The 72,089-nt window shown below is 35.6% G+C and overlaps 1 protein-coding gene and 1 long non-coding RNA gene across 2 annotated transcripts in view; both read right to left on the reverse strand.

Moving 5' to 3' along the window:
• The window catches only part of LOC145156746 (uncharacterized), a 1,122-nt gene extending 593 nt beyond the window's left edge, over positions 1 to 529 (reverse strand). Inside the window, exon 1 of the long non-coding RNA XR_013736897.1 lies at positions 181 to 529. This is a non-coding gene — a long non-coding RNA (uncharacterized LOC145156746). The remainder of the gene's footprint in view (positions 1 to 180) is intronic.
• A 35,955-nt stretch (positions 530 to 36,484) lies between these two features.
• LOC145158170 (uncharacterized) lies at positions 36,485 to 38,758 on the reverse strand. Its single transcript, XM_079077104.1, has 3 exons — positions 38,034 to 38,758; positions 37,728 to 37,933; positions 36,485 to 37,305 (listed from the first exon to the last, which is right to left on the reverse strand). The coding sequence occupies exons 1-3, from the start codon at positions 38,756 to 38,758 to the stop codon at positions 36,485 to 36,487; spliced, it is 1,752 nt and encodes a 583-aa protein (XP_078933230.1).
• Positions 38,759 to 72,089: the final 33,331 nt, after the last annotated feature.

Raw genomic sequence — 72,089 nt, forward strand, 5'->3', positions numbered from 1 at the left:
GCCATTTTCATCAAGTGTTTAAGCTACAATGCTTAAACGCATGTTTGTCGGTAATTTAATATGAAAATTGTATTGTAACAAATAGATGATCACCGGTTTTTAGCAAAACCGGTTACATGAATCCAGATTTACTCCTGAAGAAGTTGATAGTCTATTTCATAATTGTAATAATCAACTAACCACATATGCAAGTAACACCACGATACTGAGAACTCTGAGCCCTAGGTCTTCTCCTACTCTTTCTCACCTGCTGCTAATGTTGATGCCCTAATTCTTTTTCGTCTACCACACTTGCATAACAGCATCCAACCACTGATGCTGCTGCAGGCCATGGTCTGTATCATTCTCCAGAAAGGACTGCATATATTGTCGTTGAGGGAAGTGTAGGTAGTCTGGCGTGCAATTGATGCCATTTGAGAGGCTAAGAAAAGATAGAGAAGGGAAAGATGTTATAAGAAGGAGAATGGGAACGGGTTGGGAAAGCAGACGGTTGGAGATTAAGATGTGATAAATCGTATACAAGTTTTAATTTGACTTTTTGAGGCTAATGGAATTATGGGAAAGTAGTAATAAATAAAATATGGGGCATTTGAGTTATCAAAAGCAGCTGTAGCAATTTGACTTTTCTTACTTGATTTGTGAATAATAATATTAAATATTTTTAGATAATTAAATTGTGAGATTCTATTTTAAGAATATATTATCATAGAAATAATTTTTTAAACAAAACAATTGAGAATGCTGTATATACCGTGAGAAAACTATAAATATTCAACATATCCAAACTTATTTTTTCTTATAGAAAAGTTAATACCTTTTAATTTATTTTGGAAAATGAACTTTTCTAACAAGCGTTTCATGGCCATTCCGTGAATCGACTAATCTCCCCTGCGAATTAATAGAATATTAAATAAGTACTATTGAAATATTAGGAATAGATTGTAAGTTAAACATGACATTATCATATTATGTTGCCTTTTGATGACCACTTTAATTAAGAATTATTTAAATAACAGGACTAAAATGTAAACTTAAACATGACCTTATAAAATATGATATATTTTTTTTCCTTTTTTTTGTTTAACCACGTGAGAGATGATATAAAAAACATGAACCGGAAAACTTAAAACAAAACAACTGTTTACCAGTTAAAATAGGGAAACTAAGACAAATTAGAGCGTCTAAACGTGGTTTGGTTCTATGCTTTTATAGCGCCCTACCTTATTTTCTTTTTCACTACCTGACGTGTGTCCTCCCTCCTTAATAATTAAGGGGGGGGGGGGGGGGTAGATATCCCCCTAAATTTTTAAGTACCTTCCCTTCCCCTACCTAGTCACTCTCTCCTCGAGATCTCCACATGCCGGAGATAATTCTCTTTGCAAATTCTAAGTCGCCACCTCGCCTTCCTCTATATTTTTTGTAAAAATTGAATATCATGATACATAAAAATGTGTGTCGTCTTCCTTTATGACAAAGTCCTTAATGACACGCAATGTGTATCATGTTGTAAATACATGTCCTAAGCTTACGAGACGTAAATGTTTGTCGTACTCCTTTATAATTGGGGCTTAACGACAAGCATTTGTGTGTCATCCATACCCCATTATGACACACAATACGTGTCATTAAAAGAGTTGTTTTGTAGTAGTGACATATACTATCCTGCATAATTTTAGATGCATCTAAGCTACCAGAAAATAACATATTTTCCTACTTTTGTTTAAACATAAAAAATACCAACGTGCTTTAAATATCATATTTGCCTACTTTTGTTTAAACTCAAAAACTACCAACATGCTTTGCCTTATCTGCTTATCATATCATTCTTCTTTATTTGCTTGTTATAGCATCCTTCATAATTAATATAGATGCGTCAAAGCCACTAGAAATTATTATTTTTTCTTATTTTTGTTAAACTAAAAAATAGCAGTGTACTTTGTGTTTTTCCTTATTATAGCCTCCTACTTGAATATAGATGTATCAAATCCATTGGAAAATATCATACTTTCCTATTTAAGTTAAGGCAAAAAATAGCAATATGCTTTTCTTTATTTGCTTCCTATAACATCCTACTATGGTTGCTTTGTTATAACATCCTACATGACTATAAATGTATCAAAGCCAGCCGAGAAAGATAAACTGTTTCTTCTTTTGGTTGAATATATAAAATTGCAACAAACTTTGCTTTATTTTCTTATCATAGTATCCCACTTGTAGATAGCGAATTCACTCCATGTTGTATTGTGAATCTAGACGCTTAAACAAGGTATTAATTAATTTATTCATTATTTACCTTTAATTTTGGGTATATTTGTTGTTTATGTATTACATATTCTTTATATCTTACTGAACTAATGTAAACATATGGTTCTTTTAACTCAAGATATGACGGTTTACTTAATATGTGGAACACTAACACTAACATTAATCACACCAAGACCAATTATCTTTTTCTTCTTATAGTTTCATTGGTATCTTGCTTTGATCAATTTTTAAAAATGAGAACATTAAAACGAAAGGGATACAAAAGATAGAGATCGTAATCAACAAACCAATTTACTTTGAACTTAGGTTTTCCATGGAAAAAAAAAATAATGACTGGAATAGGATTTGGTCAAAGGTACGATCTTTTTTTTCATTTTATAATAATAATAAATGGCTCATTCTGGAATTTCCATTGAACTTGTATCGTAGAAAGATTCATGTATCCAAAACAATCTTTCTTATTCTTGTAAAGACCCGATATGTCCACCGAAAGGATGTTAATCTACAGCTTTGAAGTGTGAAGATTTTAAATTCTAAAAGTTGAATAAGGACTCCCGGAATAGAGGATGTGAAAAACATATGCAGATGTGACCACCGGAAACTTCTACCTGGTTCATCTATTCAGTTAATCTATGTTAAACTTGTTTTATTGACTTCTTACACTGTTTGAGGGTTCGTTTAAGTGATTATAAGCTTGAGTATGACCAAGGTTGAGTCTAGGAATGAGTCAGCAAGTCGTATACTGTCAAAACAAGGCCATGCACAGCTTTAGAGGGAGTGTACGGCCGTACACATGGGTGTGCGGCCGCACACACACCTCCTGGCAGCACACTCACCTCTAGACAACATACTCACTCCTATATAAAGGGTAGACCCCATTCCTTTAACACCTTGGCAGCACACAACCCCATTTCTCTCAAGTTTCTTCAACCACAAACCCTCCAAGGCTTCAAAAACGTGAGTAATCCATCCCTTAACTTATTGTGCTTAAAGAACCACTTGATCTAAGCCTTTAATCATCAAGTCCCATCATGTTCTTCATCTTCTTGAAGGAGTGCGGATGCACACCCCCTTGTGGTGGCCTCACACTCCTAAAATACCCTCCAAAGTGAGAGTTTGGCTTCCATATTCGAGATAGATAGGACCCTAGCCTTTTTGCACCTTGAAAAAGACATTTTGGACATCATCTTGTGGGGTGTACGACCGCACACACTTGTGTACGGCCGCACACACCCTAGTGTACGACCACACACCCTAGTGTGCGACCACACACTCAACTTGGGACCACAAACACACTTCTAGGACCCTTAACTTGCACTTCAATGGAGAATAGGCCTAGGACACTTCATGGATTGCAAGTATGGACCTTGAAACACCCCAAGAACACCTTCCATCATGAGTGTACGGATGCACACCCCTTGGGCCGCACACCCATGGCCGCACACACCATAAAGGTGGCCATACACTCACCTCATGCAATCCTTTAAGGTTCTAATACGTGGTGCAAGTAGTCCCAAGTTCCTAGAGTGGTTCTCCATCACATTTAGTGGTGAAATACCTTCATTTGACTCCTTTATGTGTCATTGCATGTTAATTAGGATCAAATCGTGTTCAAGGCTTCGCTTGAACATCCAGCGTTTCGTGTCGATCCTTCATTCAAATCACCCGAGGTGAGTTTATACCCCTACGCTTTTCCGAGTTTTTCATGTTTTCAGGGGGGGGGGGGGGAATACAAGCAAAAGCATAAGGAATCTTGTGCTCAAATATATTTTTTTTTTGATAAATATATTTTCAGTATACTTTGAACACGAAAAATAGTTTTACCAAACAAGTTATGAAATCAAGTCATAGAAACAGTTTTCAAAACTAAGGCAATAAACTTATGAATCGTAAGGAAAATGTATCATTTTGTAAAGGATTCATGTTATTCATAAAAAGGGTTTTCAGTATTATTACTTGTAAATCTGTTAGCCTAGTTGGAGACAAGTCATCGGTAACACTCACCACAGATAAACAGAGTGGAGGAATAGTACTCGTGACCAGAGTCTCTTGTAGGGAGAGCGTGACTGTTGTGCATAGATCTATATGGGACTGACAAGCCCGCACCCCGCTGCTAGCTACAGTTGGACCGGTAGGTCTATGGGTGACAAAGTCATAAAGGATACCGGCCCCGATACGTGCCATATCCAGTTAGTTATGGTCATGACCCTCGCAACGTAGATAACACCGATTTACTTTGGTAATAATGAATCAAGTGAACTACTCTCAAAGCAATAACCGATTTAATTACTAGAGGGTGTTAATAATACCTTCAGAATTTAGTTCATCACGTTTTCTTTTATTTAGTTTTATTTATGTAATAAGGCTAATATACCCCACTGGGAGTAACCAGGGTTTTTAAAAGAAAACTACGTTTATCAATATAAGTATGGTAGATACTTGTACACCTCAGTTCAGAACGGATAATCAATCATCAACTTTTTGGGAAGATATCGGATTTTCCTGGGATAAAACGGCTTTTCAAAACAAATGATTAACATGTAACTCACAGATATTCACATTCATTCCACGACACCATGGATTGTACATAAACTGTATGAATCTGGAAGTCGTGGAAGGAACGGGTTTTCAAACACGCTTTTCATAAGAAAATATCGGATTTTGTTGAGGAACACTTTCAAAAGGATCAAAGAATATTTCTCCAAAACTAACCGCTTATGAACTCACCAGCTTTATGCTGACTTTCAAACTGCTTGTATTCTCAGAGAATTAGTAGACAGAAACCTTCAGGAGTTTGGAGAAGTCGAAGCGTTAGAGTCGCGTCTTTCTATTTTACTTTTGATATGATCAAAACTATGTATTAACCAATGTAAACCTTTTTCTATATGTATTCAATGTCTGGTTGTGTTTACTATGCTTGCTATGATACAAAAGTTGTGATACTACGCATGACGTCCTCCAGCCCAGGACGTTTCCGCCGTCCCGGTTCTGGGGTGTGACAGATTGGTATCAGAGCCCTTGTTTATAGCGAACTAAGTATACCGAACCTTACATGGTATACAACTATAAATATTAAGGGGACTAAGTGCTCTAAACTAAAAGTATACTTTCAAAAATATAAGTATTTTTATAAAAGTATACGAGTATACCTAGGTACCTGAACTCATGTCATAGGTAGAACAAAACAAAAGTATTTGGAGGTTGGGACGTTGCGGCTAAACCTGGGTAGTTATGTAATCATGTCTAGGGTGAATATTGTTGGATTAGTGTCTAAGCCCGTAACTATATTTGGTACGTACTTGACCCGGTTGTGCATGGTCCTTTTGGGTTACCTTCACCAAAGCAACTTGACAAGGTAATTTGATATGAGAGAGAGGATATTATGGTTTATTAATATATTATAAGAATAATATATTAAAGGAGAAATAATATTTATTTAATTAGTATTAGTCATAAATTAATTAGGAATTAATTTGGTGACTAAAAGAGATTAATTAAATAAAGGGGCATAAACTGTCAAATGTGTGATAGTTGAGTTTTGGGCTGGGAAACCTAATGGACTAAGGGGGAACGAAATTATGATGAAGGACCATCATATTTTCGTCCAAGGCCTCATTCCAGAAAGTTCCTTGGGCTGCTTGGTGGCTAAGCTATCCATTAGGGTTTAGACTGAAACCCTAGCACCCTATAGTATAAAATAGACCCAAAGGCTTCAATTTTCGGCCACTTGTTCCCAAGAGAAACCCTAGGGCCGATTTTAGCATCATCTCTCCTCTCTCATAATTTCCTTCTTGCTTGTGTGGTGTTTGTGATCCATTAGAGGAATTACAATTGTGATTCTAAGCTCAAGAAAAGAAGATTCAAGCTACTATTGAAGAGGTAAACATCTAGATTTGATGTTATTTGTTAATTGTTATTTTGATATTATGTATGCTATATTAGGGTTTGCAAGTCTTGGATTCAAAGCATGTACAATAGAGAAACCTAGATCCAAGCATTAGGGTTTGTATGAACACATAGGATTGTTCTTATGCATAAAACCCATCAGTGGTATCAGAGCCTTGATTGGTTTCTGTTGTATGTGATGCTTTAACTGTTTGTATGCTGAAAATCATTTTTCTGGCTTCTGTTTGACTGGACTCGGCGAGTCACTTCATGCACTCGGTGAGTCGGCCCTACTCGGCGAGTCCATGAGTGGCTCGGCGAGTCGGATCGTCTGACAGAGGATATATCGGGATTTCTTGCTGTTTTTGCTATGGAATAGTTGCCTAATCTGTTTTTACTGATAAAATTCGAATTTTAATGATTTTGTGAGACTATCCTTGCCAAAAACAAAAGATATTTACCAATTGATTAGATAATAAATTCCTTATTTGATTAAAATTGATTATTTGTATTAATTGGGTAACTTATCTTGCAAGAAATTGAATTAGGTCAAATATAGATAATCACTAAATTAATTGTTTGATTTATATTATTTGTTATTTGATCCCTTGTGTTTTGAAAAGTTCAAAACTTGTCCATAAGTTTTGAAATTTAAATTTTGTGATTAAAAGTTTAATTTTGAATGATTTAAATTTCAAACCCTTAGAATTTTACAAGTTTAAAATTCAACACTATACTAATATATTATTACAAGATTAATAAATATATATGTATAAGAATAAGCTAGTCTTATCGCTAGTAGGCCTCATTCACGAAGCCAGTCTATAAGGTGGGTATAAGGTTGTTGCCTATAAGATGGCGCTTAATGGGTGTACACTCACACCCACCGCTTGCTTGACTGGTGGAGGGTCGTTAGCCGACCGGATAGGATAGGGCACTTAATTCCTCATTATAAGTATAATGAATATTGCAAAGTAACTACAATGTTTTTCAAATTCCCAATCTTAGTTACTTTAGGGTAAAATGTGAAAATTGATGCTATTCCATGGAATTACACTTCGTACCCTTGTTAAACGTTAGTGGAGCGTGCGTGGCTAACCGGCACACTAATTTGGGATTGACATTGGTGGCGAAGGGTGGCTCGATGTTTATCATAGATCAATGGAGCGTGCGTGGCTAACCGGCACATTGATTAGGTGATAGAGACATTGAGTGCACCATGTCGATTCGCATGGTTATTCACAACTTGTTTGCGATCCTCGGTATCCCAGTCGTAAATTTGAAGTGCATATCGAGATTTAAACATGCCATTGAAATGTTCAATGAATCTCAAAAGAAATATAGGAATTTTCAAATACATTTAAAACTTAATCTCTTTTCGTTTTTCATGGTGAAAATTAGTGAATCGTCATTCACTTACCTTCAAATTATTTACTTTTAGATTACGGCATCCCTTTTCTAAGTTGTAAATAATGTTGTTGGATCCTAGCCCTAATTTCTCATTTGGGTGTTTAATTGGGGATTCATTTCTAATCAAACTTTGTTTCTTTCTATTTCAGATGTCTAACGCAAACGCAAACAACAACACTTCTGGGTCATTCTCTTTGATGAACCTGTGTCAAAAGGTGACATTTGATGGCTCGAACTTCAATGAGTGGATGAGATACATTCGCATGATAACTCGCTACGAGGACAAAGAATATGTCCTCGACGAGAAGCTAGAAAAGATCAACCCAGAAGAAGCTACTCTTGAAGAGATGGCCGCCTTTGAGGCACACGAGCGAGATGCGACGAAAGTTCATTGCATCATGTTGGCCACCATGAACCTCGAACTCCAAAAGTCCTATGAGGACATGTATCCATATGAGATGCATCAAGATTTGCTGGACAGGTACCACCAGAGCGCAAGGCAAGAGCGCTATGAGATCATCACCAACATGATCACCGCTAGGATGGGGAGTGGAGAATCCCTAACTGCTCATTTGCAAAGAATGCAAAGGTATGTTGATCGTCTTCTCAAACTTAATGTTAAGTTTGATGAGGATTTGGCTATCGACATCATCCTCCACTCCTTGCCTTCCTGCTACAACCAGTTCAGAATGACCTACCATATGAACAAAGAAGAGGTCACCCTGAGTAAACTTCAAGGGCTCCTGAGAATAGCTGAGAGCAACCTCAAGGACAAATCTATTGCATCATCCTCTACTGTAGCTACTCCTGTGTTGGCAATTGGCCAAGGAAAGGGAAAGAAGAGGAAGGCTCCTTCTAAGAGCCACCATAAGGGTAAGACCCAAGATGGTTCCTCTTCTAGTGCGACCAAAGCAGGTTCTGTTAAGCCCTCTTCTAACCCCAAGGAAGCAGAGTGCTTCTATTGCCACCAGAAGGGCCACTGGAAACGAAGCTGCCTAAAATATCTGCAGGACATCAAGGATGGGAAGATAAAGCCCACCTTTGCAGGTATGTATTTAATTAAATCTAATAACTCATCACTTGCTACTTCATGGGTCCTTGATACTGGATGTGGTTACCACATTTGTTCTGATTTGCAGGGGCTAAGAAAAAGTAGGGAAGTGGAGCATGGAAGGATAAACTTGATCACGGGGAACAAGAAGTCTTCACCAGTGACCAAGATCGGAGTTTATTCCTTAGTGTTGAGTAATGGGTTAGGGCTAGATTTAAATAATTGTTTCTATTCGCCAGATATGGCAAGAAACATCATTTCTTTTCATGGATTGTTTAGACAAGGTTTCATATATTCGTTTGATAATAGTAATGGTTCTATTAATGCTTATTTGAATGGTGTCTTTTATTTCAATGCATTACCTTGTAATGGGATTTATGAATCTGTGTTAATTATAGACAATTTAGGAAATGATGTTTTGAATATTGATTCGTCCACAAGTTTGGACAAAGCATGCTTGTGGCATTGTCGCCTTGGCCATGTTAACAAGAAACGCATAGCCCAACTCCAAAATGATGGAGTCTTAGAGTCATTCGACCTTAGGGACGATGACGTGTGTGAGTCTTGTTTACTTGGGAAGATGACCAAGTCACCCTTTACTGGCTCATGTGAAAGGGGTGAGGGTGTATTGGATCTCATACATACAGATGTATGTGGACCCTTTAGATCCACCACAAGGGATGCTTGCCGCTTCTACGTGACTTTTACAGATGATTATAGCAGATATGGATATATCTACTTAATCAAGCAGAAGTCAGAAACCTTTGAAAAGTTCAAAGAGTTCAAGAATGAAGTGGAGAATCAGTTGGGCAGGAAAATCAAGATGCTTCGATCTGATCAAGGAGGAGAGTACCTAAGTCTTGAGTTTCACGACTATCTAAAAGAATGCGGAATAGTTTCGCAATTGACGCCTCCTAGAACGCCACAATTGAATGGTGTGGCTGAGAGACGTAATCGAACCTTTTTGGACATGGTTCGTTCTATGATGAGTCGTGCTTCGTTACCAATCTCATTCTGGGGGTATGCCTTAGAGACTGCCGCCCATATCCTTAACTTAGTTCCCACCAAGAAGGTTGCCAAAACACCTCACGAGATGTGGACAGGGAAAGCTCCTTCGTTAGCACATATCAAGGTTTGGGGTTGTGAAGCTTTCGTAAGACGAGAGACTCACGACAAGCTAGAACCTCGTAGTGAGAAGTGTTATTTCATCGGCTATCCACAGAAGTCTTTTGGCTATCTCTTCTATAGACCAAGTGACAATGTTGTCTTTGTTGCTAGGAGAGGGGTTTTCTGAGAAAGAGAACTCATAAGTCAAGGAGACAGTGGGAGTCAGATTGACCTTGAAGAGCTTCAAGAGTCACGAGATGAAGGAACCTCTGACACTGGCATGCAACCTGAGGAGGAAACTCCTGTTGAACCAATTGACCAGTCCTTACCTCTTAGATGTTCGAATAGAGTTAGTGTTCCACCCCAGTTTTATGGTTTCCATATTACTACTGACGGGGATACGTTTATTAGTGATAGTACACTAATGAATCTGGACGAACCTAATAGCTATAAGGAAGCCATGGCAGGCCCAGAGTATGCTAAATGGAAAGAGGCAATGGACAACGAGATTCAGTCCATGTATGACAACCAAGTTTAGAATTTGGTTGATAATGTACCAGGTCGTAAGACAGTCGGGTGCAAGTGGATCTTCAAGAAGAAGACATACATGGATGGGAAAGTGCACACTTATAAAGCGCGATTGGTCGCAAAGGGCTTTACTCAAACTCCCAGAGTTGACTATGATGAGACCTTCTCACCAGTTGCTAAAATAAAGTCTATTAGGGTAATGCTCGCAATAGCTGCGTTTCATGATTATGAAATTTGGCAGATGGACGTAAAAACCGCTTTCCTAAATGGGAAGTTGGCTGAGAATGTTTACATGAATCAGCCAGAGGGTTTTGTCAATGCGAAGCATCCCAATAGGGTGTGCAAGCTTGAAAAATCCATTTATGGATTAAAGCAAGCATCTCGCAGATGGAATCTTTGTTTTGACGAGAAGGTCAAAGAGTTTGGATTTCTGCGAAGCGAAGATGAGTCATGTGTGTATGTCAAGGCCAGTGGGAGTATAGTGAGCTTCCTCGTATTGTATGTCGATGACATACTGCTCATAGGAAACGACATTCCAACCTTGCAGGAGGTCAAGTCCTGGCTTGGGAAGTGTTTCGCTATGAAGGACCTCGGAGAGGCTTCGTATATTCTGGGAATAAAGATAGTGAGAGACGGAAGTAAGAGACTGATAGGACTCAGTCAGGATACATATTTGGAAAAGGTAATAAAATGTTTTAGTATGGAAAATTCCAAGAAAGGGGAGTTGCCAATTCAATGCAATACCAAACTGAGTAAGACTCAGAGCCCGAGTACAGAGGCAGAGATAGCTGATATGAGCCGAGTACCTTACGCTTCCGCAGTTGGCTCGATTATGTACGCAATGACCTGTACTCGCCCTGATGTGGCCTTCGCTTTGAGCATGGTCAGCAGATATCAAGGGAACCCTGGTAGGGCGCATTGGATTGCTGTCAAGAATATTCTTAAGTACCTACGAAGGACCAAGGAATGGTTTCTAGTCCTCGGTGGGAGTGATGACTTAAGGGTGCGAGGGTACAGTAACGCTAGTTTTCAGACGGATCGGGATAATTACCGATCGTAGTCAGGCTGGGTCTTTACCTTGAATGGAGGAGCAGTGGCTTGGAAAAGTTCCAAGCACGAGACCGTAGCTGATTCAACGTGCGAATCAGAGTACATTGTGGCAAGCGAAGCATCAAAGGAGGCTATATGGTTGAAGAACTTCATAGGAGACCTTGGAGTTGTGCCATCCATAAAGGAGCCCATGGAAATTTTTTGTGATAATGAAGGAGCGGTTGCCTTGACCAAGGAACCAAGGGATCATGGCAGATCTCGACATATCAACAGGAAATACCATTTTATTAGACATCGGGTAGAAGAGGGACTCCTCGTTGTGAAGAGGGTATCGTCGGAAGATAACCCAGCAGATCCCCTTACGAAGGGACTGAGTAGGGTAAAGCATTTGAAGCACGCTAGGAGCGTTGGGCTAAAGGACGATATTAGTTTAGATTAGATAGGTAGGAAATTTGTAATGGATAATTTTGTATTCAACATTTTGATGATTAAATAAAGGTATGTTATTTATAAGAAAGTTACTATCTTGTGTTGATAATTTATCTGTTATTTCCAAATTTTGCATGTTTTGACTTCCTGAATAATAAGATTGTTCGAACAGTCCACAATCGCTCATATGTTGGAAGTAGATATGAAAGAAGATTGTCATAAATTTTTTTGTAGATTGTCTGAAAGGTTTTAGACATAGCAAAGGTTTGCTACGAAGTTTATGAGTGCTTATGAAATATGTTTTGAGCATTGGAATAAACCCGCACTTGCTAGTATCACTTCTTGAATGTTATCATAAGTGATCGCAAGATGATAATATCATATAATCTTAAGACCTAGATATATGGTTATTGTTTGCTAGTTGATTATATATTGATAATACGAAAACACATCAGTAACTTGATGTTATAAAACGTATTATTGTGTGTAACTTAGCTAGTAGATAATAAAAGCATATAAGTCGAAGTTTATCTGTTCCTTTTATTCTAAGAGCATAAAAGCGATATCTTGGCCACTCGATGATTTGGTTTGACTTATGTGCCGGGCCCGGTCAGGATGAGGTTGATGTGTTCAACTGAATTCTATGTCGAACGAATCAGAGATCGAGAAACAAAATGTTGGACAATAAGTATTGTCAGCATGATATCTAGAATAGAGGATTATACGATCCCTTATCTGAAGGACAGGATTTTGATCAGAGTTGACAGAAGCGTATAAGACCTACGATTGCTAGCCGGATCCTGAAGTCGTATGTGAGATATAGTTACTAGACTTATCCAAGTGGGAGACTGTTGGATTAGTGTCTAAGCCCGTAACTATATTTGGTATGTACTTGACCCGGTTGTGCATGGTCCTTTTGGGTTGCCTTCACCAAAGCAACTTGACAAGGTAATTTGATATGAGAGAGAGGATATTATGGTTTATTAATATATTATAAGAATAATATATTAAAGGAGAAATCATATTTATTTAATTAGTATTAGTCATAAATTAATTAGGAATTAATTTGGTGACTAAAAGAGATTAATTAAATAAAGGGGCATAAACTGTCAAATGTGTGATAGTTGAGTTTTGGGCTGGGAAACCTAGTGGACTAAGGGGGAACGAAATTATGATGAAGGATCATCATATTTTCATCCAAGGCCTCATTCCAGAAGGTTCCTTGGGCTGCTTGGTGGCTAAGCTATCCATTAGGGTTTAGACTGAAACCCTAGCACCCTACAGTATAAATAAGACCCAAAGGCTTCAATTTTCGGCCACTTGTTCCCAAGAGAAACCCTAGGGCCGATTTTAGCATCATCTCTCCTCTCTCATAATTGCCTTCTTGCTTGTGTGGTGTTTGTGATCCATTAGAGGAATTACAATTGTGATTCTAAGCTCAAGAAAAGAAGATTCAAGCTACTATTGAAGAGGTAAACATCTAGATTTGATGTTATTTGTTATTTTGATATTATGTATGCTAGATTAGGGTTTGCAAGTCTTGGATTCAAAGCATGTACAATAGAGAAACCTAGATCCAAGCATTAGAGTTTGTATGAACACATAGGATTGTTCTTATGCATAAAACCCATCAAATATATCCTGATCAACTATATTCAGTCGAGACATGACCAACATGTGCTTGGGAGTGGCTGTGGTGTTACAGCAAGCCTAAAACTTACCTAAATACTAGGAGAGTTCTAGAGCCAAACATAAAGATTAAAAATACTATAGGAGTATTTTAGGATGCTATATCAACCAAACCTGCAACTTACCCAAGAATCAATTCTTCAAGAACCAATCATGTAGCTATAATACATTGGAAGCATTATTAGATCCGATTCCTATTAACTCTTCCTTTACCATCACCTCAAGTAGATAGCATGGCTGGATTCCATCTTCCCGGCGACCCGTACTTTCCCAACCAAGGAGATGGTGGATGGATCGAACCAGAGCCAGAAGGAAACCATGAAATCCTTTTGACGATGGCTTTGCCGAACCACTTCTTGAAGAGACTGACTTGGAACCAGAAGTCGAGAACTTACCCCCAGTGGCCCCAATACCAAATCCCAACCCTCAGCTTGTACTCGAAGGCCCAACGCCTATGTGGGTCGGAAGCCTGGACAGGTGGAGTCACGAACAAGGCCAACCCCGCCCGTTCAATGGGGATCGCCGCTTCTACAATGTGGACGGGGGAGGATCCGTAGATAGAGCCCTTCCAATCATAGTCCGACGAGTGGCCCGCAATGTCGAACTGAATGTGGCGGCCATTCAACGAACTGTGGAACTCGAGGCAGACTCAGATGCCAACACAAACCGTATTCGCAGTCTCGAAGTTGCTCATGGGAGGGTTTTGAGAGACAACAAAGCCCAGCAGCGAGACCTAGCTGCAACTCGAGCTGAGGTCGTAGAGCTCCGAGCACGCCAATCAGTATTCGAGAGCCGCCTGCTTGGCATGGAGCGCCAACTGGCTGACTTAAGGTTCCGCTCGAGGAGTGCCCGTCGCCAGTAGGAAAAAAAAATTCTACTTGTCCTTCCTCTTGGTTTAAAGAATAGCTTTCCTATTTATGTTCTAAGTAGCTCCTTTCTCTGTAGACATTCTTGTCTTGCGAGTACCGATTCACTAGTTCTTTATGTTGTCAAATTGTTCCTCTGTTGGTATGTTGTAGACCTACGCCTAGGACAAATTTTCCAAACTTTGTGTAATCTTAACATCAACAATGGTGGCGACTATCATATTTCAGTTAAAGATTTTCATTATCAAAAGTATACCTTAGAGCGGTAGCATGCAAATTGAGCAACCTTAACAAAGTCCTATCACTATTTTGTTTTCAGAACATGTATCATAGGGTGTATTTAGGTGATCATTCCTTTTCCCCGCCAATTTCATATCGGTCTCCACGAAAAGCTTCAATGTCTTAATCGGCATGGGACGATTGAACCCCCCCCCCCCCAAATCGTGCTGATGTCCTTTGATTCGAGAAGGCGATTCGTCTCAACCTTCCCTCTGACAAGGCCCTCACTAGATTCAATAATAAGACAGTTCGAACCTTCATATCATTTCCTGCGTCACAGCCCAGAAGTATCTACGAGAAGGATACTACGCATTCCAGCTCATGTTGTCAATGAGACACAAAAAGTTAAAGACCTCGAGAGCGCCTACGAAGTCTGCAACTTTCCTGATGTCTTCCCCAAAGACATTCCAGGAATTCCTTTCGAGCGTCAAGTCGAATCCCAAATCGACTTGATTCCCGGAGCTACTCTTATAGCTAACCCTCCACATCATTTGGAGCCAGAGAGAATGGGAGAGATACTCAGCCAGCCCAATGAGCTGAGCCGTAAGAGCTAGTGAGTTTATCGTATGTGAACTTTACTGTGCTCGAACCTCTTCTACTTTCGTTAGAATCACATCATGGGGATGTGGGTCGAATCAATGAGAGTCAGATAGCAAATCGGACAGTATCAATGCATAGATAAACATTTAGGATTCATCCAGAGGCGATCATTGTTGCTCACAAACTCTTTTTTGGCATATAGCAGATCATGCCTCCGAAGAAGCATAACTAACCTACCAGTAAGACACCAATCCTCCAGATGGACTCAGCTACGTTCCAAGCTACTGTCACAGCAGCCGTAGCAGCCGCCCTAGCCGTTCTTAATGCTAACAACACAAGTGGGGGTGGACGTGTTAATAGCCATTCAAACCTTGGTGTCAATCAATCTCAGCAAACAGTGCCTACTAGAAAGGACACCTCTGACCTTCAACCTATCATACCGAAACGGAAGTTCCGCGGAAGTTGTTCAACCCAAAGACCTACTGAAAGGCAACAAATTGGGGCAGTCAATACCCCAGTCAGCCCTGCTGTTCCAACCTCGACCTCACCCTATTTGGGAAATCTTCCGCTCTGCAGCAAATGCAACTTCCATCATCATAAAGTCTGCCGAGTGCTGTATTGCACTAGATGCAACCGGAAGGGACATAGCTCCCGTAACTGTAGGACCCTGGTCAAGTTCGTCACTCTAACTGCAAATGTTGGGGCAAGTCCAACCTGTTATCTCTGTGGTAATGCAGGACATTTCAAAAGAGACTGCCCAACCGAGAAGAACGATGAAGAGACACGAGGAGTATGACCTCAGACGAGGGGAAACATCAAAGAACCCTACCGTGTTTTGGGTACGTTTTCAAAAACCTCAGTAATTATTTATAATCGTGATTACTTTCTTGTCCAAATTAAATCACGGCGTCCTTATAATATACAACATCATCCTGTTTAGTCCGACTGAGTCTATGTCATATCAAACCCCTTTGTCTTAAATCTTTCGATCGCAAAACTCCTGTCGCTCGTAACGACAAACTAGATGCGAACTTCAAAAAAATTCATCTCTCTTCGAAACTCGAAAGTTTTCATACGAAGAGTATCATCCCCAAAGAGAAGGACAAAGTAAGGGAACAATCCGGACAATTGAAGATGCGTCGTGGGACACACATCTACCCTTAATTGAACTTTCTTGCAGCAACGGTGACCTTCCCAGTATCGAGGTTGCACCGTTCGAAGCCTTCTACGGCTGTAAGTATAGATCCCCTCTGTGCGGGGCTGAGGTGGGCGACACGCAAATAGTCAAGAGTCAAGTCCCTGACAGCACTCGCACGAATTCTGAAATCATCCGAGAAACGACTGGAGAGATCGTACGAGAGGGCTACGCCGATGAGAATCAAGAACCATTGGAATTCCAGATTGGTGGGCGTGTCCTTTCGCAGGACACACTCTGGAAAGGCCTGATACGCTTTGGAAAGCGTAGAAAGCTAAATCCAAGATACGTTGGACCGACCGAGATCCTTGCTAGGATGGGTCCCGTAGCGTACAAACTCCAGTTACCCCGAGAACTCAGCAAAGCCCATCTCGTCTTCCTCGCGTCGAACCAAAGTGAGTGTCCGTCCGATGACACACCTACGAATTCCCCTCGACAACCTCGAGTTAGACGAGATTCTACACTTTGTGTGAAAATCATCTGAGCTCACAGATCGAGAAGTCAAGCGAACGAAATAACGTCACACCCCGATAGTAGCGGTTCGCTGGTATATCAAGCGAGAACTCAAATTCACTTAGGAGCACGAGAATCCAAGGAAAACAGAAGTGCCCCATCATTCCAAGTCCATGAGTTATATCCTTATTCTTGAATTTCGGGGCGAAATTCCCTCTAACGGGGGGATGCTGTGACAACCCAAAACTTCTACCTAGTTCATCTATTCAGTTAATCTATGTTAAACTTGTTTTATTGACTTCTTGCACTGTTTGAGGGTTCGTTTAAGTGATTATAAGCTTGAGTATGACCAAGGTTGAGTCTAGGAATGAGTCAGCAAGTCGTATACTGTCAAAAGAAGGCCATACACACCTTTAGAGGGAGTGTACGGCCGTACACATGGGTGTGCGGCCGCACACACACCTCCTGGCAGCACACTCATCTCTAGACAGCATACTCACTCCTATATAAAGGGTAGACCCCATTCCTTTCATTCCTTTAACACCTTGGCAGCACACAACCCCATTTCTCTCAAGCTTCTTCAACCACAAACCCTCCAAGGCTTCAAAAACGTGAGTAATCCATCCCTTAACTTATTGTGCTTAAAGAACCACTTGATCTAAGCCTTTAATCATCAAGTCCCATCATGTTCTTCATCTTCTTGAAGGAGTGCGGCCGCACACCCCCTTGTGGTGGCCTCACACTCCTAAAATACCCTCCAAAGTGAGAGTTTGGCTTCCATATTCGAGATAGATAGGACCCTAGCCTTTTTGCACCTTGAAAAAGACATTTTGGACATCATCTTGTGGGGTGTACGACAAAACACACCTGTGTACGGCCGCACACACCCTAGTGTGCGACCACACACCCTAGTGTGCGACCACACACTCAACTTGGGACCACAAACACACTTCTAGGACCCCTAACTTGCACTTCAATGGAGAATAGGCCTAGGACACTTCATGGATTGCAAGTATGGACCTTGAAACACCCCAAGAACACCTTCCATCATGAGTGTACGGCTGCACACCCCTTGGGCCGCACACCTATGGCCGCACACACCATAAAGGTGGCCATACACTCACCTCATGCAATCCTTTAAGGTTCTAATACGTGGTGCAAGTAGTCCCAAGTTCCTAGAGTGGTTCTCCATCACATTTAGTGGTGAAATACCTTCATTTGACTCCTTTATGTGTCATTGCATGTTATTTAGGATCAAATCGTGTTCAAGGCTTCGCTTGAACATCTAGCATTTCGTGTCGATCCTTCATTCAAATCACCCGAGGTGAGTTCATACCCCTACGCTTTTCCGAGTTTTTCATGTTTTCAGGGGGGGGGGGGAATACAAGCAAAAGCATAAGGAATCTTGTGCTCAAATATATATATATATATATATATATATATATATATATATATATATATTTGATAAATATATTTTCAGTATACTTTGAACACGGAAAACAGTTTTACCAAACAAGTTATGAAATCAAGTCATAGAAACAGTTTTCAAAACTAAGGCAATAAACTTATGAATCGTAAGGAAAATGTATCATTTTGTAAAGGATTCATGTTATTCACAAAAAGGGTTTTCAGTATTATTACTTGTAAATCTGTTAGCCTAGTTGGAGACAAGTCCTCGGTAACACTCACCACAGATAAACAGAGTGGAGGAATAGTACTCGTGACCAGAGTCTCTTGTAGGGAGAGCGTGACTGTTGTGTATAGATCTATATGGGACTGACAATCACGCACCCCACTGGGAGTAACCAGGGTTTTTAAAAGAAAACTATGTTTATCAATATAAGTATGGTAGATACTTGTACACCTCAGTTCAAAACGGATAATCAATCATCAATTTTTTGGGAAGATATCGAATTTTCCCAGGATAACACGGCTTTTCAAAACAAATGATTAACATGTAACTCACATATATTCACATTCATTCCATGACACCATGGATTGTACATAAACTGTATGAATCTGGAAGTCGTGGAAGGAACGAGTTTTCAAACACGCTTTTCATAAGAAAATATCGGATTTTCTTGAGGAACACTTTCAAAAGGATCAAAGAATATTTCTCCAAAACTAACCCTTATGAACTCACCAGCTTTATGCTGACTTTCAAACTGCTTGTATTCTCAGGGAATTAGTAGACAGACCTTCAGGAGTTTGGAGAAGTCGAAGCGTTAGAGTCGCGACTTTCTATTTTACTTTTGATATGATCAAAACTATGTATTAAACAATGTAAACCTTTTTCTATATGTATTCAATGTCTGGTTGTGTTTACTATGCTTGCTATGATACAAAAGTTGTGATACTACGCATTACGTCCTCCACCCCAGGACGTTTCCGCCGTCCCGGTTCTGGGGTGTGACAGCAGAATCTTGAGAGGACCTAATGTACTAGATGAAGTTTTTTTGTAAGAAAGAATGGTTTTGGTTAATGGCGCAAGACCGAGAGAAATAACAAAAAAGTGCAGTGATAATAGGGTGTAATTTTTAGTTAAGTTTATATAATTTTTTAAATTTTAGTTTAATGAAAAAAGTTGGGCATTATTAACCTTTTATTTGTATAAATATTTTTGGTTAAAATTTTTAAAAATAATAAAGAGTTTTTATATTTAAAAAAAATAGTATTTGGTGAAATTTTGAAAGATAGGTATCTTCTTAAAAGAAAGGAAGTAAAATGGTAAGAAGGAAAATTATTAGGTTGAGACGATCTGAAATATTAGGATGCAACATCTTGGTTCAATTTTATTTAATTGTCAAGATTTAATGATGCAATTCAATAGAACTAAGAGACCATATGACTACAAGGAGATAGAAATATGACAAAACACTCTATGTCGCTTACTCACTTCGGAACAATGCATGACGTGATTCCATTCCATCTATGTTTCATATTGCATTATTGGGTAACATAGAGTTGCATGATTCCAAACCACATGTTGTTCATTTTAATAAAGGGGACTTGGTTATGGTGAAGTTGCAACCATATCACCTGAAAACTATTGCCAACAAGCAAGAAAAAAGGTATATCGGACCTTTTCCGATTCTTAAAAAAGTAGTTAGGTTGCATACAGGCTGAATTACCGATTGATGCTCAAATTCATGATGTTTTTCATATTACATTGCTAAAACAATTCATGGGAAGTCATTGGAAGTTCCTTTTCCATTACCAAAACATTTTATTGATTTTAGTCCATTTACATATACGGGATAAAATAGAGGTAAATCAAGAGGGCCAAAATAAACATCGGTCTATTATAGCATGGAAAGGAATGCATCATAGTTCTGTTCTACTACTTGGGAGGAAGTAGGATGCTTCCTAAAAACTTATTATGATTTCAACCTTTAGGACGAGGTTGGGGTGGAAAAGGAATATTGATACAAGTTAACAAAATGACACATCAGACAAAGAAAATTTAGTTGGAATAGAGAATTTGTTGGCTCAAAATAGAACAAGAAAAGTAACCAATTTACCAACTTGATATCGAGGATAGTAACATTGTAACATAATCTGTTGTAAAGAAATTGACTTTTAGATATAAATACTAAAGAAAAAAGGGGGGAAGTACTTTGCATGCTAATTAATGTGATTCATTTCTATTCTTCTCTCTCTTTCACGATATTTCTTTCTCTTTTTCATCTATTTTATTTTCAAAATTGGCAAACGATTTCTATTATTCATGCTATACCATGCCTCCAACTTTTATGAAAGAAGAAGAAGAAGATTAATTAGTGATATACAACATCAACAATCTGAAGAAGTAATGATGAAGGTAGTTTAATTTGAAATCTAAATTCGTGCTTTAGTTTTCGATATTGATTCATCTGTCTGTCAATAAAGAGGGGTTGTGTCGGTTGCTCACTAAACACCAGTACCGAAGTTAAAATTAAGCTCCGTTGACCCAGTTGACCATTTTTGATGATGTCAAGGAAAATGATGCAAAATATTATATTGAACCGAATAACATTACATCTTAATTTAAATTGAATTAATAGCGAAAAGGATACAAGTATTGTGACCCCAACTCCAAACACAAACATCATCTGAAACAATATTATGCGTGATAAATTTCATCTTGTGTTAATTTTGCGCTAAAATAATTAATTTCCTTTGAATTCACAATATTTCTAAACTTAAAATAGAGATAAGTCGATTTTGAACTGCGTAAATCTGATGTTTTTGAGTGCGGAAAAGAAGAGTTGAAGAACGTGGAATTTATTGGACGATGTTCTTTTGAAAACTCAATTTTGGTCGAATAATCTAATAAGCCTTTTTAAAGAAAAACATAAGGTATCTTGAATAACAAATCCCAAACACCCCATCGACATACTAATGTGGGTTATTTTGTTATTTATAGAATTGCTATTGACTTAATACGATTGGCAATGAGAGTTACCGACTCCTTCTCATTGGTTAAAAGTGAAAGATGTCACAAAAGAAGATTGGCGTCAATTTATTTTCCAAAATAAAACATGTATTAATAGGGTTACTTTGTTCATTGGAATTGAAATTAAATAATAAACAAAAAATTCTTCTATTATTAAATTATAGTGAAGTTTTTAGAATAAGGACTTGATCCAAAAATTGGAATTTAGGACCCATGGGATTGGCAGTTAAACTTTCAACATAACTATATGTTCTCCGTCCAAAATAATATTCGTTTTTTATTTTGAGCAATTATGAACTCAGATCTGCCCTTTTGACATCTATGATGAGCCAACTGATTTGGTCTCCCTTGACCCTCCTATGATTTTTCAATGTAATATCGAACTAATTAGGTATAAATCGACAACATGAGTCAGAGGATAAAGTTACATTAGTGCAAGGTGTGTAGGTATATATTTCTACCATTTATCCCGTCAACTGATTTTTCCTTCAGAATAATACATCTAAACCTCTATATTTTTTGTAAAAATTGAATATCATGACACATAAAAATGTGTGTCGTCTTCCTTTATGACAAAGTCCTTAATGACACGGAATGTGTAGCATGTTGTAAATACATGTCATAAGCTTACGACACGTAAATGTTTGTCGTACTCCTTTATAATTGGGGCTTTAATGATAAGCATTTGCGTGTCATCCATACCCTTTTATGACACGCAATACGTGTCGTTAAAAGAGTTGTTTTCTAGTAGTGATATACTATCCTGCATAGTTATAGATGCATCTAAGCTACCAGAAAATAGCATGTTTTCCTACTTTTGTTTAAACATAAAAAATACCAACGTGCCTTAAATATCATATTTACCTACTTTTGTTTAAACTCAAAAACTACCAACATGCTTTGCCTTATTTGCTTATCATATCATTCTTCTTTATTTGCTTGTTATAGCATCCCACATAATTAATATAGATGCGTCAAAGCCACTAGAAATTATTATTTTTTCTTATTTTTGTTAAACTAAAAAATAGTAGTGTACTTTGTGTTTTTCCTTATTATAGTATCCTACATGAATATAGGTGTATCAAATCCATTGGAAAATATCATACTTTCCTATTTAAGTTAAGGCAAAAAATAGCAATATGCTTTTCTTTATTTGCTTCTTATAACATGCTACTTTAGTTGCTTTGTTATAACCTCCTACGTGACTATAAATGTATCAAAGCCAGCTGAGAAAGATCAAAAAAATTTTCTTTTGGTTGAATATATAAAATTGCAACAAACTTTGCTTTATTTGCTTATTATAGCATCCTACTTGTAGATAATGAATTCACTCCATGTTGTATTGTGAATCCAGACGCTTAAACAAGGTATTAATTAATTTATTCATTGTTTACCTTTAATTTTTGGGTATATTTTTTGTTTCTGTATTACATATTCTTTATATCTTACTAAACTAATGTAAACATGTGATTCTTTTAACTCAAGATATGACAGTGTACTTAATATGTGGAACACCAACATTAACAATCACACCAAGACCAATTATCTTTCTCTTCTTATAGTTTCATTGCTATCTTGATTTGATCAATGTTTAAAAATGAGAACATTAAAACGAAAGAGATACAAAAGATGGATATCGTAATCAACAACCCAATTTACTTTGAACTTCGGTTTTCCATGGAAAAAAAATAATGACTGGAATAGGATTTGGTCAAAGGTACCATCTTTCTTTTTCATTTTATAATAATAATAAATGGCACATTCTGGAATTTCCATAGAACATGTTTCGTAGAAAGATTCATGTATCCAAAACAATCTTTTTGATTCTTGTAAAGACCCGATATGTCCGCTGAAAGGATCTAAATCTACAGCTTTGAAGTGTGAACAGCATATGCAGAATCTTGAGAGGACCTAATGTACTAGATGAAGTTTTTTTTGTAAGAAAGAATGGTTTTGGTTAAGGGCGCAAGAACGAGTGAAATAACAAAAAAGTGCAGTGATAATGGGTGTAATTTTTAGTTAAGTTTATAATTTTTAAAATTTTAGTTTAATGAAAAAAGTTGGGCATTATTAACCTTTTATTTGTATAAATTTTTTTAGCTAAAATTTTTAAAAATAATAAAGACTTTTTATATTTAAAAAAAATAATATTTGGTGAAATTTTGAAAGATAGGTATTTGCTTAAAAGAGAGGAAGTAAAATGTTAAGAAGGAACATTATTAGTTTGAGACGATCTGAAATATTAGGATGCAACGTCTTGGTTCAGTTTTATTTAATTGTCAAGATTTAATGATGCAATTCAATTAGAACTAAGAGACTATATGACTACAAGGAGATAGACAAAACACTCTATGTCGCGTACTCACTTCGGAACAATGCAAGATGTGATTCCATTCCATCTATGTTTCATATTGCATTATTGGTTAACATAGATTTACATGATTCCAAACCAAGTGTTGTTCATTTTAATAAAGGGGACTTGGTTATGGGGAAGTTGCAACCATATCACCTGAAAACTATGCCCAATAAGCAAGAAAAAAGGTATATCGGACCTTTTCCTATTCTTAAAAAATAAGTTGAATACAGGTTGAAATTACCGATTGATGCTCAAATTCATGATGTTTTTCATGTTACATTGCTAAAAAAATTCATGGGAAGTCATTGGAAATTCCTTTTCCATTACCAACACATTTTATTGATTCTAGTCCAGTTACATAAGTTACATATACGGGATAAAATAGAGGTAAATCAAGAGGGCCAAAATAAACACCGGTTTATTATAGCATGGATAGGAATGCATCATTGTTCTGTTGTGCTACTTGGGAGGATGTAGGATGCTTCCTAAAAACTTATTATGATTTCAACCTTTAGGACAAGGTTGGGGTGGAAGAGGAATACTGATACAAGTTAACAAAATGACACATCAAACAAAGAAAATTCAGTTGGAAGAGAGAATTTGTTGGCTCAAAATAGAAGAAGAAAAGTAACCAATTTACCAACTTGATATCGAGGATAGTAACATTGTAACATGATCTGTTGTAAAGAAATTGACTTTTAGATATAAATACTAAAGAAAAAGGGAGAGGGGGGGGGGAGTACTTTGCATGCTATATCATGCCTCCAACCTTTTATGAAAGAAGAAAAAATTCAGTTGGAAGAGAGAATTTGTTGGCTCAAAATAGAAGAAGAAAAGTAACCAATTTACCAACTTGATATCGAGGATAGTAACATTGTAACATGATCTGTTGTAAAGAAATTGACTTTTAGATATAAATACTAAAGAAAAAGGGAGGGGGGGGGGGGGGGAAGTACTTTGCATGCTATATCATGCCTCCAACCTTTTATGAAAGAAGAAAAAGGGAGATGTGATGATATTCGGTTCAATATGGTATTGTTCATCTCTTTTATTTTCTAAATTGGCAAACGATTTCTATCGTACATGGTATATCATGCCTCCAACCTTTTATGAAAGAAGAAAAAGTTTAATTAGTGATATACATCATGTGAAGAAGTAATGACGAAGGTAGGTTAATTTCAAATCTAAATTCATTCTTTAATTTTCGATATTGATTCATCTGTCTGTCAATAAAATAGGGTTGTGTAGCTCGCTCATTCAACACCAGTACCAAAGTTGGAATTAAGCTTCGTTGACCGAGTTGACCATTTATGATGATGTCAATGACAATGATTCAAAATATCATATTGAACCGAATATCATCACATCTTAATATAAATGGAATTAATAGCGAAAAGGATACAAGTATTGTGACCCAACTCCAAACACAAACATCATCCGAAACAATACTATGCTTGATAAATTTCATCTTGTGTTAAATTTGTGCTAAAATAATTAATTTCCTTTGAATTCATAATATTTCTAAACTTAAAATAGAGATAATTCGATTTTGAACTGCGTAAATTCGATGTTCTGAGTGCGGAAAAGAGTTGAAGAACGTGGAATTTATTGGAGGATGTCCTTTTGAAAACTCAATTTTGGTCGAATAATCTAATAAGCCTTTTTAAAGAAAAACATAAGGTATCTTGAATAACAAATCCCAAACACCCCATCAACATACTTATGTGGGTTATTTTGTTATTTATAGAATTACTATTGTCTTCATACGATTGGCAGTAAGAGTCACTGACTCCTTCTCATTGGTTAAAAGTGAAAGATGTCATAAAAGAAGATCGGCGTCAATTTATTTTCCAAAAGAACACACGTATCAATGGGGTTACTTTGTTCATTGGAATTGGAATAAAATAATAAACATAAAATTCTTGTCTTATTAGATTATAGTGAAGTTTTTAGAATAAGGACCTGATCCAAATATGGAATTAAGAACCCATGGAATTGGCAGTTAAACTTTCGACATAACTATATGTTCTCTGTGCAACATAATATCCCTTTTGTATTCTGAGCAATTATGAACTCAGATCTATCCTTTTGACTACTATGGTGAGCCAACTGATTTGGTCTCCCTTGACCCTCCTATGATTTTTCAATGTAATATCGAAATAATTAGGTATAAATCGACAACATGAGTTAGAGGATAAAGTTACATTAGTGCAAGGAGTGTAGGTATATATTTCCGCCATTTATCCCGTCAACTGATTTTTCATTCAGAATAATACATCTACACCTTCCAATAACACCTGGTAGATGATTATGATGATGAAACATTGTTTGTTGAATTAGCCCTAATGATGCTGCAACAAAGAGATGACGAGCTGATGTGTATGGGTGTTGAATCTGTCAAGCCCAATTTTGATTCTCTACAGATGTTCCCTGATATAAAAAGAATTTAAAATGGACATGAATTATGAGTAAAATGGTAATTTGGGAATACTGTAAAAAACTACAATGTTTTTGAAGCAAAAAAGGTATAGAACCAAGGTTTTAAACTGATAATTGTGGAGAAAAATCAAGTAATGAACAATACCAATGCCATTTTCATCAAGTGTTTAAGCTAGAATGCTTAAACGCATGTTTGTCGGTAATTTAATATGAAAATTGTATTGTAACAAATAGATGATCACCGGTTTTTAGCAAAACCAGTTACATGAATCCAGATTTACTCCTGAAGAAGTTGATAGTCTATTTCATAATTGTAATAATCAACTAACCACATATGCAAGTAACACCACGATACTGAGAACTCTGAGCCCTAGGTCTTCTCCTACTCTTTCTCACCTGCTGCTAATGTTGATGCCCTAATTCTTTTTCATCTACCACACTTCCATAACAGCATCCAAGCACTGATGCTGCTGCAGGCCATGGTCTGTATCATTCTCCAGAAAGGACTAAGAAAAGATAGAGAAGGGAAAGATGTTATAAGAAGGAGAATGGGAACGGGTTGGGAAAGCAGACGGTTGGAGATTAAGATGTGATAAATCGTATACAAGTTTTAATTTGACTTTTTGAGGCTAATGGAATTATGGGAAAGTAGTAATAAATAAAATATGGGGCATTTGAGTTATCAAAAGCAGCTGTAGCACATCTAAAACCTAGCATCTGCCACTTTGGGGGCATAACTCACTCCTCTAACCCAGGGGTCCAGGTTCAAGTCCTGGCAGCGGCATTTTACATATTTTTTTTAACAAATCTGTTTTTTCACTCCGTTTTTTATACTTCTTATATATAATTTTCTTACTTGATTTGTGAATAATAATATTAAATATTTTTAGATAATTAAATTGTGAGATTCTATTTTAAGAATATATTATCATAGAAATAATTTTTTAAACAAAACAATTGAGAATGCTGTATATACCGTGAGAAAACTATAAATATTCAACATATCCAAACTTATTTTTTCTTATAGAAAAGTTAATACCTTTTAATTTATTTTGGAAAATGAACTTTTCTAACAAGCGTTTCATGGCCATTCCGTGAATCGACTAATCTCCCCTGCGAATTAATAGAATATTAAATAAGTACTATTGAAATATTAGGAATAGATTGTAAGTTAAACATGACATTATCATATTATGTTGCCTTTTGATGACCACTTTAATTAAGAATTATTTAAATAACAGGACTAAAATGTAAACTTAAACATGACCTTATAAAATATGATATATTTTTTTTCCTTTTTTTTGTTTAACCACGTGAGAGATGATATAAAAAACATGAACCGGAAAACTTAAAACAAAACAACTGTTTACCAGTTAAAATAGGGAAACTAAGACAAATTAGAGCGTCTAAACGTGGTTTGGTTCTATGCTTTTATAGCGCCCTACTTTATTTTCTTTTTCACTACCTGACGTGTGTGTCCTCCCTCCTTAATAATTAACGGGGGGGGGGGGGGGGGGGGGGTAGATATCCACCTAAATTTTTAAGTTCCTTCCCTTCCCTTACCTCGTCACTCTCTCCTCTAGATCTCCACACGCCGGACATAATTCTCTTTGCAAATTCTAAGTCGCCACCTCGCCTTCCTCTATATTTTTTTGTAAAAATTGAATATCATGATTCATAAAAATGTGTGTCGTCTTCCTTTATGACAAAGTCCTTAATGACACGCAATGTGTAGCATGTTGTAAATACATGTCATAAGCTTACGACACGTAAATGTTTGTCGTACTCCTTTATAATTGGGGCTTTAACGACAAGCATTTGTGTGTCATCCATACCCCATTATGACACACAATACGTGTCATTAAAAGAGTTGTTTTGTAGTCGTGACATATACTATCCTGCATAATTTTAGATGAATCTAAGCTACCAGAAAATAACATATTTTCCTACTTTTGTTTAAACATAAAAAATACCAACGTGCTTTAAATATCATATTTGCCTACTTTTGTTTAAACTCAAAAACTACCAACATGCTTTGCCTTATCTGCTTATCATATCATTCTTCTTTATTTGCTTGTTATAGCATCCTTCATAATTAATATAGATGCGTTAAAGCCACTAGAAGTTATTATTTTTTCTTATTTTTGTTAAACTAAAAAATAGTAGTGTACTTTGTGTTTTTCCTTATTATAGTATCCTACATGAATATAGGTGTATCAAATCCATTGGAAAATATCGTACTTTCCTATTTAAGTTAAGGCAAAAAATAGCAATATGCTTTTCTTTATTTGCTTCTTATAACATCCTACTTTAGTTGCTTTGTTATAACCTCCTACGTGACTATAAATGTATCAAAGCCAGCTGAGAAAGATCAAAAAAAATTTCTTTTGGTTGAATATATAAAATTGCAACAAACTTTGCTTTATTTGCTTATCATAGCATCCTACTTGTAGATAGCGAATTCACTCCATGTTGTATTGTGAATCCAGACGCTTAAACAAGGTATTAATTAATTTATTCATTATTTACCTTTAATTTTGGGTATATTTGTTGTTTATGTATTACATATTCTTTATATGAACTAATGTAAACATGTGATTCTTTTAACTCAAGATATGACGGTTTACTTAATATGTGGAACACCAACACTAACATTAATCACACCAAGACCAATTATCTTTTCCTTCTTATAGTTTCATTGGTATCTTGCTTTGATCAATTTTTAAAAATGAGAACATTAAAACGAAAGGGATACAAAAGATAGAGATCGTAATCAACAAACCAATTTACTTTGAACTTAGGTTTTCCATCGAAAAAAATATAGATGACTGGAATAGGATTTGGTCAAAGGTACAATCTTTTTTTTTCATTTTATAATAATAATAAATGGCACATTCTGGAATTTCCATTGAACTTGTATCGTAGAAAGATTCATGTATCCAAAACAATCTTTCTTCTTCTTGTAAAGACCCGATATGTCCACCGAAAGGATGTTAATCTACAGCTTTGAAGTGTGAAGATTTGAAATTTGAAAAGTTGAATAAGGACTCCCGGAATAGAGGATGTGAACAACATATGCAGAATCTTGAGAGGACCTAATGTACTAGATGAAGTTTTTTTGTAAGAAAGAATGGTTTTGGTTAATGGCGCAAGACCGAGAGAAATAACAAAAAAGTGCAGTGATAATGGGGTGTACTTTTTAGTTAAGTTTATATAATTTTTAAAATTTTAGTTTCATGAAAAAAGTTGGGCATTATTAACCTTTTATTTGTATAAATATTTTTAGTTAAAATTTTTAAAATAATAAAGACTTTTTATAGGTGAAATTTTGAAAGATAGGTATCTGCTTAAAAGAAAGGAAGTAAAATGGTAAGAAGGAAAATTATTAGGTTGAGACGATCTGAAATATTAGGATGCAACATCTTGGTTCAATTTTATTTAATTGTAAAGATTTAATGATGGAATTCAATAGAACTAACAGACTATATGACTACAAGGAGAAAGAAATATGATAAAACACTCTATGTCGCTTACTCACTTCGGAACAATGCCTGACGTGATTCCATTCCATCTATGTTTCATATTGCATTATTGGGTAACATAGAATTACATGATTCCAAACCAAGTGTTGTTCATTTTAATAAAGGGGACTTGGTTATGGTGAAGTTGCAACCATATCACCTGAAAGCTATGCCCAACAAGCAAGAAAAAAAGGTATATCGGACCTTTTCCGATTCTTAAAAAAATAGTCAGGTTGCATACAGGGTGAATTACCGAGTGATGCTCAAATTCATGATGTTTTTCATGTTACATTGCTAAACCAATTCATGCGAAGTCATTGGAAGTTCCTTTTCCATTACCAACACATTTTATTGATTCTAGTCCAGTTACATATACGGGATAAAATAGGGGTAAATCAAGAGGGACAAAATAAACATCGATTTATTATGGCATGGAAAGGAACGCATCAATGTTCTTTTCTACTACTTGGGAGGATGTAGGATGCTTCCTAAAAACTTATTATGATTTCAACATTTAGGACATGGTTGGGGTGGAAGAGGAATATTGATACAAGTTAACAAAATGACACATGAGACAAAGAAAATTTAGTTGGAATAGAGAATTTGTTGGCTCAAAATAGAACAAGAAAAGTAACCAATTTACCAACTTGATATCCTCGATATCGAGGATAGTAACATTGTAACATAATCTGTTGTAAAGAAATTGACTTTTAGATATAAATACTAAAGAAAAAGGGGGGGGGGGAGTACTTTGCATGCAAATTAATGTGATTCGTTTCTATTCTTCTCTCTCTCTGTCTCTCTCTCTCTCTCTCACACACACAATGTTTCTTTCTCTTTCTCATCTCTTTTATTTTCTAAATCGGCAAACGATTTTTATCATACATGGTATATCATGCCTCCAACTTTTATGAATGAAGAAAAAGTTTAATTAGTGATATACATCATCAGGAATCTGAAGAAGTAATGACGACGGTAGGTTAATTTGAAATCTAAATTCATGCTTTAATTTTCGATGTTGATTCACCTGGCTGTCAATAAAGTAGGGTTGTGTAGCTCGCTCATTGAACACCGTACCAAAGTTGGAATTAATCTCCGTTGACCGCGTTGTCCATTTATTATGATGTCAATGACAATGATGTAAAATATCATATTGAACCGAATAACATCACATCTTAATTTAAATCGAATTAATAGCGAAAAGGATACAAGTATTGTGACCCCAACTCCAAGCACAAACATGATCTGAAACAATACTATACTTGATAAATTTCATCTTGTGTTAATTTTGCGCTAAAATAATTAATTTGCTTTGAATTCATAATATTTCTAAACTTAAAATAGAGATAATTCGATTTTGAACTGCATAAATTCGATGTTCTTGAGTGCGGAAAAGAAGAGTTGAAGAACGTGGAATTTATTGGACGATGTCCTTTTGAAAACTCAATTTTGGTCGAATAATCTAATAAGCCTTTTTAAAGAAAAACATAAGGTATCTTGAATAACAAATACCAAACCCCCCATCGACATACTTATGTGGGTTATTTTGTTATTTATAGAATTACTATTGACTTAATACGATTGGCAATGAGAGTTACCGACTCTTTCTCATTGGTTAAAAGTGAAAGATGTCATAAAAGAAGATAGGCATCAATTTATTTTCCAAAATAAAACACGTATTAATAGGGTTACGTTGTTCATTGGAATTGGAATTAAATAATAAACTAAAAAAATTCTTCTCATATTAGATTATAGTGAAGTTTTTAGAATAAGGACCTGATCCAAATATGGAATGTAGGACCCATGGGATTGGCAGTTAAACTTTTGGAATAACGATATGTCCTCTGTGCAACATAATTTCCGTTTTGTATTCTGAGCAATTATGAACTCAGATCTACCCTTTTGACATCTATGATGAGCCAACTGATTTGGTCTCCCTTGACCCTCCTATGATTTTTCAATGTAATATGGAACTAATTAGGTATATATCGACAACATGAGTTAGTCCAAGGAGTGTAGGTATATACTTCCGCCATTTATCCCGTCAACTGATTTTTCCTTCGGAATAATACATCTACACCTTCCAACAACACCTGGTAGATGATTATGATGATGAAATATTGTTTGTTGAATTAGCGCTAATGATGTTGCAACAAAGAGATGACAAGCTGATGTGTATGGGTGTTGAATCTGTCAAGCCCAAATTTGATTCTCTATAGATGTTCCCTGATATAAAAAGAATTTAAAATGGACATGAATTACGAGTAAAATGGTAATTTGGGCACACTGTAACAAACTATATAAACACCTAAGTTATGAGTGAAAAAGGTTGATTTGCTTATTATGAATATGTGATATTTATACAGAGGATATACAGCAACTTTGCTAACTATCAGTATGAGATAAGTACAACAATATCTCCTGTGATAAAGGAAGAGAATACGTACAAAGAAAAGGTCAAGAATATAATAACTCAATACGAACCGGTAGGAAGCCGATACAAGGCATTTTCAACAATTCCCTTGAGTATTATGTTGCCCTGCGAACTTTTAACATAACAATGATTGGGGTGGAGCTCAACAAAAACCTTGTTATCTTTGCATAATTGAGACACACTTAGAAGATTTTTGGAAATTTTTGGAACCACAAGAACATTTTTAAGAGCCAAGGAATTAGGAGCATGTTTATAGGATAAAGTGGAATGACCTATATGAGTAATAGGAAGAGACTGACCATTCCCAACAGTAAGATTGTCGGCACCCTTGTACTCTGATTGAAGGTTGAGATTTTCAAAATCAGCGGTCACATGATGTGTAGCACCCGAGTCAACCACCCACGGATCAGTCAGGGCGGATGGACTTGTGGTGTACGCTGTAAATGCTTGTTTGGCTGAGGATTGAGATTGGCGATGACGATCAGCTGCTTTACGATTTGTTGCTGGAAAGGCGGTGAGATTGAGTCGTTGATGGCAGTTGCGAGCCTCGTGATAAGGCTTGGTGCAAATTTGACAAACTAATCGTGGATGATCACCGATTGTTGTCTGATAGGGGGAGAGGATATGCGAGTAGTCTGAGACATTTTTGGCTGCAAAATTAGCTGATGGCAGTAGAGAATCAGTGCATGAGTCATGAATTCTCTGTTCTTCTTGAAGAAGGAGGCCAAGTAGTTCGTTTGAGGTGATCGGTTCCACACGCATGCTAAGAGCAGTTTTGAAAGCACCATATTCAGAACCTAAACTAAAAAGAATATAAGACACAAAGTCTTCATCAGAGACGTCTGTTAAGCATTCAAGTAGTGAGTCAGAGATAACTCGCTTCTTCTCAACATATTCGAGAATTGACAGAGATCCCTTTGTGAGCATCTGAAGTTGTTGTTTAAGATGCATTTGACGCGCCCAAGTATCAGAGTGAAACATTTGCTCAAGCATGATCCAAACCTCAGATGTGGTGGTGCACTACAACAATCGGACCCTGTAGAGACGACAAATTCAGACCCTATCCAGACGACAAGTCGTCGGTATAGGTTATGGCGACGACAAGTCGTCAGAAAAGGGTTGCCGGCATAGGCGTGTCGGCATAGGTCTGTTACGTCGTCGGCATAGACGTCGTCGGCATAGCTTACTCTATTGCGACAACATGTTGTCGGTACAACTTTTGTCAACGATATTTTCGAGGGAAAAAAATAAAGTTTTATTAAAAACCCGTGGCGACGACATGTCGTCGCGACAGGTTAAAGCTATTACGACGCCTTGTTGTCGCTATAGGGGTTTTAACAGTTGTCGGTTATGGACCTATAGCAACGACTTGTCGTCGGGATAGCTACTGGTTGTTTTTTTAGCTTTACAAGTTTTGTACATTACCATTCCTGCATTTTTAACAAATCCAAAAAAACATTGCAGCATATATCAATTGAAATACATTAACTAGGTACCATTGTTCAAATTCAAAACATCAAATTCAAGTTTAATATTACAATAAGTAGTTAACTAACATTGTTCATAATACTAAAAAAACATCAACCATCATTGTCATAATCGTCTTCTTCTTCTTCTTCTTCTTCTTCTTCTTCTTCTTCTTCTTCTCCCATCCTTTCGGCAAATTGTTGAGAGGTACTTGCTTGTGTGTTATAGTTGAATAGAAAGTTAGGAAATGGTGGTGGTTGGAAGTTCGGAATACATGCCGCCAATGATGCATTATATTGTTGCAAATATTCTTGCATTTGTTGTGCATCAAATTGAGATTGAGATTGGGGTTGAGATTGAGATGATTTGGAAGTGGAAGGCCGTTCATTTGGAATTAAACCGAAGTTGGCGGTTGGTCTCCTACCCACCCCGCGAGCATGTCCACGTCTAGTCCCAAGGGCACGTTCTAAACATTCTTCCTCGTTTACTTCTCCTCCTTCCCCAACCTCGTTTTGCATTTTCTCATATTCATTTTGAATTTTCTCCTAAAATAAAGAAAATAATTAACATACGTTAATTAAAACAAACAACTAAACTTAAACATTCAAATAATAATAATATTCCTTAAACAAGAAACTATAATTAATAATAATATATTTAAACAACATATTCATTTCGTTTATCACTTACCCAGTCTTCTTCTTCTCGACTTGTACACCAACCCGAACCTTCTTTGTAGCGCATTTGTCTCCAACCCTCAATATGCTGCGGCTTGATTCCCATTTTTTCCTATAATAAGTGAAAAAACAATAAATATATTTGTACAAATGTTAATAACAATTTTAAATAATACTAATGTATTTTATTACCTCTAAATAACGTCATTATGCATAGGGTCTACATCAGTGAGCACTTGTGTGCGGAAGTTTCGACCTAGTAACTTTATTTTTTTTCCGACGTGCGTCTGTATTCCTCGGTCAAAAACAACAAATCAATCATATCGTTCCAAGCTTGGGCGGTCCAATCAGGCGGTGGATGTCTTCTTGCCCTTTCCACATTATGATATCCACCAACTCCTTCAAAATGTTTTTTTTATCTGATACTTGCGCTCTCGATAAGCTCTTTGCATATCTGCTTGGATACCCGCTCGAAGGGGTTCCCACAAGTTTGTGCCCCGATACCTATTAATATCAAAATAAGTCTGCAAAAGGAAAAACATATTTGATTAGTAAAAAAATATTTAATAAGTGTAAAATTCAATACATATAAAATATATTGTATACTTACCTCTAGCTCGGGATATAAATCATCTTTGTACTTGGTAGGAACATGACGCCAAGTATGATAATGCAACGGTACCTTTGATCCCACCAGATTTGAGATCAGTCTGACAAACATTTGCCCGTTGTCCCATATAAATCGATACGTCCGCCCGAAGATATCAATTCTCAAATCCAAAGGCCTACACTTGTTGTTTTCATACTCATCGTACAAATTTAAGTTTCTCCCTTTGCCACGCACATTCACATTCACATTCTTCGCTTGTGTTATATTTACATATACAATTGGAAATTTAGAAATTTAAAACTTTAATATATCTAATACTTAAAAATTTCATATAACTTACAAGATTGGCAACCCGATGGTACACCACGTGCAATCCCGTTCGGAGGTCTATCCCCACCGTCTCCTCCGTGTCCCCTCGCGACTTCTGCCATCTGTTTAACAAATATTATAAACATTCAGAATATATAATAAAGCTACAAATAAGCAACATTTCAAAATTTAACAAATATTATAAGCAATCAGGATATATAATAACAATAACATACCGTCAATCAGATTCATCACTAGAACAATATACATGTACAACATCATCATCACTGTCATAGTTTTCATTATTTATTTCTTCATCTGAAGAGTATGTATCATCATCGTCATTTTCATCGTTAATGAAATCGTCATCGTTTATATTAGGAGCAACATTCCTCCTAGCAACCACACTTGATTCACCAACTTCACCTAAAGTCGTCTGCGTAGGTAAGGTGCCTAAGTTGACAACCAAGGTAAAATCAGTTGATTGAGTGTTGTTCACGACATCTATCTCATTCACAACACCGATACTTGGATGATTCCAAAGTTTTCGATGATGAACCTCTTCCACAACTCTCCAGTTATTGTTTTGAGTGGGATCTTGGAGATAAAATACTTGTTTAGCTTGTGTGGCTAAGATGTATTGTTGATCATCATACCACGTTTTACCGACATACCATTCATGACTGGTATCGATAAGAATCATATTATTTATCGTCTTTAAACATCCATTACGTAATGAGGCATTGAACCATTTAACACGAAAGAGTACAACTGATTTATCATATAAATAATGCAACTCTATGATCTCCTCTAATTGACCATAGAATGGTGTACCGTCTTCTCCGAATGTAACAACACCACTATTTTGAGTAGTGCGTCGGAGATCACGACTATTCACGACAAATCGGACACCATTTACTAAGCACGCAGTGTAAGAATATGCACGCAACGGACCATATGCCAACGCCTTTAATTCGTTAGTACAGTCCGAAGGCACATCTTTTTGGAGACAATAAATCTGTAAGGAAATATAAGATTGTATGTTTAAGTAATAAATTAGTTTTACATTATAAATATATAACATACTTACCTTTTCTTTGAACCATGAAGGAAATTCCTTTTTGAAATCACTTTCAGGCAATTCTGATTTGAATTCACTGAATATGGGACAAAATAATTAGAATAGTTAAAACACTATCGAAAAGGTAGTTAATAGATCAGAAACTTACGATTTGTAGCTTTTCATCTCATCCTTATCGCAATTGTTTAGTACAAACCAATGCAATGATTTTTTGGCCTCTTTACAAAGTTCAGCGATTTTCTTAGCCGACATTGTTCGACATTGTGATGAGAACACAAAAAATTGCCTTTTTGGAAGGTCGGGATCATCATTTCTATCAGCACGGTTGAATTAAGTTTGCATACCCTCAAGATACATAGGGCAGAATGTCAAAGCTTCGTCTGCAACATAACCCTCTGCTATTGAACCTTATGGTTTGGCTTTGTTTCTGACATAATTTTTAAGTTTTTTCATATATCTTTCAAAAGGATACATCCATCTCATGTGTACAGGCCCTCCAAGAATGGCTTCATCAGGTAAATGAAGAATAAGATGAATCATTATATCGAAAAATGTTGGAGGATATATCAACTCAAGATTGCATAAGATCTTCACCACTTCTGTTCTGGCATTTCTCATGTCGTTAACATCCAATGACCATGCATAAATTTTTTTAAAGAATGTACACATGTCAATGATTGTTCTTGAAACATTTGGTGGGAGACATGCTCGAACCCCTATAGGTAGCAATCGTTGCATGAGGACGTGATGATCGTGAGACTTCAGCCCAACCAAATTTGATTCAGTATCATTAACCTTCTTCTTAAAGTTCGATCCAAAACCATCAGGTAGTCTCACTCCTTTAATGAATTGACAGAAACGTTGTCGATCAATTGGTTTGAAAGAGTAAGAAGCATGTGGGAGTATTTCTTTCTTCTTGTTTTCTTCCTTGTTGTGTTTCTTCATCTTCTTGACTTTCTCTTTTGGCCATTGATCTGGTCTAATGCCCATATTTTTCAAGTCAATTCTTGCTTCTTTTTTGTCTTTGCTTTTATCGTTCATCAGTGCAGTATTCAACACACTCTCATTCACATTCTTTGAAACATTCATAACATCGAAATTGTGTTTTAGGTCGAGGGAAGACCAATACTCAAGCTCAAAGAAGATACTTCGTTTCGTCCAATTTAACTCTCTCTTTTTTCTTTCATCGTCGTGCTTTCTTTTTTTGCCCCCATAATCAGGATGTTTCCCTGGAATTCGATCAGAGAGAAAATTTACTTGCTTTAATATAGTTGCATTACTGAATCGTCTACGACGCGGTCTTGTCTCAGGTTAACCATCAAACAATAGACTCTCCCTCCAACTATGGTTTATATTCAAGAATCGTCTGTGACCAACATAAGACATCTTGTTGGTCACATAAATGGAAGATGTGTCTTCGTTACAAGTAGGGCATGCTAAATAACCTTGACCACTCCATCCAGACAGACTGCTACGTGTTGGGAAATCATTGATAGTCCATAACAACATCGCACGCATATTGAATACAATGTTGGTTGATGCATCTCTCATTTGGACTCCTTCAACCCACAACATTTTCAACTCATCCACCAAAGGCCTCAACTAAACATTAATGTCCTTTGCGGGTGATCTAAAGAAGACGCTTTCATACATATCCATGGTGGTGTATTGTAGGTAGTCAATATAACCGGCCAAATACTATAATTGTTATTAAAGTTGCCGAATGGATTAAAGCCATCAGCAGCTAAACCTAGATGAACATTTCTAGGTTCTTTGGCAAACTCTGGATATCTCTTATCAAATTCTTGCCATGACTTCCCATCTACCGGATGATACATCATACCATCCGTTGATCTTCTAGTATTATGGCAAATCATATCTTTAGCTGTGAATCTGGAACTATACATCCGTCGAAGTCTTGGAGTCAAAGGAAAGTACCGCAACATTTTTGTGGTACTCGCTTCCCCTTTGTGGTTGTATCCACCCATCTACTCTCGTTACAAATCGGGCAATTCTGCATGGAATCATTCTCCTTCCAAAACAAAGCAAAATCATATTTGCAAGCATGGATGGACTATATCCTAACCCTATCTGTCTCAACTTTTTCTTAGCTTCATAGTGTGAAGTTGGAATCTTGCTCTCCGGGAAAGCAACTCTTAGCAACTCTACAAGTTGGTCAAATGAACTATTTGTCCATTTATTGGTCACTTTAATATGCAACAACTTTGCCAAAAAGTTTAAAGAAGACATCTCACAATCAGGGTATAACTTGGTATTGAGCTCCTCAAACAAAGCATCAAATTCTGGGTCCATGCCTCGTCCTTCATCATCTGTATTTTCTTCATTTGTATTTTGTTCCGCCATAACATCATCAATTACATCAAACATCTCATTAGTTGTTGGAATGTTTATTGGAGTCGAATTGTAGCCCAAATCTGAAACATAATGCTTCTTACCGTGATAAATCCATATAGTATACGATTTTAGAAACCCACAGTCATGTATATGGGCATAAACCGTACTCAACAACTGTCGATACATATTCACACACTTTACGCACAGACAACGCACTTTGTCTTTAGAGTCAACATGTTTCCTAGCAATCTCCATAAAGTTTTTAAGACCTTCCAAGAATTTTGGGGACGTTCGGTTTTCACGAATCCAACTCTTATCGATCGTCATTACTGTTTCATTATAAAAAATTAGATTGTTCTTTTATTTTTATATTTTGTTTACTCTCAGTAAACGTAATTTTATTAGTTTAATATATTTTTATATTTTGTTTTATGTTGCTATTAGTAACGTTTGTTCTTAATGAAAAACATTTTAACTTAAAAATTAGATTGTATACATAGTTAAATTGTATGACTTTTTGTTTGAGAAAAAAGCGGACGAAATATTATTTTGTTTTTTTTTTCAATTACAGCATTGTACTTTTAATATATATACATTTTATTTTTTATCAATTACAGAAAAAAACTCTTATCGATCGTCATTAGATTGTATTTATAGTATATATACATTTTATTTTTTTTCAATTACAGCATTGTACTTTTATTCACTTAAGCTAATAAACTAAACAAATAACACAACCATACATATTTTACATTTTATACATAAAATTTCATACCAACCTAAACAAAGATCACAATCATACATATTCCACCATCATACAGTTTCAATTTCATATGAACCTAAACAAATTTGACTTTCATATAATATTTTAACCACAATTTCATATGTACCTAAACAAATTTAATTTTCATACAATTTCAATTTCGTATAAACCAAAACAAACAAACAATATACATATACCAAACAAAAAACAACAATCACACATATACCAAACAAACAACACAATCACACATATACCAACCAAACAACACAATTCTATAATCAAAAGAGGATCAATTTCAATTTCAATTTCATGAAAACTTATGCATATATATAATTTCAATTTCAATAAAAATCAAAAAAAAAAAAAAAAAACTAACCTGTGGTTGTTTTTCTTCCTGTTCTTCTTGCTGTGATGGGGACTCCCCTTGTGAAGATCGATGGTGAGTGGCTGGTGGTCACGGGACATAAAAGAAAATCAGAAAAAAAAACCAATTTCACGAGTTGGTGGTTGTTCCTCCGATCGTTCAAAATCGATGTTGGGTTCGAGCAATAAAATACAAAGGGTGGTGAAGGAGATAACCGGGAACAATGGGCGCCGGTGAACAACTCTCGGTGGGAAGCTTTTGGCGGCGGAACGGACGGTGGTTCTTCACCACCGGTGAAAACCTCTAAACACCAAAAAAACCCAAATTGGGGGTAAAAATCATTACCACACATCAATATTCAACGAAATAGGAGTAGAAAAGGTTTACCTGGGGCTAATCGCCAACTAAGATGGTTGGAATCGGATTTTCGTCGGAGGGATAAAAGACTTGTGTCGCTGTTCAAATGAACGAAGGCTACGCCATTCTTTAGAGTAAACCCCTATGCCAACGACTTGGACGACAAGTCGTCGGTATAGGGGTAAATAAACGATGCCGTTTCAATATTTTGCTGAAACAAAAAAAAATTAAAAATTAAAACCCTATTGCGACGACATGTCGTCTGGATAGCCCTGTGATGCAGATCGCCACGTGTCATGCCGACGACATGTCATCGGTATAGCATACGCAAAACTATGTCGTTTTGTTTTTCTAACACATGGATTAAAAATAAATGGAAAATATAGTTTTTGATACCTATACCGACGACTTGTCGTCGGTATTGAATTTAAGAATACCGCCAGTATTTTCACCGTTCCCGCCAGACGTTTGCCGACGACATGTCGTCGGCATAGGGTCCTGGTCAAAGTAATTTGGTCAAAGTTCGCAAAAGGTATGGCGACGACGTCGTCGGCATAAGGGTACCTTTAGCGACAACAATTGTCGTCGGGATAAGTGTCGTCTGCATAGGTCCGTTTCCTTGTAGTGGTGGCTCGGACAACATGACCAAGCATAGGGGCGGTAAGAGTTGAACGGACCCACAGTAGAACAAGTCGGTCCTTGCGTTTCCATGCTACAAACTCTGGATTCGGATTACAAATAGTAGAGCCTTCTTTGGGCGGTAATGTCGACGGAGGGGCATTGCCGGAGACCAAGAAGGAATCAAGTTCATAAGCTTCAAGGGCTGAATGAACAGTGCCACGCCAAAGAGAGTAATTTGTACGATCAAGACGGACAGCGAGTGACGGAAATTGAAGGTTTTCCGAGGCACCGCCGGAAGCTGAAAAGAGAATAGCGGAAGTCATAGTGGAGTTATTGTTTTCAGGTGCCATAATGTAGAATCGATGGGCTTTGATACCATATAAACACCTAAGTTATGAGTGAAAAAGGTTGATTTGCTTATTATGAATCTGTGATCTTTATACAGAGGATTTACAACAACTTTGCTAACTATCAGTATGAGATAATTACAACAATATCTCCTGTGATAAAGGAAGAGAATACGTACAAAGAAAAGGTCAAGAATATAATAACTCAATAAACTACAATGTTTTTGAAGCAAAAAGGTATAGAACCATGGCTTAAACAGATAATTGTGGAGAAAAATCAAGTAATGAATAGTACCAATGCCATTTTCATCAAGTGTTTAAACTACAATGCTTAAACACATGTTTGTCGGTAATTTAATATGAAAATTGTATTGTAACAAATAGATGATAACCGGTTTTTAGCAAAACCGGTTACATGAATCCAGATTTACTCCTGAAGAAGTTGATAGTCTATTTCATAATTGTAATAATCAACTAACCACATATGCAAGTAACACCACGATACTGAGAACTCTGAGCCCTAGGTCTTCTCCTACTCTTTCTCACCTGCTGCGAATGTTGATGCCCTAACTCTTTTTTGTCTACCACACTTCCATAACAGCATCCAACCACTGATGCTGCTGCAGGCCATGGTCTGTATCATTCTCCAGAAAGGACTGCATATATTGTCGTTGAGGGAAGTGTAGGTAGTCTGGCGTGCAATTGATGCCATTTGAGAGGCTAAGAAAAGATAGAGAAGGGAAAGATGTTATAAGAAGGAGAATGGGAACGGGTTGGGCAAGCAGACGGTTGGAGATTAAAATGTGATAAATTGTGTACAAGTTTTAATTTGACTTTTTGAGGCTAATGGAATTATGGCAAAGTAGTAATAAATAAAATATGGGGCATTGGAGTTATCAAAAGCCGCTGTAGCACATCTAAAACATAGCATCTGCCACTTTGGGGGCATAACTCACTCCTCTAACCCAGGGGTCCAGGTTCAAACTGGAAGCCGCATTATACATTTTTTCTAACAAATCTGGTTTTTCTCTTAGTTTTTTGTACTTCTTATATATAATTTTCTTACTTGATTTGTGAATAATAAATAATAATATTAAATATTTTTAGATAATTAAATTGTCAAATTCTATTTTAAGAATATATTATCTTAGAAATAATTTTTTAAACAAAACAATTGAGAATGGTGTATATACCGTGAGAAAACTATAAATATTCAACATATCCAAACTTAAATTTTCTTATAGAAAAGTTAATACCTTTAAATTTATTTTGGAAAATGAATTTTTCTAACAAGCGTTTCCTGGACAGCTTCCGTTAATCGACTAATCTCCCCGCGAATTAATAGAATATTAAATAAGTACTATTGAAATATTAGGAATAGAATGTAAGTTAAACATGACATTATCATATTATGTTTCCTTTTGATGACCACTTTAATTAAGAATTATTTAAATATCAGGACTAAAATGTAAACTTAAACATGACATTATAAAATATGATATAATTTTTTCCTTTTTTTGTTTAACCACCTGAGAGATGATATAAAAAACATGAACAAGAAAACTTAAAACAAAACAACTGTTTACTAGTTAAAATATGGAAACTAAGACAAATTAAAGCGTCTTAACGTGGTTTGCTTCTATGCTTTTATAGCGCCCTACTTTATTTTCTTTTTCACTACCTGACGTGTGTCCTCCCTCCTTAATATTTAAGGGGGGTGGGGGGGGGGGGGGGGGGGGAGAAATCCCCCTAAATTTTTAAGTACCTTCCCTTCCCCTACCTCGTCGCTCTCTCCTCTACATCTCCACATGTCGGACATAATTCTCTTTGCAAATTCTAAGTCGCCACCTCGCCTTCCTCTATATTTTTTGTAAAAATTGAATATCATGATACATAAAAATGTGTGTCGTCTTCCTTTATGACAAAGGCTTTAATGACACGCAATGTGTAGCGTGTTGTAAATACATGTCGTAAGCTTACGACACGTAAATGTTTGTCGTACTCCTTTATAACTGGGACTTTAATGACAAGCATTTGTGTGTCATCCATACCCCTTTATGACACGCAATACGTGTCATTAAAAGAGTTGTTTTCAAGTAGTGATATACTATCCTGCATAATTATAGATGCATCTAAGCAACCAGAAAATAGCATATTTTCCTACTTTTGTTTAAACATAAAAAATACCAACGTGCTTTAAATATCATATTTGCCTACTTTTGTTTAAACTCAAAAACTACCAACATGCTTTGCCTTATCTGCTTATCATATCATTCTTCTTTATTTGCTTGTTATAGCATCCTTCATAATTAATATAGATGCGTTAAAGCCACTAGAAGTTATTATTTTTTCTTATTTTTGTTAAACTAAAAAATAGTAGTGTACTTTGTGTTTTTCCTTATTATAGTATCCTACATGAATATAGGTGTATCAAATCCATTGGAAAATATCGTACTTTCCTATTTAAGTTAAGGCAAAAAATAGCAATATGCTTTTCTTTATTTGCTTCTTATAACATCCTACTTTAGTTGCTTTGTTATAACCTCCTACGTGACTATAAATGTATCAAAGCCAGCTGAGAAAGATCAAAAAAAATTTCTTTTGGTTGAATATATAAAATTGCAACAAACTTTGCTTTATTTGCTTATCATAGCATCCTACTTGTAGATAGCGAATTCACTCCATGTTGTATTGTGAATCCAGACGCTTAAACAAGGTATTAATTAATTTATTCATTATTTACCTTTAATTTTGGGTATATTTGTTGTTTATGTATTACATATTCTTTATATCTTACTGAACTAATGTAAACATGTGATTCTTTTAACTCAAGATATGACGGTTTACTTAATATGTGGAACACCAACACTAACATTAATCACACCAAGACCAATTATCTTTTTCTTCTTATAGTTTCATTGGTATCTTGCTTTGATCAATGTTTAAAAATGAGACCATTAAAACGAAAGGGATACAAAAGATGGAGATCGTAATCAACAACCCAATTTACTTTGAACTTAGGTTTTCCATGGAAAAAAAATAATAATGACTGGAATAGGATTTTGTCAAAGGTACGATCTTTCTCTTTCATTTTATTATAATAATAAATGGCGCATTCTGGAATTTCCATAGAACTTGTATCGTAGAAAGATTCATGTATCCAAAACAATCTTTCTGATTCTTGTAAAGACCCGTTATGTCCACCGAAAGGATGTAAATCTACAACTTTGAAGTGTGAAGATTTTACATTTGAAAAGTTGAATAAGGACTCCCGGAATAGAGGATGTGAACAACATATGCAGAATCTTGAGAGGACCTAATGTACTAGATGAAGTTTTTTTGTAAGAAAGAATGGTTTTGGTTAATGGCGCAAGACCGAGAGAAATAACAAAAAAGTGCAGTGATAATGGGGTGTAATTTTTAGTTAAGTTTATATAATTTTTAAAATTTTAGTTTAATGAAAAAGGTTGGGCATTATTAACCTTTTATTTGTATACAATTTTTTTAGTTAAAATTTTTAAAAATAATAAAGACTTTGTATATTTAAAAAAATAGTATTTGGTGAAAATTTGAAAGATAGGTATCTGCTTAAAAGAAAGGAAGTAAAATGTTAATAAGGAAAATTATTAGTTTGAGACGATCTGAAATATTAGGATGCAACGTCTTGGTTCAGTTTTATTTAATTGTCAAGATTTAATGATGCAATTCAATTAGAACTAAGAGACTATATGACTACAAGGAGAAAGAAATATGACAAAACACTCTATGTCGCTTACTCACTTCGGAACAATGCAGGACGTGATTCCATACCATCTATGTTTCATATTGCATTATTGGGTAACATAGAATTACATGATTCCAAACCAAGTGTTGTTCATTTTAATAAAGGGGACTTGGTTATGGTGAAGTTGCAACCATATCACCTGAAAACTATGCCCAACAAGCAAGAAAAAAAGGTATATCGGACCTTTTCCGATTCTTAAAAAAATAGTCTGGTTGCATACAGGTTGAATTACCGATTGATGCTCAAATTCATGATGTTTTTCATGTTACATTGCTAAAACAATTCATGCGAAGTCATTGGAAGTTCCTTTTCCATTACCAACACATTTTATTGATTCTAGTCCAGTTACATATACGGGATAAAATAGAGGTAAATCAAGAGGGACAAAATAAACATCGATTTATTATAGCATGGAAAGGAACACATCACTGTTCTTTTCTACTACTTGGGAGGATGTAGGATGCTTCCTAAAAACTTATTATGATTTCAACATTTAGGACATGGTTGGGGTGGAAGAGGAATATTGATACAAGTTAACAAAATGACACATGAGACACAGAAAATTTAGTTGGAATAGAGAATTTGTTGGCTCAAAATAGAACAAGAAAAGTAACCAATTTACCAACTTGATATCGAGTTGACTTTTAGATATAAATACTAAAGAAAAGGGGGGGGGGAGTACTTTGCATGCAAATTAATGTGATTCATTTATATTCTTCTCTCTCTCTCTCTCACACAATGTTTCTTTCTCTTTCTCATCTCTTTTATTTTCTAAATTGGCAAACGATTTTTATCATACATGGTATATCATGCCTCCAACTTTTATGAATGAAGAAAAAGTTTAATTAGTGATATACATCATCAGGAATCTGAAGAAGTAATGACGAAGGTAGGTTAATTTGAAATCTAAATTCATGCTTTAATTTTCGATGTTGATTCACCTGTCTGTCAATAAAGTAGGGTTGTGTAGCTCGCTCATTGAACACCGTACCAAAGTCTGAATTAAGCTCCGTTGACCACGTTGTCCATTTATTATGATGTCAATGACAATGATGCAAAATATCATATTGAACCGAATAACATCACATCTTAATTTAAATCGAATTAATAGCGAAAAGGATACAAGTATTGTGACCCCAACTCCAAACACAAACATGATCTGAAACAATACTATGCTTGATAAATTTCATCTTGTGTTAAATTTGCGCTAAAATAATTAATTTCCTTTGAATTCATAATATTTCTAAACTTAAAATAGAGATAATTCGATTTTGAACTGCGTAAATTCGATGTTTTTGAGTGCGGAAAAGAAGAGTTGAAGAACGTGGAATTTATTGGACGATGTCCTTTTAAAAACTCAATTTTGGTCGAATAATCTAATAAGCCTTTTTAAAGAAAAACATAAGGTATCTTGAATAACAAATCCCAAACACACCATCGACATACTTATGTGGGTTATTTTGTTATTTATAGAATTACTATTGACTTAATACGATTGGCAATGAGAGTTGCCGACTCCTTCTCATTGGTTAAAAGTGAAAGATGTAATAAAAGAAGATAGGCATCAATTTATTTTCCAAAATAAAACACGTATTAATAGGGTTATGTTGTTCATTGGAATTGGAACTAAATAATAAACTAAAAATTCTTCTAATATTAGATTATAATGAAGTTTTTAGAATAAGGACCTGATCCAAATATGGAATTTAGGACCCATGGGATTCGCAGTTAAACTTTCGACATAACTATATGTCCTTTGTGCAACATAATTTCGGTTTTGTATTCTGAGCAATTATGAACTCAGATCTACCCTTTTGACATCTATGATGAGCCAACTGATTTGGTCTCCCTTGACCCTACTATGATTTTTCCATGTAATATCGAACTAATTAGGTATATATCGATAACATGAGTTAGTCCAAGGAGTGTAGGTATATACTTCCGCCATTTATCCCGTCAACTGATTTTTCCTTCGAAATAATACATCTACACCTTCCAACAACACCTGGTAGATGATTATGATGATGAAATATTGTTTGTTGAATTAGCGCTAATGATGCTGCAACAAAGAGATGACAAGCTGATGTGTATGGGTGTTGAATCTGTCAAGCCCAAATTTGATTCTCTATAGATGTTCCCTGATATAAAAAGAATTTAAAATGGACATGAATTACGAGTAAAATGGTAATTTGGGCACACTGTAACAAACTATATAAACACCTAAGTTATGAGTGAAAAAGGTTGATTTGCTTATTATGAATCTGTGATCTTTATACAGAGGATATACACCAACTTTGCTAACTATCAGTATGAGATAAGTACAACAATATCTCCTGTGATAAAGGAAAAGTATATGTACTAAGAAAAGGTCAAGAATATAATAACTCAATACGAACTGGTAGGAAGCCGATACAAGGCATTTTCTGTTGGATTAATGTCTAAGTCCATAACTATATTTGGTATGTACTTGACCCGACCCGGCATGGTCCATTTGGGTTGCACTTCACCGGCACAATTTATATGGATAGTCTTTTGAGAATAGTATATTTATGATTTATATTAATATATTATAAGTTCTAATATATTAATATGGAGTCATATTATTTAATTAGTATTGATCAAAAATTAATTTAGAATTAATTAAGTGATCAAAAAGAACTAATTAAATATGGACTCTTATATATATGGAATGGGCCAAGTTCATTTAGGTTGGGCTAAGCTTTCATGGATGGTCCATGGAGCTTTTAACCCATGGATCCTATGTAAATGAAAGGTCATGGGTATTAGGGTTTACATGGATGTAACCCTAATCCTGCATAATATATAAAGAGGTCCTTGGCTCACAAAATAGACACAAGTGTGTGAAAATAAGAGTGTGCCGATTTTAGTGTGCATACATATTCTCTCAAGTTCTTCCAAGGTGTTTTGGTGATTTGTGATTCCATTTGAGGCTTCCACACTATTGGGGCTAAGCTCTTAAAGCTTGAAGACGTCAAGCTACATCAAAAGGTATGTCATCTAACTAGTTATTTGTAGTATAGGTGCTTCATAATATGTTAGTTAGGATGAAACCTTGGAATAGTTAATATTTGCATGTATAATAGAGAAAACAGAGATCCAAGGTTTATAGGGTTGCATGTACACCATAAGAGTGTTAGAATGCTCAAAACCCAACAGTGGTATCAGAGCCGGATTGTTTTCTGTTATATTGATGCAAATGTTTTATTTTCAAGTTAAAAAAAAAGGAAAAAAAACATGACGTTTGTCAAATTTTAAGATAATTACTTGTTTTGTGAAAAACAAATTATTTGTAAAATTTGAATCATTTGTTATATGAGTTGAATTAGGTCAAATTTAGTAAAAGATAAAATGATATGATTATTTTATTAGTTTTAAAAGTTTGATCTAAATGTTTTAAGGAGTTACATATTTTGTCATAAAATTTTGGAGTTCAAAAGTTTTTTTTTAAAGTTGTGATCTTAAGTGGTTTGAAACCTCCATAAGTTATGGATACGAAAGTTTTTTTTTTTTAAAAAAAATTGATTTAAAGTTTTTATGGAGTTACAAAATTTGGAGTTAATGTTTTAAAGAATTCTATAACTTGTTCTTAAGTTATGGAACATGAAAAGTTTCATCATAAAACAAGTATTTAACTCCATAAGTTATGGAATCCAAAGATTTTCAAGAGTTACAAAATTTGCCCTCAAGTTTTGGAATTTGGAAAAAGCTTTTTTATGAAAAAAAAGAATTGAATTCTAAAACTCTTGGGTTCATAACTTAAACAATTAATTAAATGGTTTTAATTTTGAGTTTAATAATTGGAATTATGATGTTTTGTTGAATAGTTCAAATTAACTTTTATGGACTTTATTAATAGTTAATTAAAGAGTTTAATTAAAAAAGTATTATTAAATCCATAAATATATGGTTTGAGTTTAATTAAATTAAAAGTCTAGTTTAATTAATAGATTAAACCATCAAGTATTTTAAATGTCTAAAATACACCCTTATACTATTATAATATTAAAAGTTTAATATATTATATGTATAAGAGCAAGTCGTCTTACCATTAGTAGGCCTCATTCACGAAGCCGGTCTATAAGGGGGTATAAGGTTACTGCCTATAAAATGGCAGTTTAATGGGTGTCCACTCTCACTCACCGTTTCCTTGACTGGTGGAGGGTCGTTAGCCGAACAGGTAGGACAAGGACTTTAATTCTCCCTTCATTAAAAGTATTAATGATAAATACTAAGTAACTAAACCTATTATTAATTCCCAATCTTAGTTACTTAGGAAAATGTGAATAAGGTGCTAATCCATGAAATTACACTTTGCACTTTGTTTAAACCGTTAGAGGAGCGTGTGTGGTTAACCGGCACACTAACCTGGATTTAACAAAGTAGGCAAAGGGTAACTTAATATTTATCATAGTATCGGTGGAGTGTTAGGTTTTGAGCATTCTAACACTCCTAAGTGTACATGCAACCCTAAATACCTTGGATCTATGTTTTCTCTATTATACATGCAAATATGAACTTTCCAAGGTATTCATCCTAACTAGCATAATAACATTGATTCAAATGAATATATCAAGTTAGAATTACATACCTCTTTGATGTAGATTGTCTTCATGAAGCTTGAGTGCCTAGTGCCCCAAGTGTGACACCTCAAATGGTTCACACAACACCAAATACACTTGGAATGACTTGAGAGAATTCCACACTTCATGAAAATCGGCTAGCCCTTTCTATTACTCTAGTGCCGATTTTGTCAACAATAAGATGCTTATATAGTTAGTGACAATTAGAGTAAACCCTAATTTTCATGGCTTTCCATTTCCTTGGATCCATGGGTTCAAATATACCATGGAGCATCCATGGAGCATCTTATGGGTTTTAGCCCAACTTGACAATCCATGAAGCATTAGCCCACTATACAAGTATGGATGATTTACACAATCAACCCATATATTTAATTAGTCTTCTTTTGATCACTTAATTAATCCTAGATTAATTCTTGATCAATACTAATTAAATAATCTTATTAATATAGTAGAACTTATAATATATTAACAAACCTTAAGTGTTATTTCTCTCATTATAGTCTATCCAAATGCATGATGCCATGCAACCCAAATGGACCATGTCGGGTCGGGTCAAGTCTTACCAATTATAGTTATGGACTTAGACATTAATCCAACAGTCTCCCACTTGGATAAGTCTAAAACTATTATTGCGTATGACTTCAAGAACCGACTGGCAATCGTAGCTCTCAAAAGCTTCTGTCGAACTCTGACCTTGTAGATGAACTCTGACCTTTGTCAATGACTTGTCCATTAGATAAGGGATCATATATTCCTCCATTCTAGATATCATATGGACTGAGACATGGATTATAATCATTCTCTCTGTCCATTTGTTGTTTCCCGATTTCCGATTTATGACGACTGACTAATTGAACAAATCAAATCAGTCATGGCCCGGCCGAGCACTTCCGTTTGTCATCATCAAATCATCGAGGGGCCCACAGATATCGCTTTTATCCCGAAGGTAAAAGGAATGGATAAACTTCGAATCATATGGCTTGTTCTACTACTTGTTGAATCATACACAAAGGCACGTTTTATAACATCGAGTTACCAATGCGTTTTCGTGCAATCAATGTATAACCAACTCATAGTAACAACTCATATCTCTAAGTTTAAATAATATAAGATATTATCGTATCATGATCACTTGTGATAAAATCCATGAAGTGATTCCAATGAGCGCGGGTTGAATCCAATACTCAGAACTTATGAGCACTCATGAGTGTTGTAGCCCTTTGTCCAACATCTTAGACCTCTACAAGCCAACCCATGACAGTCTTGATTCATATCTACTTCCAACATATGACCGAATGTGGATGGTTTGAATAACTTAGTCATTCCGGAAGGATAACTTAGTTTATTCTGGAAGTCAAAACATGCAAAATGAAACACAAGAATAATTGAATCTAATATGGTATCAAAACCTATGAACATAAATAAAACACCTTTAATTTATCACCATATGATTACACATTATTCATTGTATACTGTTTCAGCTATCAACTTTATTCTTGAATTTAAAACAATAGTTGTCCCATGCTCCAAGCAAGTACACTATGTTTTCTAAACACTAGTCATGCCATACACCAAGTATGCATACTATGTTTGTCTATGATCTTTACTTTGTGAAATAGATCAATTGAACATAACTCCAATGATCCTCTTTTCACAGTCCCAAATCCTTACTGCAAATGCAAGAATTCTAAATTCGTGCCATTTACTGAAATCTGTTAGATTCTAAACTTATATGCACTGATCCTCTTGTAATGATTATGTACAAAGTCAGAAAGACTTGACAACAACCATTACAGAGCATTCCAAAGGAGATCAGCTCCTTGGAAACATCCTTCTTGCATTAAGTTTCCTAATCTTACACAGATTGAATAATTTCTAACTTTGAAACATTTCCAGATTCCATTTTGACTATAACTTCTGAACAAGAGTTGCCTCCTTACAGATTATGTCAATATGGTCCTTCCAGAATTAACACTATACTTCCAATTGTCCTTGAGCAACCAATCTTTGGTAACCATAGATTGTCCTCGACAATTGTTTAATCCTTTTAGTCATATCCAGTTCTAAACCGTTTCCCTTCTTAATTCCTCAGGCATTTGGAAAATTTTAGAACGGATGAATATAGCACATGTAATCGATCCTATATCCGAAGCATATGGGACATGATTCATGATGTCTCACATAAAGACTAAACCAGTCTTTTGCTATAATATTTCCATTTCTATTTGCCAAGTTCTCAAAATTCAGATTATGAAAAGAGGATGCCGTAATCATAATCGAATTTTAGAATGCAAATAATGGACCCATATACAGAATTTCCTTATGTTGAGCCATTCCAACATGAAATTCATATATATATCCTTGACTAAATACGATTAAAACCTCAATCTAAGCTTTTAGATTTGAGATGAAGTATAATTTCCTCTCCCTTAATTATAGCAAAACAACTTTTTCCCAATTGAAACTTTTTGTTTTCTATAATTAACATTGCTAACTTGCAACCTTTATCATAATTATCATGCTCCCACTAACATGATAATTATTAGCATAACACTTATGCTCCCACTAGCTTTGACATGTACTCAGAAATCAGCTGGACTTCTAGAAATCAATACTTTATTGACTTTCTTACTAAAGTTCAGATTTCTGATACTAGATTTCTTTGATAAAACTTTATCAATATCATACACCTTATCTTAGATAGCTTACAGGTGTGTCTAAACAATTTTAAGAACTATGAAAAAGGGATGCCGTAATCATAGTCTCAATTTTTTTTAGAACTTTGCCACTTCTCACAAGTCTATGTTAGTGTGCCGGTTAACCACACACGCTCTACTAACGACTTTGAGAATGCAAATATCACAATTGCTATCTAGCTAAAATCTACTTAGTGAAAGTGTTTCCTCACCATCATTTTCATGAATCGGAGAGAAACCTTATGACACTTAGATTTAATGGTGTATGTGTTCTTATCCATGTGAATTGTCAAAACCATAGTCACAAGACAAGGATAATGACAAATCCAAACTCATATGGACTGAACTCAATCTTAATTTCTTGCCACCTGGCAGCTCAAGGGCCTGCCATTGCTTCCAAGTTGTTGTGCAACCAATTGAGAACTCTAAGAACTCATATGCAAAGCCAACTTTAATTGGAATGGGCACAGAATATGTCAACACGATAGGTTATGAACCTCAAGACGTGTGCTAGTGAAGAACTTCAAGTTTTATTCTTGATTAGTTCTTGAGACTTTCAAGACCTTTAAGACTCCCACTGTCCTCTTGACATATAAGACTCTCTTGTCAAATATTCAAGAGATAGTGTGGATTCTAATCAAGACAAACACTTCACACAATTGGCCTTAGTTGGTCTTTGTTTTATCCAAAACATCACAACTTACCAATTTCAAATGTACAAGAGTAGAAAACTTTTACTCTTACATTTGACAAGTGTTTAAACCTTCTTTAAGACATGTCACTCAAGTTACAGTCTTAGAGTATAACTCTAAGAATTGTTTTTGGAACGAAGTATGAATCATCTTCTTGATTTAACCACTTCAACAATTCATAGCTCCTCTTCTTAGCTATCAGAATGCACTTAGAGGATGAATTGTGATAAGGTCTCTAAATCATTAAGATGATCATATAATATGATTCTAAAGTACTCTCCCATCTTTTCAGATTTGAGAAACTTTTATCCTTCTGCCTAATTTGATTCTTCTTATTCGCTCTGCCATACATTGGAACCTTTTCCAATGTCTCAGAATTACACTTAAGCCTGTAAGTATAACCATATTTACTGATCTTTAGTAAATTATGACGAATAATCTTATCAATCTTTTGTGGTGGACTTGACCAGTGCACCAAAATATGTACTCGATCCCTTAGTCCTTCACTTGACTCACACATCCATGTGAACAAGTAGTTAGTCTTAATTTTTCCAATGCTTGAAAGTTCTCATTCATCATGCTATACAACTTGCATGATTCCAAGTTCCGGTCCAATTGAAACTTGGGTGATGAGAATCTTTTCTTATTTGGTAAATTTAGACATTACCACAAATGAAAGAATCAATTTCATATTTCCACTCTTGCTATTAATGGAATCTTATAAGCAACAAAAATTTTCACAGATGCCATTGTAAGGATATTTTAAAATAAATAAAATCAGAAATTTTCCTTTTATTTTAAAACTTTGCGGAAAAACTATCCTTACAATGCAAAAGCACATGAAAACTTTGTTGTTATCTATTCCTAAGCAATATATCATAACTCCTAAGAAGTAGCTCAAGAATCCGATCTTCAAACTATGCAATAGAAATCCATCTACGCGATCAGACTCAACATATTCTTTCTTTAAGTTTCTTCACTTTTCTTTGATTCTTAAAACATCAACATGTGACCCAGTCACATCATGTATCAAGAATCTCAGAATAGAAACTTAGCGGAGTTAGATAGTGGATTTTACCGGAAGTAGAGTCAAACTTATTGACTTTAACATCCTTAGGTAAAATTTGGCAGCTTCGCAACTAATGCCCCTTCCTTTGGCAATGGACCCTTGATAATGGGACTATCTCAGACTTAGCCTCTCTCTTTACCATTTGGTCAACCAAGTTGACTATGGCCGATCCCTTTCCATTGGGAAGAGAGAGCTTTACTGGATTTTCAATGTCATTATTGTCAATGTCCATAAAGTTTTAGGAAGTTGATCTTAGCAAATGGATAAGATCATTAAGGGTCTTGTCATAGTCTGTTTCATAGGAGTCCCAAAGGAACTCACTATGTGACTTAGAAAGTGATTGAACCACCAACTTTCTCAAGACTTTGACACCCAACTCTCCCGGCTTGTCAATATGTGACTACATCTCCAAGATGTGACCACACATAGACCTTTTACTTGCCAATAGGGCTTGAGTGACCTTAAACTTTTCAAGAACTTGTGGGTTAGGGAGAATAATTGGAGGAGGTAAAAGAAGTATGATTTCCATGGGACATCATCTTCATTTAGGAAACTTGTTTCAAGAGATTTGGGACGATCATAAATGTCTAAACCAGACATCTTTTGGGAGATATCCAAGATAGTTGATTTAAAGTCCTTAATATAACACCCAATATGAAATATTAAGGCTAGGACCCAACAAACTATTTTATAGCTTAGAAGAGGGATGCCGTAATCCAAGCTATAAAATATTTGAAGGTAGGTGAATGACGATTCACCAATTTCCACCAAGATAAACGAAATGTATTATTAGGTTTTAATTGGATTAGAAACTCCTAGATCTTTTGAGATTCATTGAACTGTTCAATGGCATGTTTCAATCTCGAGTGTGCCCTTCAGGTTTTGTGACTGGGATGCCGAGGATCACAAAACAAGGTGTGAAGTAACCATGCAAATATACTTGGTACCCTTAATATTTACCCCTTAATCGATGTGCCGGTTAACCACACACGCTCCACCGATACTATGATAAATATTAAGTTACCCTTTGCCTACCTTGTTAAGTCCAGGTTAGTGTGCCGGTTAACCACACACGCTCCACTAACGACTTAAACAAAGTGCAAAGTGTAATTTCATGGATTAGCACCTTATTCACTTTTTCCTAAGTAACTAAGATTGGGTATTTTAAAAGGTTTAGTTACTTAGTATTTATCACTAATACTTTTAATGAAGGGAGAATTATAGTCCTTGTCCTACCCGTTCGGCTAACGACCCTCCACCAGTCAAGGAAGCGGTGGGTGAGAGTGGACACCCATTAAACTGCCATTTTATAGGCAGTAACCTTATACCCCCCTTATAGACCGGCTTCGTGAATGAGGCCTACTAACGATAAGACTGACTTTACTCTTATACACACACATATATATATATATATATATATATATATATATATATATACATATATATATATATATATATATATATATATATATTATTAACTTATAATATTATAAAGTATAAGGGTTGAATTTTAACTTTTAAAATTCTAAGGGCTAACTTGGAATTAAAGTATTCATAAGAGAAAACTTTTCAAATTCCAAAACTTGAGGGCAAGTTTTGAAACTATTCAAAACTAATTATTTCCATAACTTATGTGTTTAAAGTAGTTTTAAATAAAAGACTCTTTAAGTTCCATAACTTGAGGACAAGTTATGGAAGACTTTAAACTAATAAAAGAATGTAACTTTTCTTTATTTTTGTAACTTATGGAATTAATTAAGGTTACACTTTTTATTACTTAATGAAGTGACGCTTGAACCTCCATAACTTGAGGACAAGACTCTTCCTTTTTTGTAACCATTGCCAACTTTTATGAGTTTTATGAAACTTAAATGTGACTTTTCATATAACTTGAGGACAAGTTACAAATACACATTTTAGAATCAACTCTTAGATTAAAATGGATTGAAAACACATAATCAATTAACTTTTCTATTAATCTAAGCAACTCATAAGAACAAGATAATTCAAATCAAACTTTTTCATGTAATTAGCCTAATCACTAAACTAATACAAAACATGAATCTATTGACAATTATCTTTGAAATTGGGTTAGCATGAACATTACCACATCAAAAACAAGTTTATAAGTCCAAAAACAGCTTAGGGTAATGTTCCTAGTCCATTTCTAGCCAAAAACCTCGAAAATATGATGTCTGGGGCTCCTACTCGTCGAGTGTATCAACCTACTCGACGAGTAGGATGATTTTCTTCATGGACTCGGCGAGTTCATCAGTGGACGCGGCGAGTCCAGTGCCCAGAAAGCCAGAAAATCGATTTTTTCAGCATTTTTCAGCAATTTGCATCAAGTATAATTGAAAACAAGCCTAGGCTCTGATACCACTGTTGGGTTTTGAACATTCTAACACTCCTAAGTGTACATGCAACCCTAAATACCTTGGATCTATGTTTTCTCTATTATACATGCAAATATGAACTTTCCAAGGTATTCATCCTAACTAGCATAATAACATTGATTCAAATGAATATATCAAGTTAGAATTACATACCTCTTTGATGTAGATTGTCTTCATGAAGCTTGAGTGCCTAGTGTCCCAAGTGTGACACCTCAAATGGTTCACACAACACCAAATACACTTGGAATGACTTGAGAGAATTCCACACTTCATGAAAATCGGCTAGCCCTTTCTATTACTCTAGTGCCGATTTTGTCAACAATAAGATGCTTATATAGTTAGTGACAATTAGAGTAAACCCTAATTTTCATGGCTTTCCATTTCCTTGGATCCATGGGTTCAAATATACCATGGAGCATCCATGGAGCATCTTATGGGTTTTAGCCCAACTTGACAATCCATGAAGCATTAGCCCACTATACAAGTATGGATGATTTACACAATCAACCCATATATTTAATTAGTCTTCTTTTGATCACTTAATTAATCCTAGATTAATTCTTGATCAATACTAATTAAATAATCTTATTAATATAGTAGAACTTATAATATATTAACAAACCTTAAGTGTTATTTCTCTCATTATAGTCTATCCAAATGCATGATGCCATGCAACCCAAATGGACCATGTCGGGTCGGGTCAAGTCTTACCAATTATAGTTATGGACTTAGACATTAATCCAACATGGAGCTCGTGTGGTTAACCGGCACATCGATTGAGGGGTAAATATTAAGGGTACCAAGTATATTTGCATGGTTACTTCACACCTTGTTTTGTGATCCTCGGCATCCCAGTCACAAAACCTGAAGGGCACACTCGAGATTGAAACATGCCATTGAAAAGTTCAATGAATCTCAAAAGAATCTAGGAGTTTCAAAACCAATTAAAACCTAATAATACATTTCGTTTATCTTGGAGGAAATTGGTGAATCGTCATTCACCTACCTTCAAATATTTTATAGCTTGGATTACGGCATCCCTCTTCCAACTTATAAAATAGTTTGTTGGGTCCTAGCCTTAATATATCATATTGGGTGTTATATTAAGGACTTAAATCAACTTTACGTGAATTTCTCCCATTGTTGATGTCTGGTTTAGACAACAATGATCTCCCAAACCAAGCTTTCCTAATGAATATGACTTCCCGAGTTTGGCTCATGGAAGTCATACTTCTCTTCCTCCACCTCCTCCAATTATTCTCCCTAACCCACAAGTTCAAGGTCACTCAAGCCCTAATGGCAAGCAAGGTCTATGTATGATCACATCTTAGAGATGAAGTCACATATTGACAAGTCGGGAGAGTTGGGTGTCAAAGTCTTGAGAAAGTTGGATGTTCAATAACTTTCTAAGTCACATAGTGAGTTCCTTTGGGACTACTATGAAACAGACTATGACATGAACCTTAATGATCATATCTATTTGCTTGGTGCTACTGAATCAGCAATGATTTGGAACGATAGTAAAGCAAATTTGATTAGAAGATCAACTTCCCAAAAACTTTATGGATAGTGACAATGGTGACACTGGAAATCCAGAAAAAGCATTCTCTTCCCAATGGAAAGGGATTGGCCATAGTCAACCCGGTTGACCAAATGGTAAAGAGAAAGGCTAAGTCTGAGATAGTCCCATTACCAAAGGGTCCATATGTTTATTTTGCCAACGGAAGGGGCGTTGATTGCAAAGCTGCCAAATTTACCTAAGAATGTTAAAGTCAATAAGTTTGACTCTACATCAGGTAGAGCCCATTATCTAACTCTTTTAAGTTCTATTCTGAGATCCTCATTACATGATGTGACTGGGTCACATGTTGATGTTTTAAGAATCAAAGAATAGAGAGAAATCTTAAAGGAAGTATATGCTGATTCTGATCGCGAAGGTGGATTTCGATCGCATCAGAATTTTGAGCAGTTGCTTAAGAAGTTGTGATATATTCGCTAAGGAATAGATAACAACAATTTTCCATGTGGATTGTAAGGATAAGTTTTTCCGCAAAGTTTTAAAAGAAAATTGTTTAATTTTATTTATTTGAAGTATCCTTACAATGGCATTTGTGGAAAATTGTTGCTTATATGATTCCACTGACAGCAATATTGGAAAATGGATTTGATTCTTTCATTTGTGGTAGTGTCAAAATTTACCAAATCAGGAAAGTTCCTCATCACCCAAGTTTCAATTGGACCGAAACTTGGAATCATGCAAGTTGAATAGTATGACGAATGAGAACTTTCAAGCATTGGAAAATCAAGACTAATTACTTGTTCATATGGATATGTGAGTCAAGTGAAGGACTAAAGGGATCGAGTACACATTCTTGTGCACTGGTCATGTCCACCACAAAGCTCGTTAAGACTATTTGATTTACTAAAGTTTAGTAAATATGGTTATACTTACAAGTTTAAGTATAATTCTGAAACATTGGAAAAGTCTCAATGTATGGCAGAACGAATGGGAAGAATCAAATTAGGCAGAAAGATAAAAGTTTCTCAAATCTGAAAAGATGGGAGAGTACTTTAGTATCATGTTTGTGATCATCTTAATGATTTAGAAATCATATCACAATTAGTCCTCTAAAGGTCATCTTAGTGTATTCTTATGATTAAGAAGAGGAGTCATGAATTGTTGAAATGGTTAGATCAGGAAGATGAGTCATACTTCATTCTAAAACAATTCTTAGAGTCATACTCCAAGATTTTAACTTGAGTGACATATCTTAAAGAAAGGTTTAAAACACTTGTCAAATGTAAGAGTAAAAGTGTCCTACTCTTGTACATTTGAAATTGGTAAGTTGTGATGTTTTAGATAAAACAAAGACCAACTAAGGCCAATTGTGTGAAGTGTTTGTCTTGATAAAGAATCCGCACTATCTCTTGAATATTTGGCAAGATAGTCTTATATGTCAAGAGGATAGTGGGAGTCTTAAAGATCCTAAAAAGAATTTCAAGAACTAATCAAGAATAAAACCTGAGGTTCTTCACTAGCACACGACTTGAGGTTTATAACCTATCGTGTTGACATATTATGTGCCCATTCCAGTTAAAGTTGGCTTTGCATAGGAGTTCTGAAAGTTCTCAATTGGTTGCATAACAACTTGGAAGCAATGGCAGGCCCTGTACTGCCAGGTGGCAAGAAGTTAAGATTGCATAAGTTCAGTCCATATGAGTTTGGATTTGTCATTATCCTTGTCTTATGACTATGGTTTTGACGATTCACATGGATAAGAACACATACACCATAAAATCTAAGGGTCATAAGGTTTCTCTCCGATTCATGAAAATGATGGTGAGGAAACACTTCCACCAAGTAGATTTGAAGCAGATGGCAAAAGGTCTAAACAATTGAGACTATGATTACGGCATCCCTTTTCATAGTTCTGAAATTGTTTAGACACACATGCATGCTATCTAAGGAAAGGTGTATGATTTTGATAAAGTTTTATCAAAGCATCTCGTATAAGAAATCTGAACTTTGGTAAGAAAGTCAATAAAGTATTGATTTCTAGAAGTCCAGCTGATTTCTGAGTACATGTCAAAGCTAGCGGGAGCATAACTGTTATGCTAATAATCATCATGTAAGTGGGAGCATGATAATTATTGTTAGTGTTGCAAGTTAGCAATGTTAATTATAGAAAACAAAAGTTTCAATTCGTGAGGCTGCAGGGATTGAAAAAGTTGTTTTACTATAATTAAGGGAGATGATATACTTCATTTCAGTTCTAAAGGCTTAGATTGAGACCTTAATCATCTTTAGTCAAGAATATATATATATATGAATTTCATGTTGGATTGGTTCAACTTAAGGAAATTCTATATATTGCGTTCTTAAAATTTGATTATGATTACGACATCCCTCTTCATAGTCAAATTTTGAAAACATGGCAAATAAAAATATTGTAGCAAAAGACTGGTCTAGAATCATGTCTTTATGTGAGACATCATGAATCGTGTACCATTTGCTTTGGGTACAGGATCGATTGCATGTGCTATAATATTTGTCATTTCTAAATTTTTCCAAATGCCCAGAGACATTAAGAAGGGAAAAGGTCTAGAATTGGACATGACTAAAATGATTAAGCAATTGTCGAGGACAATCTGAGGTTTACCAAAGATTGGTTGCTCAGGGAAAGTTGGAAGTATAGTGCTAATTTTGGAAGGACCATATTGACATATTCTGAAAAGAGGCATCTCTTATTCAGAAGTGATAGTCAAAATGAGAATATGGAGTTGTCTCCATAGGTGGAAGTTATCTGTGTAAGATTAGAAAACTTAATGCAAGAAGCATGTCCAAAGCAATGTACTTTGAATATGAGACTTAGTTTCCATGGAGTTGATCTCCATTGGAATACCTTATAATGACTGTTGACAAGTCTTTGTGACTTTGTACATATTCATTACAGGAGGGTCAGTGCATATAAGTTTAAAATCTAAACATATTTCGATAAATGATAGGAATTTGAAATTCTCACATTTTTCGATAAGGATTTGGGAGTGTGAAATTAGAATCATTGAAATTATGTTCAATTGGTTTATTTCACACAGTAAGGATCATAGACAAACATAGAGTGCATACTTGGTGTATGGCAAAGCTATTGTTTAAGAAAAACATAGTGTACATGCTTGGAGCATGGGACAACTAGTGTTTTTAATTCAAGTATAAAGTTGATAAAACCGAAACAATGAATAATGAGTAATCAGTATGGTGATAAATAAAAGTGTTTATTTATATTCATAGGGTTTGATACCATATTTGATTCATTTATTCTTGTGTTTCACTTTGCATGTTTTGACTTCCAGAATAACTAAGTCGCTCTTCCTGAATGATTAAGTTATTCAAACCATCCACAGTCGGTCATATGTTGGAAGTAGATATGAATCAAGACTGTCATGGGTTGGTTTGTAGAGGTCCAAGTTGGTGGACAAAGTGGTGCTACAACACTCATGAGTGCTCATAAGTTTTGAGTATTGGATTCAACCTACGCTCATTTGAATCACTTCATGGATTTTATCACGAGTGATCATGAGACGATAATATCTTATATTCTGAAAACCTAGAGATATGAGTTGTTACTATGAGTTGGTTATACATTGATTGCACGAAAACGTATTGGTAACTCGATGTTATAAAACGTGCCTTTATGTATGATTCAACAAGTAGTAGAACAAGCCATATGAGTCGAAGTTTATCCATTCCTTTTACCTTCAGGATAAAAGCGATATCTGTGGGCCCCTCGATGATTTAGCGATGACACATGTGAGTGCTTGGCCAAGCCAGGACTGATTTGATTTGTTCAATCAGTCAGTCATCATAAATCGAAAATCGGGAAACAACAAATGGACAGAGAGAATGATTATAATCCATGTCTCAGTCCATATGATATCTAGAATGGAGGAATATATGATCCCTTATCTAATGGACAAGTCATTGACAAGGTCAGAGTTCGACAGCGGCTTTAAGAGCTACGATTGCCAGTTAGGTTTTGAAGTCATACTCAATAATAGTTTTAGACTTATCCAAGTGGGAGACTGTTGGATTAATGTCTAAGTCCATAACTATATTTGGTATGTACTTGACCCGACCCGACATGGTCCATTTGGGTTGCACTTCACCGGCACAATTTACATGGATAGTCTTTTGAGAATAGTATATTTATGATTTATATTAATATATTATAAGTTCTAATATATTAATATGGAATCATATTATTTAATTAGTATTGATCAAGAATTAATTTAGAATTAATTAAGTGATCAAAAAGAACTAATTAAATATGGACTCTTATATATATGGAATGGGCCAAGTTCATTTAGGTTGGGCTAAGCTTTCATGGATGGTCCATGGAGCTTTTAACCCATGGATCCTATGTAAATGAAAGGTCATGAGTATTAGGGTTTACATGGATGTAACCCTATCCTCCATAATATATAAAGGGGTCCTTGGCTCACAAAATTGACACAAGTGTGTGAAAATAAGAGTGGGCCGATTTTAGTGTGCATACATATTCTCTCAAGTTCTTCCAAGGTGTTTTGGTGATTTGTTATTCCATTTGAGGCTTCCACACTATTGGGGCTAAGCTCTTAAAGCTTGAAGACGTCAAGCTACATCAAAAGGTATGTCATCTAACTAGAACTTTGTAGTATAGGTGCTTCATAATATGCTAGTTAGGATGAAACATGGAATAGTTAATATTTGCATGTATAATAGAGAAAACAGAGATCCAAGGTTTATAGGGTTGCATGTACACCATAAGAGTGTTAGAATGCTCAAAACCCAACATTTTCAACAATTCCCTTGAGTATTATGTTGCCCTGCGAACTTTTAACATAACAATGATTAGGGTGGAGCTCAACAAAAACCTTGTTATCTTTGCGTAATTGAGACACACTTAGAAGATTTTTGGAAATTTTTGGAACCACAAGAACATTTTTAAGAGCCATGGAATTTGGAGCATGTTTAGAGGATAAAGTGGAATGACCTATATGAGTAATAGGAAGAGACTGACCATTCCCAACAGTAAGATTGTCGGCACCCTTGTACTCTGATTGAAGATTGAGATTTTCAAAATCAGCGGTCACATGATGTGTAGCACCCGAGTCAACCACCCACGGATCACTCAGGGCGGATGGACTTGTGGTGTACGCTGTAAATGCTTGTTTGGCTGAGGATTGAGATTGGCGATGACGATCAGCTGCTTTACGATTTGTTGCTGGAAAGGCGGTGAGATTGAGTCGTTGATGGCAGTTGCGAGCCTCGTGATAAGGCTTGGTGCAAATTTGACAAACTAATCGTGGACGATCACCGATTGTTGTCTGATCAGGGGGAGAGGATATGCGAGTAGTCGAGACATTTTTGGCTGCAAAATTAGCTGATGGCAGTAGAGAATCACTGCACGAGTCATGAATTCTCTGTTATAAAATATGATATAATTTTTTCCTTTTTTTGTTTAACCACCTGAGAGATGATATAAAAAACATGAACCGGAAAACTTAACGCAAAACAACTGTTTACCAGTTAAAATAAGGAAACTAAGACAAATTAAAGCGTCTTAATGTGGTTTGGTTCTATGCTTTTATAGCACCATACTTTATTTTCTTTTTCTGTAACACCCACAAAAATCAAGTCAATTTAAAACTTTTTAAATCATTTAAAAGCCACTAGTTATTACAAATCTGTTTTCAAAATAGTTTCATATCAGAGTATCCCAGAAATCCAAATCAAAGCATGAGGAAGTGTTCGGTCGCGCCTTCGCCTTCCCGCGGTCATCCGCTGTACCTGAAACAATAATCGATAAATGTAAGGTCGAAGGCTTAGTGAGTTACCCCTAAAATACCAACTCCATACAGATATAACCATATCATATAAACATATAAGCAAACATCATGCCTAATGAGCCTTCAGCCTGACTAGACCGCCTTGCAGGCCTTCAGCCTATCTGGACCGCTCTCCGAGCCTTCAACACGTCTGGACCACCTCGCAGGGCCTTCAGCCTATCCGAACCTCTCGACGGGCCTTCAGTCTGACTAGCATCCCTCCTGGGCCTACAGTCTATCCAGTCCGCCCTGGGTATGTTGGCCTTCAGCACAAAGCAGGACCGCATCAACCCAACCCCAAACAAACAATCATGTGCACATAAATATCATACGCTAGCATATATAACAGTCAAATCGATCTAACATATCACAAGCATAACAACAATCCTATAACCAGGATACCGACCTAACAGGTCGCTAACATAGAATCATCCTATATACCAGGATACCGACCTAAACCAAGTCACTAAGCGTAACACCATCCTAACTACCGGGATGCAAATCAATAAACATATCATACAATAAACCGGATACACATCCATAAAGAGTTGGCCTTGGTGCCTTAGACCCTGTTGATATAGTGAGGATAACTCACCTGGCACTGCTGAAGTCCCGTGGATAATACTCCATAATACTCCAGCTGCTTGCTGACAGAGTCCCGAACTATCAACATCAAACAATACCCAATTAATAATTGGGTTCCAAGCCCAAGGTCCAATTCACGCTCCAAAGGCCCAAAAGTCAAGAAATGGGCCAAAGCCCAACGTATGGCCCAACTTTCCAAATTGGGCCTAGATCTCTACATGGTCTTTCCATAAGGCCCATCCAATTATTCTAGTCCAAACACCTTGGTATTCCCATGGCCCAATATCACATAATCATAAAGGCCCAGATATGGCCCAATTTTCCAAATTGGGCCCAAGTCCCTCTCATGGGCCTTACCCAAAAGTCCATCCAATTATTTAGGTCCATTTACTTGTTCTTGGATAGCCCTTCAATAGTCCAATCACCAAAGCCCAATAGGAAGGCCCAACTCGAGGCCCAAGTGAAAATAGGGTTTTCACATGAAATGACAAATAGGGTTAAGTGTTCCTACTTAACCCATTAAGGTCTTAATCCATTAAGTCCAATATTGCCTTAGGATAATTTGCACATGATTATTAATTATTATTTTAAGTTTAATACATTATGCCCGTGCGGTCCCGATCAATCCCAAAATTAGGGTTTCATGACGTTAGGGTTTTCCAAACCCTAATTAGGGTTTCCAACCCAATACTAGCCCATTAGTCAATTGTTTGGGCTTTTAGGTCAGTTTGGGCTTCATTGGGCCCATTAGGGTTTCATTGGGACCATTAGGGTTTCATTGGGCCCACTTTGTTCAAACATCCCAAACGAGTCAAAACACCAACAAGGTGTTGGATTAGGTGTCTAAGCCCATAACTATAATTGGTATGTACTTGAATTGATAGTAGCAATGTCCTTTTGGGTTGCCTTCAAACTTGGTAATTGAATAGGATAATTGTTGGAGAGAGAAGAATGATTTATTAATTTATTACTTAGTTAATAAATTAATTTATTAATGTATTATGGATATAATATATTAATTAGAAATCATATTGTTTAATTAATATTTAATCAAAATTTATTTTGGAATTAATTTTGGGATTAAAGGAATTAACTGAAACTGCAGGGACTAAAGGTGACAATGTTCAAAAGTTGAGTATTGAGCATTCTAGAACCTCCCTTAGAGGGATGGAACAAAATCTAGAGTGTCCTAGGGTTTCCTTGGGCTCTAAGGGTGCCTTGGAAGCCTAAGGGAGGAAGTTAAGGGATTAGGGTTATCTAAGATACACATGCCTTATCCTAAACCTTCCTTATCACCTATATAAACCCCTATAGGGTTGGATTTCGTCCAAGGCACTCCAAGAGAGGCTTAGAGCCGAATTTTCCACTCCCCTTCTATCTCCATAGTAATCCTTGGTTGCTACGTTTGTTTGTGAGCCATTAGAGGCACAACACTTGTGGCGCTTGCTACCAAAGTTCAAGATCTTCAAGGATTTGATTGTTATTACAATATAACAATAAAGGTATGTATCCTAACCCTAATTATATGTTAATTTCAAAAATTACATGTGCCTCCTACGGTTTCTAGTTTTTGTGTTCAATTCTTGTATGTCTAATAGTGAAAAACATAGATCCTCAAATTAGGGTTGCATGCACACATAGGATTGGTTGGTATGTATAAAACGCAACAGTGGTATCAGAGATTTTGGTTTTGTTTTCAATTAGATTTGATATAATAGTTTGAACTTGTCAAATTAGGGTTTTTGGACCCGTTCCTTTGGCCTCCATATATTTGATTTTTTTTAGGGTTTCCTAACCCCTAGAATTTTTGAAATATGCCTCCATATTATTATTAGTCAAATATTTGACCTAGTAAGTTTGAAAATTTTCAATTTACACCCTTTAGGTTTTATAGTTTAAATTTGAACTTAAAAGTTTTAGTTTTTGAAATTTAAAAAGTTAAACCCTAACATTTTGAAAGGTTTCAAAATTTGTCCTCAAGTTTTGGAATTTAAAATTTAATTAAAAAGTATTAATTTTGAAATATTAAATTCTAAAACCCTAGTATTTTGAAAAGTTCAAATTACACCCTTATGGTTTTATTAAATTAATTAAATGTATAATTAAAAGAGAGTTAATAAATCCATAATGATATAGTTTATGTTTAATTAAATTAAAAGCATAATTTATTAAATTAGATCACCTAGTATTTTAAAAGTATAAAATACATCCTTATATTATATAAAATTAAAAGTCTAATATTATATATGTATGAGTAAAGAGTCGGTCTTACCGTTAGTAGGCCTCATTCACAAGGCTGGTCTCTAAGGGGTGTTTAAGGAAATTGCCTATAAAATGGCGATTGAATGGGTATCCACTCTTACCCACCGCACCCTTCACCAGTGGAGGTTCGTTAGCCGAACGGTTAGGATAGGACACAATCTTTCATTATAAGTATAATGAAATACGAAGTAACTAAACACTTTTACAAATTCCCAAATCTTAGTTACTTAAGGAAAAATGTGGAATTGGTGCAAGTCCATGAAATTGCTTAGGTGATGTTTATCATAGATCAATGGAGCGTGTGTGATTAACCAGCACATTGATTAGGTGATTTGTAACATCGAGAGTACCAAGCTAACTTGCATGGTTATCCACAACTTGTTTGTGATCCTCGGCATCCCAGTCACAAATGAAGGGCACAATCGAGATTTAAACATGCCATTGAAAAGTTCAATGAGTCTCAAAAGATCTAGGAGTTTCCAATACATTTAAAACTTAACCTTCTTTTTCGTTTTTCATGGTAGAAATTGGTAAATCGTCATTTATCTACCTTCAAATATTCTGCAAATTGGATTACGGTATCCCTCTCCCAGTTTGTAGAATATTGTGTTGGGTCCTAGCCTTAATATCTCACTTGGGTGTTTTATTAAGGACTCAATCAACTAACTTGAATTTTCTCTCGTTTTATAGATGTCAAAGTCTGACAACTATGGTCTTCCTGAATCCGTTGGAAAAAGTTTTCCACGTGAAGATGATGTTCCACGATTGGATTGTGGAAATAGAATTCATGATTCACTTCCTCCACCTCCTCCAATAATTCTCCCTGACCCACGTGTTCAAAGACTTGAAAAGTTCAAGGTCACTCAAGCCCTATTGGCAATAAGACGCAAAGATGGAAAGTCTGTGTGTGCACACGTCTTAAAGATGAAGTCACACATTGACAGGTTAAGGATGTTGGGTGTCGATGTCTCAAGGAAGTTGGTTGTTGACTTGGTTCTTCAATCACTTCCTGAATCATATGGTAAGTTCGTTAGAGAGTACTATATGATGGACCACGACATGACCCTTATTGATTTGACTTATTTGCTTATTGTTGCCGAATCAGAAATGATTTGGCGCACTAGTTGAGAAAATTTGTCTGATAAATCAATATCCCAACCTTCTACGGGAAATGGCGACATTGGAAGTCTAGAAAAGTTTTCTCTATGTAAGAGAAAGGCTAAGTCTGCGATAGTCCCGTGTACCATTCTAGAAGAGTCCATATGTTTCTACTGGCAAAAGAAGGGGAATTAGTTACGAAGCTGCCCTGACTACCTGAGAGATCTAAGAGATGGGAGAGTCAAGATGTATGACTCTGATTTAGGTAAAATCCACTATCTAACTCCATTAAGTTCCTATTTAGAGATTATTAATACATGATGTGATAATATTACATTTTGATGTTTTGAAGGATCGAAGAAAAGAAAAGGAAGCTTAAAGGAAGGAGCGAGCTGAGTTTGAATGCGAAGAAATGGATTACAATCGCATGGACTCGATGATCGGATTTTTGAGCTGCTGCTTAGAGTTATGATAAATTTCTTAGGAATATGTAATAGCATAGTTTTCATTTGCATTGTAAGGATATATTTTTTCCGCAATAAAATAAATTTTGATTTTGTCTTATTTATATTTCCTTACAATGACAATTGTGAAAATTGATGTCTGTGTGTTTCTATTATAAGCAATATTAAATGGATGTGATTCTTAGTTATGTTATTTATGGTAATGTCATAATTTTCTAAGTAAAGAAAGATTCCCATCGCCCAAGTTTCAATTGGACAGAAGCTTGGAATCATATGATTTGAATCATGTGATGTATGGAAATCTTGGTACTTAGAAATTTTAAGGCTAATTCCTTGACAAAGAGTCAAGTGAAGGACTAGGAGATCGAGTTCACAATGTTGTACACTGTTCAAGTCTACCATAAATAACAATAACATTATTCGTCATGATTTACTAAAAGTCTAGTAAATGTGGTTATACTTACAAGATTAAGTGTAATTCTAAATCATTAAAAAGTTTCAATGAATGGCAGAACGAATAAGTAGAATCAATGAAGGCAGAAAGATAAAAAGTTTCTCCAATCTAAGAAGAAGGGAGAGTACTTTTGTATCGTGTTTTATAATCGTCTTGGTAATCGTAGGAACCATATTACATATCATCCTCTAAAGACACCTTAGTGCTCTAGTTTGGCTAAGAAGAGGAATCGAGAATTGTTGTAGTGGTTAAGTCAATAAGATGTATCGTACTTCGTTCGAAAATCAAGTCTTAGAGTCATACTAAAAGATTGTGACTTGAGTGACATAATCTTAAGTAGGAATGTTCTTACACTTGCACATTTTGGTAAGTTGTGATGTCTTGAATAAGACAAAACCAACTAGTACCAAATTCCATGTAGGTTTTGTCTTGATATAGACACACACTAACTCTTGAATATTTGTTTTGTCAAGAAATGTTTCTTGATAAGAGAATCTAATATGTCAAGAGGTCAGTGGGAGTCTAAAGATCTTGAAAAGTTTCAAGAACTAATCGAGAGTAAACCAGTTGTTAATTGCTAGCACACGACTTAAGGTTCTAACCTATCGTGTTGACATATTCTTGTTTCTGTGCCATTCCAGTTTGGTCAACTATGCATGTGAGTTCTATGAGTTCTCAATGGGTTGCATAGGGGCAAGGCACCTTGATCAATGGAAAGTACATTGAAAGGTAGGGGTGAGTTGCTCAATAACTTGGAAGCAATGGTAGGACCCTTGATGGCAAGAAATTAAGAATGGACAAGTTCGATCCATAAGAGTTTGGATTTGTCACAATTATTGTCTTATTATTATGGTTATGACAAATTCACATGGATAGGAACACATACACCACAAAATCTGAGTGTCATAGGGTTTCTCTCCTTCATGAAAATGATTGTGACGAAACGCTTTCACTAAGAGTGATTTTGAAGATAACATTATGTAATTTGCATTTCTCAAATTCGATTATGACTACAACATCCCTCTTCATAGTTCGAATTGTGGGAAATGGCAAATGGGTCTGAACATTTTAGACTTATTGTTATAAGTTCTAGAATTGTTTAAACACACATATGTGTTATCTAAGGAAAGGTGTATGAGTTCGAGAAGCTTAGATAAAAGCTTATCGAAGCGTCTCGGTTTCAGAAATCTGAACTTTTGCAGAGAAAGTCAATAAGTATTTATTTCTAGAAGTCCAACTAATTTTTGAATACGTGTCAAAGCTAGTGGGAGCATAAGTGTTATGCTTGGAAAAGATATAATTATCATGTGAGTAGGAGCATGATAATTATGGTAAGTATTGGGAGATAGCAATATTAATTATAGAAAACAAAATGTTCAATTCGCAAAGTTGCAAGGGTTGAAAAGTTGTTTTGCTATAATTAAGGGAGAGAATTTTAGACTTCATTTCAGTTCCAAAAGTTTGGATTGATTTTTTTAATCTAATTTAGTCATATAAAATTAAGATTGTGTTCTCAAATTCGATTATGATTACGGCATCCCTCTTCATAGTTCGAATTGTGAGAACATGGCAAATAGAGATGTTGTACCAAAAGACTGGTCAAGTATCACGTCTTTATGTAAGACATTATGAATCGTATCCCATATGCTTCGGGCATAGGATCGATTGCATATGATATAATATCCGTGTGTTCTAAAATTTTCCAAATGCCTAGGGCATTAATAAGGAAAAAGGATTGGAACCAGATATGACTAAAAGTGGTTAATCAACTGTCAAGAGGACAATCTAATGTTCACCGAGGATTGGTCACTTGTGAGCAGTTGGAAGTATAGTAATGGAAGGACCGTACTGACATTATTATTATTAGATATGATTCTATTAATAATGAGTTGTCATATGGCAAATATAGAAATGTTTTCATATTGGGAGTTGGACATTAAGAATCTATATGTCTAGATTAGAAACTTTTATGCAACAAGGATGTTCAAAGGAATGTACTTTGAATGTGAGACTTCATATCTATGGAATTGTCTTGCAACAATCTCCAATAGATGACTTTGTAATTTCATTGGCAAAGTCTTTGTGACTTTGGCGCTATAACATTATGAAAGGATCGTTGCATAAAATGTTAAAATCTAACATATTCTATAAGTGGCAAGAATTTGGTATTCTCACACTTGTGGTAAGGATTGGGAATTGTGAAATGAGTGTGATTGAAAATGTTATTCAGTTATACTATTTCACAAAGTAAGGACCATAGGTAAACATAATGTGCATGCTAAGAGCATGGGACAATTGTTGTTATAATTCAAGTAGTAAGTTGATTACCCGAAACATTATACAATGAATAATGTGTAATCAATATGGTGATTAAATAAAAGGAGTTTTATTTATACTCAAAAGTTTGGGGCCATATTGGGTTCGATTATTCTTGTGTTTCACTTTGCATGTTTTGACTTCCTGAATAATAAGATTATTCGAACGTTCCACAGTCGCTCATACTTTGGGAGTAGGTATGAAAGAAGATTGTCATGAATTGGTTTGTAGATTGTCTAAAGTGTATTAGACATAGCAAAGGGTTGCTGCAACGTTCATGAGTGCTTATGAATATAATTTGAGAATTGGATTAAACCCACGCTCACTTGGATCGCTTCATGGATTTTATCACGAGTTTTTGGTGAGACGATAATATCTTATATTCTTGAAACCGAGATGTGTGAGTTGTATCTTGCGAGTCGGTTGCACATTGATAATATGTAAACGCACCAGTAACTTGGAGTTATAAAATGTATTGTTGTGTGTGATTCGGTGAGTGAGTACAAGCGAGCATTGAGTCGAAGTTTATCCGTTCCTTTTACCCAAAGTGGGATAAAAGCGATATCTGTGGTCCCCTCGATGATTTAGTGATGACACCCTAAGCGCTTGGCCAAGTCGGGACTAAGTTGATGTGTTCAATTGTAGTCTGTTGTCAGTCGTCATAAATAGGAAATCGGGAAACAACACATAGACAGAGAGAATGATTAAAATCCATGTCTCAGTCTCTACGATATCTAGAATAGAGGAATATATGATCCCTTATCTTAACGACACGTCATTGATAAAATCAGAGTTCGACATCGGCTTTTGGTAGCTAAAATTTGCTAGTCAATTATGAAGTTATACTTACAACTATAGTTATTAGACTTATCCAAGTGGGAGATTGTTGGATTAGGTGTCTAAGCCCATAACTATAATTGGTATGTACTTGAATTGATAGTAGCATTGTCCTTTTGCGTTGCCTGCAAACCTGGCAATTGAATAGGATAATTGTTGGAGAGAGAAGAATGATTTATTAATTTATTACATGGTTAATAAATTAATTTATTAATGTATTATGGATATAATATATTAATTAGAAATCATATTGTTTAATTAATATTTAATCAGAAATTAATTTGGAATTAATGTTGGGATTAAAGGAATTAATTGAAACTGTAGAGACTAAAGGTGACAATGTTCAAAAGTTGAGCATTGAGCATTCTAGAACGTCCCTTAGAGGGATGGAACGAAATCTAGAGTGTCCTAGGGTTTCCTTGTGTCACACCCCCAAACCAGACGGTGGAAACGTCTGGGGGTGGAGGACTTCATTTGTAGTATCACAACACATGCATCATAGTAATCAAAGTACAAACAACCATTGTATTTAAAAAAATATATAAGTATTTACATGTGTTCAATCATTGTATATTGAAACCAAC

This window comes from Lactuca virosa, chromosome 2 (assembly GCF_052849685.1).
Source record: "Lactuca virosa cultivar CGN04683 chromosome 2, Lactuca_virosa_CGN04683_v6, whole genome shotgun sequence".
Taxonomy (NCBI): Eukaryota; Viridiplantae; Streptophyta; class Magnoliopsida; order Asterales; family Asteraceae; genus Lactuca; species Lactuca virosa.

What these genes read in the sequence shown, in the direction of transcription:
- LOC145158170 (XM_079077104.1), bottom strand. Translation starts at nt 38,758, where the DNA reads ATGACGATCGATAAGAGTTGGATTCGTGAAAACCGAACGTCCCCAAAA. An exon ending in CAACCACAAAGGGGAAGCGA is followed by an intron (nt 37,934 to 38,033) that starts GTACCACAAAAA and finishes CCATAATACTAG; the next exon opens with AAGATCAACGGATGGTATGA. An exon ending in CAATACACCACCATGGATAT is followed by an intron (nt 37,306 to 37,727) that starts GTATGAAAGCGT and finishes ATCGAATTCCAG; the next exon opens with GGAAACATCCTGATTATGGG.